This window comes from Oncorhynchus clarkii, chromosome 4, assembly GCF_045791955.1.
Source record: "Oncorhynchus clarkii lewisi isolate Uvic-CL-2024 chromosome 4, UVic_Ocla_1.0, whole genome shotgun sequence".
In the NCBI taxonomy this organism is placed as follows: Eukaryota; Metazoa; Chordata; class Actinopteri; order Salmoniformes; family Salmonidae; genus Oncorhynchus; species Oncorhynchus clarkii.
In genome coordinates this window covers 80,143,125-80,215,213 of record NC_092150.1, presented here as the reverse complement: position 1 = coordinate 80,215,213, position 72,089 = coordinate 80,143,125, and the positions used below count along the sequence as shown (strand labels likewise).

The 72,089-nt window shown below is 41.4% G+C and overlaps 2 protein-coding genes, 1 long non-coding RNA gene and 4 other non-coding genes across 11 annotated transcripts; 6 read left to right on the top strand and 1 right to left on the bottom strand.

Annotated features, from left to right (window-relative positions):
* Nucleotides 1–32,160: 32,160 nt before the first annotated feature.
* On the bottom strand, nt 32,161–38,972 carry LOC139407337 (ribonuclease H1-like). 4 transcript variants are annotated; one of them, XM_071151044.1, is made up of 9 exons: nt 38,883–38,972; nt 38,454–38,555; nt 38,218–38,342; nt 37,839–38,039; nt 37,409–37,508; nt 37,270–37,324; nt 37,059–37,143; nt 36,771–36,895; nt 32,161–32,485 (listed from the first exon to the last, which is right to left on the bottom strand). In XM_071151044.1, exons 2-9 carry the CDS (start codon nt 38,516–38,518, stop codon nt 32,399–32,401), a joined length of 843 nt encoding a protein of 280 aa, XP_071007145.1. In that variant the 5' UTR covers nt 38,519–38,555; nt 38,883–38,972; the 3' UTR covers nt 32,161–32,398. The 4 variants fall into 4 exon arrangements, with proteins under 4 accessions (XP_071007145.1, XP_071007147.1, XP_071007146.1 ...); XM_071151046.1 differs by having other exon boundaries at nt 38,892–38,972; XM_071151045.1 differs by having other exon boundaries at nt 38,864–38,958.
* A 20-nt stretch (nt 38,973–38,992) lies between these two features.
* Nucleotides 38,993–42,788, top strand: LOC139407339 (small ribosomal subunit protein eS7). 2 transcript variants are annotated; one of them, XM_071151047.1, is made up of 7 exons: nt 38,993–39,030; nt 39,810–39,895; nt 39,998–40,069; nt 40,520–40,663; nt 41,134–41,198; nt 42,098–42,248; nt 42,676–42,788. In XM_071151047.1, the coding sequence occupies exons 2-7, from the start codon at nt 39,821–39,823 to the stop codon at nt 42,751–42,753; spliced, it is 585 nt and encodes a 194-aa protein (XP_071007148.1). In that variant the 5' UTR covers nt 38,993–39,030; nt 39,810–39,820; the 3' UTR covers nt 42,754–42,788. The 2 variants fall into 2 exon arrangements, with proteins under 2 accessions (XP_071007148.1, XP_071007149.1); XM_071151048.1 differs by having other exon boundaries at nt 39,024–39,264.
* LOC139408125 (small nucleolar RNA SNORA73 family) lies at nt 40,201–40,423 on the top strand. The gene has a single exon (XR_011634183.1). It is a non-coding gene; the product is annotated as a small nucleolar RNA SNORA73 family (small nucleolar RNA).
* On the top strand, nt 40,835–41,059 carry LOC139408126 (small nucleolar RNA SNORA73 family). Its single transcript, XR_011634184.1, has one exon. It is a non-coding gene; the product is annotated as a small nucleolar RNA SNORA73 family (small nucleolar RNA).
* Nucleotides 41,348–41,572, top strand: LOC139408122 (small nucleolar RNA SNORA73 family). The gene has a single exon (XR_011634180.1). It is a non-coding gene; the product is annotated as a small nucleolar RNA SNORA73 family (small nucleolar RNA).
* On the top strand, nt 42,285–42,509 carry LOC139408123 (small nucleolar RNA SNORA73 family). The gene has a single exon (XR_011634181.1). It is a non-coding gene; the product is annotated as a small nucleolar RNA SNORA73 family (small nucleolar RNA).
* Nucleotides 42,789–43,866: 1,078 nt separating the features above from the next.
* Nucleotides 43,867–44,558, top strand: LOC139407340 (uncharacterized). The gene is made up of 3 exons (XR_011634091.1): nt 43,867–44,098; nt 44,201–44,311; nt 44,346–44,558. It is a non-coding gene; the product is annotated as an uncharacterized lncRNA (long non-coding RNA).
* Nucleotides 44,559–72,089: the final 27,531 nt, after the last annotated feature.

Sequence of the window (72,089 nt, the reverse complement as noted above, 5' to 3'; positions counted from 1 at the left end):
GGTTCTCCTAGGGGGACAGCCGAAGAACCCTTTTAGATTCTAGATAGCGCCTTTCTTTTTGCAGTGTGACCATACATGTTTTGTGTGCCTCCAAAACATTTCAGCAGTCTCAGTCACTGGGTATAGGATGGAGCACGCACACACGCACGCACACGCACGCACACACACACACACACACACACACAATACACACAGAAACGCATACACACAACACACACACAGAAACGCATACACACCACACAGAAATGCATTTACATGCAATTTCACACACACACACACACACATACACACACACACACGCACACAGAGAAATGCATGCGCACACACACACAACCGTACAGGCTAGTGAGACATCTGAACAGATTTTACGCTTTAGCTACTCTCTCTTTCACAAAGAATCTTCTAAACCCACTTTCTCTTCATCACTATCTCACTATTTACATCCTGTCATCAGACTCTATTCATGTATGGGAAACAGTGGCACTGTTCCTTTTTTGTTCTGAATGGAAGATACTACGCTGTGTTTGCAGGGGTTTCAGAGCTGCATTTCCTGTGGAGGCCGTTCGTACTTCAAGGAGAAAGATATTCAGACAACACAGCTCAGTTACTTTGATTCAACATCTGATACTGTCAGTCAGACACACAGCAGATCCTCCCAGATTGAGTCTCTCTGCTGTGGTCTGTGTGTGCCTCCACCATCTGTGAGCCAGTGTGTGTGAGAGAGAGAGAGAGAGAGAGAGAGAGAGAGAGAGAGAGAGAGAGAGAGAGAGAGAAAGCGAGAGAGAGAGAGAGAGATAAATAGCTAGAACACAGATTGATAGATAGAGAGGAGTTAAAGAGAGCGAGAGAGAACTCCAGGATTTAGGATCCAAGACACTTAACAATTCCAGAGACAGTACATTTGACATTTTAGCCACTTACCCACGACTTATTATGCAATTAGGGTTAAGTGCCTTGCTCAAGGGCATGTCGGCTGATTTTTCACCTAATCAGCTTGGGGATTCGAACAAGCAACCTTTTGGTTACTGGCCCAATACTCTTAACCTCTAGGCTACCTGCCGCAGTGGGGGGCTCCACCTTGATATCCGCTCAGCAAACCCAGGCAGAGCCATCAGCAGCTCTGTTCTCTCTCCCCCTGCTTTCAGATCTCTCCCCTGCCTCCATATCCTTCCGCCTGCCTCCAGAGCCAGGCATCAGGGCAAGCAGGGAGGGAGGCGGGAAGGCAGGCAGGAAGGCAGGCAGGCAGGCAGACAGGAAGCAAGGAAGCAAGGCAGACAGGGAGGCAGGCAGGCGGGCGGGCTCGCACTGCGTGACGCACACTGGCTCGGCCTAGTGCTGTCAGATTGGAATCTCTCGGGGACCTAATTAACTTGACAGCAGGCCCCTACTGTTCACTGATGAGCTGCTATAGGAAGTCAAGCCTAGGTTGGCTACAGTCTGTCTGGCTGTGTCTTCAACCAACCAGTCCACATGATCTTCCTGGAGTGGTCTGTATCGTCTCAGCTACAAAGGCGGTAGAGGAAAGGATTGGAATTTACACATAGGTAACTGATGTGGAATAGTAAAGCCACTTCTCCAGTCCAGATCGTTTGTTTGTCCACACACATGTCCCACATGCAGTCACTGTTTAAAGCATCATTTGATTTAATCAGCCTAAATATTTTTTAATCCATGACAAAAAGGTAATCCAAACACATTCCTAAAACATTATAGTTTATTATGAAAAAAAACACTCATTGTCCCTCAGTGGTTGTGCTTCTGTAGTGGTTGTGCATCCGTAATTCAAGCCCCTTGGGTGCTGCCATAGAGTTACATTAGAAGTGCCCATCCAAGAGGGCTCAAGGTCATCGGCCAGAGATACAATTATGTCAAATCACATTATATCTACCATAGCTTTGATTGGACTGATGTCAACATCATACTTTCAAAATCTTAGCTAGCAAGCTAGACAGGCAGTCATTTTCATGAATCACGTCGACAATCTACTGACAAATACTTTTCAATCCTTTTCATATGAAAAGTAATTATAGATAGAAAATCGTAGCTCATTGGCCATTGGACATAAACATTACACAACAAGTTGGAAATCGCTTATTCAACAATGAGTGGTTTGGAAGGAATCAGTGGCTAACTGCAAGCGTTGCAAGGCAATCACTCGCCTGCTATTCAGTGGAGTGGGTGTGTGGTCCAAGTCTGGGTTTAAAGTTCTCTTTTCCAAGCTTAAAAGGATAAACATTCACATGCCAGAAAAGGTTGAATACAGCACGAGTGAATTAGTTGTTTATAAGCCTAAAATATTGAATACATTGGCCATGCTGTCAATACATCATGACTTCTGCAGCGTTCAAAACAACTGGAAACTCGGAACTGGGAAATCTCAGACTTCAGTGAGTTGAAGACAACTGGGATCTCTGAAATAAACGAGCTCCGAATGGGAAAAAAAAGTTTGGAACAGTCATCCAACTCGCAATTCCAAGTTGGGAACTCAGGCCTCTTTCTAGATCTCCGACCTGAATATCACTGACGTCATGATTCAACCTGTTTTTTTTCAGAGTTCACAGTTGTCTTGAAAGCACAATAAATCCAGGGAATATGGGCTTTAATGACAAAGTTTGATGACAAAATTTTCCCACGAAGGACCATCGCACCACTTTCATGTTCAAGTGAGCATAGCACAACAAGGTCCAAAAATGTCTTGAATGCTGCTACATAAATTATGTAATATGCCAGGGAGATATGTAGAGACCCTAGCTAAGAAAGTAATACTAAGTGTATGTTGTGTAGTAAGCTGTTAGTAGCCAATGTGCCTCAACCTAATAATTTGGTCCCTTTCCCCATCAATTTTGCCTACTGTTCTGACTTGGTGGTCCAAATGTAGCCTATAGCCTGTTTTAGAGAAATGACATCATTGAATATTGTAAGAGCTTTCATTGTCTGCCCATATGCCCCCTTTATTTATCCTATGGTTCTGACTTGGTGTCAAGGCTCAAGAGAAGGCCAAGATGCAGACAGTTTCGAAGTAACAAAAGTTTATTACTCAAACAGGGGGGCATGCAAACGACAGGTCAAGGGCTGACAGAGGTCAGAAGTCCAAAGCAGAGTCCGAGAGGTACAGAACAGCAGGCAGGCTCAGGGCAGGCAGAATGGTCAAAACCGGGAAAGCTAGCAAACAGGAACTAGAGACAGACAGGAGCAGGAGAAAAAACGCTGGTAGGCTTGATGAAACAAAACGAACTGGCAACAAACAGAGAACACTGGGATAAGTACTGTATACTGGGGATAATGGGGAAGATGGGCAACACCTGGAGGGGGTGGAGACAAGCACAAAGACAGGTGAAATAAATCAGGGTGTGACAGAACCCCTCCTCTAGGGGAGTCACCTGGCATCCTACCTGGGAGCATACCTGGTTGACCAGGGTGCCGACGTTGGAACTCAGCGATGAGACCTGGGTCCAGGATGTCCCTGGTGGAGACACAGCACCTCTCCTCTGGGCCATAACCATCCCAGTCTACCAGGTATTGGAATCCCCTGCCCAGCGGTCAAACCTTCAGGAGGCGCCTCACCGTGTTTTCCGGTTGGCCATCGATGAGACAGGGAAAAGGAAACAGGAGATAAAGGGCTGTGAGACATAAGTTTAATTCTAGACACATGAAAAATGGGATGTATAAGGAGGATATGGGGCAACAGAAGACGAACAGGCTAATAATCTTTGGGGGAAGGGCCCGTAAAGCGAGGGGAAAGTTTATGGGAGCCCACCCGGAAGGGCAGGTCTCGAGTGGACAGCCATACCCTCTGCCCGAGACAATACCGGGGAGCCGGGATCCGCTTGTCGTCGATACCTGGAGGTGGTCTTGAGAAGAGCGGACCGGCTCTCTTCAATGTATGGCAGACAAACATCTGGGCCGAGGGTATGCCAACCTCTTCCTCTTGCTCCGGGAAGAGCGGGGGCTGGTAACCCAGGGAACACTTGAAAGAAGAGAACCTGTGGCAGAGCAGGGGAGCAGTCTCTTTGGCAGAGGGTAGCTTGGGGAGAGGAATGAAGTGGGCGGCTTAGGAAAACTGGTCCACTTCTGTCAGGATGGTGGTGTTGCCATCAGCCAGGGGAAGACCTGTGATGAAGTCCAGGGATATGTGAGACCAGGGATGGTGAGGGACCTGGGAGAAGGTCGATCCCACAGTCATGAGGTTGGTGCAGAAGAAGTGAAGTGGCCCGGGCCTTACTGAAAACCTCCTGGAGATCCTGGTACTCCGCGAGAATGGCGGAGAGGTCTGAGGCAACTTCCGAGCCCGCCGGAAGACGTCCCAGGGCAGGCAGTGCTGACTTCAGGCAATGGCTGTGGCAGAAGGGGCTCCAGCCATGATGGCACCAGTCGTCCAGTCAGTAAGGGGATTGTGTCGCTGGAGCCAAGAGAATCCGAATACCAGGGGAAACTGAGGAGACTTAAAACTTCTTATGGGCAGGTGGGACTGTAGTGTCCCACCTGGCCAACATCCGGTGAAATTGCAGAGCGCGAATTTCAAATTACAGAAATATAAATATTTAACATTCATGAAAATACAAGTATTATACATCAAAATAAAGCTTAACTGATTGTTAATCCAGCCGCTGTGCCAGATTCCAAAAAGGCTTTACAGCGAAAGCACACTATGCGATTATCTGGGGACAGCACCCCGCATACAAAAACATGAAAAACATTTTTCAACCAGGCAGGTGCGACACGAAAGTCAGAAATAGCCATATAATAAATGCCTTACCTTTGAAGATCTTCTTCTGTTGGCACTCCAAAAGGTCCCAGTTACATCACAAACGGTTCTTTTGTTCGATAAAGTCCTTCTTTATATCCATAAAAACTCAGTTTAGCTGGCACGCTTCATTCAATAATCCACCGGTTTCCCTCCTTCAAAATGCATACAAAATTAATCACAAACGTTACCAATAAACTTATCTAAACAAGTCAAACAACGTTTATAATCAAACCTCAGGTACCCTAATACGTAAATAAACGATTCATTTTAAGACGGCGAATAGTATGTTCATTACCGGAGATAAATAACTAAAAACACGGTTTCACCCAAGCGCATGGAAACACTACAGCCAAAATGAGAGCCACTTAGAAAAACTACAACTTCTAGCAAATTTTTCCAAAAACCAGCCTGAAACTCTTTCTAAAGACTGTTGACATCTAGTGGAAGCCCTAGGAACTACAATCTGGGAGGACTTCGCCTCATAATAAACATGAAAGCCATTGGAAACAGTGGAAGGCTGAAAAGTATTTTTTGGGGGATGGTTTGTCCTCGGTGATTCACCTGCCATATCAGAGCTGTTATACTCACATACATCAGTTGAACAGTTTTGGAAACTTTAGAGTGTTTTTTATCCAAATCTACCAATTATATGCATATCCTAGCTTCTGGGCCTGAGTGACAGGCAGTTTACTTTGGGCATTCTTTTCATCCGGACGTGGAAATACTGCCCCCTACCCAAGAGAGGTTAATCAGCATGAATTGGATAGCCTCGCTGTGGTTCCCTGACACTCGTAGGTTGATGAGAGTGGTATTGTGAGTGACCCGGCCTATAGAGCGCCTATCCAGGGCTCTAATGTTCATGGGAATGGAGAGGGGATGAGTGGGGATGTCCAGTTCGAAAGCCAGGGTAGCGTCCATAAAACTCTCATCGGCCCCAGAGTCGATGAGCACCCAGAGAGATATCAACTGGTTCCCCCACAGCAGTATGGCATGAAAAGTGGTGCGAGTAAGGGGAGAGGAAAAGTTATTTGTTTGGCCCACCAGAGTACACGCCCCTACTGGTGAGCCTGGTCTGTCACTGTACATTTCAAAAGTACTGAACAAATAGTTATATTGACTATGTCCGTCCTAGCTCGCTCATTAATGTCTTAATCGAAATTACGGATTGCCTCTTATATGCTCGTCATCCCCTTATGCCATAGTTTGTATATCTCAATTGTCAATAGAAAGCAAGTCAGCCATATCAGCTACATTTTGAGGCTGAATTAACTGTTTCGCTGCCAGAGAAGGCTCCGGTGATAGCCAGCTGTAGCAGTGGTAAGGATTCACTCCGTGGTGCTGAAAAGAAAGCTCTGCTGTCTGGACAGCTTTATGATTCACTCCATGGTGCTGAAAAGAAAGCTCTGCTGTCTGGATAGCTTTATGTAGGCTTGAGAGTTTGTGGGCAACGTTTGTCACCATTATAGTGCAATTAATGTATTGCTTAGTGTTGTGTTGTGGCTTTGCTGGCATGCATCTAAGAAAATATATTTTTTAAATAATTTGCTCCAAGATTTACATGCTAAAATCACCACTGCCCTGGGGGCTCATTTATCAACAGTGCATACATGTCTAACTAAATTCTGCCGTATGTGGAGATTCTAGGATTTGTGTGTGCCAAATCTATTGCGATGTATCTATCGCACGCAACATTCAAGTGTGTTTTCATTGATTAATCAGAGCCATATTATATTTGTGACTATATATGGAAAATGTCCTCCATTCACCTTTTACAACACCCTAATTTGCTGTATGATTTGGAAATGTTGTAATGGAGTCATGGCCATTTCTAAAAGAAAGCAAAATAGTACATTTTCAACATTTCTGTAGAATTATGGGCAGAATGTTTTCATATTTTGCAGTGACTTTTTAAAACAAAACGCTATCGGGAGAACTTAACACTGGCTGCACATTCTGCAAGATGTATTGTCTATTGAACAATTGTCAAGTAAATGATGCCTACAGCCCATACAATAGATTTAATTGATGTTAAATAATGTTTTATCAATACATGAATGTGTTTCTGTCTCATGCCTTGGTATAGGCTCTGAAATGAAATAATATATTACGTCACGCTACTGTAGCCTGCTAATACTGTCATAGGCTAGCAATCTATTTACTTTCGAGCATGGTTGACTATTGAAGGAGCGATGAATAAATGGTAGCCTAATATTTGTTGTGGAGTGGCAATAATTCATGTCATGTCAGAAAAGGAGAGACATGGAATATGATTGATTTAGACATATATAATATAATAAATATATAAAGTGACATGCTGCTATGTGACCTTCTTACCAACAGCAAATGCATCTGTTTTATCATTAGGACTACGTTTTAACGTTTTTATTAACCTACCATTATTATACATTGAACAAAAATATAAACACAACATGAAACAATTTCAAAGATTTGACCAAGTTACAGTTCATATAAGTAAATCAGTCAATTGAAATAAATTGATTAGGCTCTAATCTGTGGATTTCACATGACTAGGCAGGGGCACAGCCATAGGTGGGCCAGGGAATGCATAGGCCCACCCACTTGTGAGCCAGGCCTACCCACTGGGGAGCCAGACCCAGCCAATCAAAATTAATTTTCCTCACAAAAGGGCTTTATTACAGACAGAAATACCCCTCAGTTTCATCAGCTGTCCAGGTGGCTGGTTTCAGACGAGCCCACAGGTGATGATGCCAGATGTGGAGGCCCTGGGTTGGCGTAGTTACACGTGGTCTGGAGTTGTGAGACCGGTTGGATGTACTGTAAAATTCTCTAAAATTACATTGAAGGCGGCTTATGGTAGAGAAATTATCATTACATTCTCTGGCAACAACTCTGTTGGACATTCCTGCAGTCAGCATGGCAATTGCACACTCCCTCAAAACCTGAGACATCTGTGGCATTGTGTTGTTTGACAAAAATGCACATTTTAGAGTGACCTTTTATTGTATGCAGAACAAGATGCACCTGTGGAATGATCATGCGGTATAACCTCTATTGGTGTTCCTAAACCGGGACAGTTGTTGCTCAATATGCGATAATGTGACTAGAATGACGTTGTAAACAACAGCCAAGACATGTCTTATATGGGAAGAAAGCTTAAGTGCTTGTTATTCTAACTGCAGTGTCCAATTTACAGTAGCTACTACAGCAAAAAAATACCATGTTTGAGGATAAAAACAACTTATCATGGCAACTGTTTTGATACATTCATCTCTGAAGGTAAATAATGTATTTACATTCAGTAATCTTGCTCTGATTTGTCTTCCTGTGGGTCCCAGAGATAAAACCTAGCATAGTTTTGTTTGATAAAATCTATTTTTATATTCAAATGTAATAACTGGGGTCTACAGTTTGACCCCACTGCTGTCTCTGGCTTCACACCCATCCCTACCCGGATATCAGATGTGTGAAGGTTAGCGTATTTTTTGTTGGGAAGCTAATGATCCATCATGTATGACATTCCTGGGAGTGTGTAAACTTACATGTTTTATTACCATAGCATTGTTGTGTGTTCTCTATAGTTATGTACTTGAAAATGTATAAATTGACCAATTCAGCACATGTGGGCAAACTCCTGGCGCACTTACTGGCACATACAAAATATTGTGTAGCGATGTAATTCTGAAACGTTGCACACACACTGCTGCCATCTTGTGGACAACATCTAAATTACAGCTAGAATCCTATCTCAATGTATGGCCTTTCTCTTGCATTTGAAATATGACAGATTTTTTATTTTGAAAACATGTTTTTTTGTTTGTATTATCTTTTACCAGATCTAATATATTATATTCTCCTACATTAATTTTACATTTCCGCAAACGTGTTTCGCTTCAAATGGTATAAAGAATGTATCTGAGCTACAGGCAGTTAGATTTTCCTCTCGGGTTTTCCTAACATCGCTCTGATTTCTTCTCACTTCTTCCCGCTCCTCTCTCTTTCTTTCTCAGTGCCTCACTAATTTCCCTTTCTGTCTCATACAGTGGTGTAAAGTACTTAAAAGTATTTTACTACTTATATTTTTGACAACTTTTACTTTTGACTTCACTACATTCCTAGAGAAAATTATATACTTTTTACTCCATACATTTTTCCTGACACCCAAAAGTACTCGTTACATTCTGGAAAAATGTATGGAGTAAAAAGTATATCATTTTCTCTAGGTGAGTACTCACTCACCTATCAAGAGAACATCCCTGGTCATCCATCCCTATAGCCTCCGATCTGGCAGACTCACTAAACATACATGCTATGTTTGTAAATTATGTCTAAGTGTTTGATTGTGCCCCTGGCTAACTGTAAATTTAAAAACAAGAAAATGGAACGGTCTGTTTTGCTTAATATAAGAAATTTGAAACAATTTATACTTCTTCTTTTGATAATTAAGTATATTTTAGCAATTACTTTTACCTTTGATACATTAATATATTCAAAACCAAATACTTTTAGACTTTGACTTCAGTAGTATTTTACTGGGTGATTTTCACTTCTACTTGAGCAATTTTCTATTAAGATATCTTTACTTTTACTCAAGTATGACAACTGGGTACTTTTTCCACCACTGCTCTCACTTCTTTCTAACATCTCAGTCTGTCTTCTCCATCTCCTCTCTCCCCCACCCGCTCCTTTTTGAACACACATCTCAGTCTGTCTTCTCCATCTCCTCTCTCCCCCACCCGCTCCTTTTTGAACACACATCTCAGTCTGTCTTCTCCATCTCCTCTCTCCCCCACCCGCTCCTTTTTGAACACACTTCTCAGTTGTGTTCCTGCACCCCGCAGTTTCTTCCCTGAATTCACCTCTCATTACGATTAAACACAAGCTCTAGGTGCTGCTCAGGGAAAGCCATGGGCATGAGGGTAACCTAGGTGCTGCTCAGTGAAAGCCATGGGCATGAGGGTAACCTAGGTGCTGCTCAGGGAAAGCCATGGGCATGAGGGTAACCTAGGTGCTGCTCAGGGAAAGCCATGGGCATGAGGGTAACCTAGGTGCTGCTCAGGGAAAGCCATGGGCATGAGGGTAACCTAGGTGCTGCTCAGGGAAACCCATGAGCATGAGGGTAACCTAGGTGCTGCTCAGGGAAAGCCATGGGCATGAGGGTAACCTAGGCGCTGCTCAGGGAAAGCCATGGGCATGAGGGTAACCTAGGTGCTGCTCAGGGAAAGCCATGGGCATGAGGGTAACCTAGGTGCTGCTCAGGGAAAGCCATGGGCATGAGGGTAACCTAGGTGCTGCTCAGGGAAAGCAATGGGCGTGAGGGTAACCTAGGTTCAAAAGCTAATAGCAGCAATTAAATCGCTTCCTCTAGCCCCTGTGGTTGGGAGAGAAGCATAACAACAATTTGTATGACTTATTCAATGCATTGTTTTCACAGTGTTTTCTTTCTGGTGCTGAGAAGAACACACGCTGCCATGAAATACAGAGAGGGAAAACACTAGGATTTTGAACCTGGGGTTGTGCTATAATAATTGTGATGCTCTGTTGGTCTGGCTTAGCTGGTGGAGTAGTCCAGTTCAGAAAGATTGAATCAGTCTGTTCAGAGAGCTGTACCTTCTTGTTTTGCTATTTCGAGCTACATTGCCTCAACTAATGACAATTCAGAGGCAATGGATCCACCGAGAGCTGGGTGACAGCCCTGTCCACCTCCAGCCCTGTTACACACACACCTGACACTCGCTCCTCTCAAACACCCCCCACACACACGTCCCAGTGTCGGCCAGAGAACGAGAGAGAAGAGCTTCCATCTGCGTAATGACAACTCACGCTTGGTTAGGGATCTGCAGCATTAATAGAGGCCTGGCGGTTGATGGATGGCACTGCAGCGGCACGCAACGCAACCCGCCTGACCTTCGCATCATTACGGGACGGCAGGGCCGACTGGACCGGCTCGAGCGCTGGCGAGCAAGCAGCTGCTGGCTTTAATGGGACCATTTGTCCCCCCCTCCACCTCATCCTCTCTCCTACTCCGTCTTCTTCTCAGCCTTTTTTACTCCCCTGAACGGCTGATACTCCCCCTGCAGGTTTCTCTGGATGGCCTGAGTGCTGAAATCTGCAGGAGCATGAAGGGTACACTATAGGAGGTTAATGTTGTATACAAAGTGTAGTTTATGGCATATTCAGAGAAAAAGACAACATTGGTACAGTATAAACACAGTTTCATTGATGGCTGCAGTTGCAAGCTGGCAGTACAACAAAGGCAAAATAATAAGCTGAACTGAACCATGACCATTCAATATTGTAATTATTTTAGAAATGAAATATTGTGACCCTGAAGTCCCTGTACAAATTCTGCACAAAGCACCGATCCCAATGTTAACATTCAGGAACCTTGCCAGTCCAACTGCCTCAGACCCGAACAAACTCCCGCTCACAATGTGACCTCCATCTGTGATTTGGCCTGTGGGTGTCTGTGTAGATGTTTTATACAAGCCAGCAAAGGAATATAAAACTTCAAGGCTGTTCTATATCTTTCCACAGGCACACACTGCAGCTTTTCATCCTAAGCATCCTCTGTAGAGAAGAGAGACTTAAAAATGCCTCTATGCTGGCACAAGCAGATGCCATCCTCTCAGACTCCTCATCAAGCCGTGGGATGAAAAGCAGACACACTGACAGTTTACCAATGTGATGTTTTCCTAGCTGGAGTGGAGAACACCCTACCTCTTAGCTAAACAATAGAGCTAACATGCTAACATTATTCACAATCCATGATCACAGTGTTCAGACTGCAAATATGGTCTAAATGAGGACCCATAATCATCGCTTTAGGGAGGGGTTTTATCAACCGAATCCTGTTGCTTTTTATGGATCTTGTGTAATTAGATGGTAGAAAGTGAAGGCTTGCTGAAATTGATCAATATGTCTCATCTACTGTGAGCAAGAAACTGAGCTAAAACACCTTTCTGCAATATATTTCTCAAATCGCTCCATATGATACCTGCATTTTTTTAACGAGCTACAGGATGAGTTAGGAGAGTGTTCGTCTTCCTGAGCAGGTGTATTATTGTGGGGTAGGGGGGGGGGCTGGAGGCAGCCTTTAAGAGAGGAGGAGCTGCAGAATACCGCAGTGCCAGCCGCTCACCTTGTCATGCCCCTCTGCGGGCACGGTTCACATGCAGACAGCAGGCTGGCCCTGCCCTTCCCCCTCTGCCAGTGGTGAATGTCTCTGGGAGTGAGCTGTCAGGCTCTGAGGTGCCCATGCTGGGCCTGACTACTGCCTACAGCCTAACAGGCTCTCCTCCAGGGGCAGCATGCCAAGACTGGGCCTGGATGCCTGCTCTACCCAACCCTCACCAGACAGAGGGGAGGAAGAGGAGGAGGAGGAATGGGAGGAGAGAGGAATGGAGGAGAGGAGTTGGTTGCTGAGGAACGGGGATAGAGACAGCATGAGAGGAATGGACACAGAAACAGAGAGTGTGGGAGGGAGACTGAATGCCAGTAAAGAGAGAAAGAGAGAGAGAAAAGGTGGGAGAGGGACAGAGATCCTAATGAGGCTGATTAAGTAACCTCCTGTGGCACACTTGGTAGAGATTCAGCTGCTCACACTTTTCAATGATTTTAGCTTCACGCTTCTTTGCATGTCCATTTACTTTTTTCCCCTCTATTTTCCTTTCTTCTCCTGCTTATGAAGCATCCGTATCTCAAAAATATTTACCTCGTATTCCCTTTATCCTGCCCCCTTATTTCCCCACCTTCAATTAAAGTCCAACAATGACTGCAGGTTAAAATACATTAGCTGGCCCTGCTGAGATGAGAAAAACTACCTTGTTGTTCGACTTCCTTTCGATTCAGGGAAACAAAACAATACTGAGTGAGTATTTCTGACAGAATGTGTCTTTCTTTTAGCGGTGGTATCAAACGGTTGCATTAGTTCTAAGGTGGGAGTTAGTTAGGATGAGCCAGACAGCTGTCATGGAAACAGATGTCAGTTCTGTTCCGAGGTGCCGCTTTGCTCCACAGAGACGGCTGCCAACATTGTTTGATTGTGACTCCCTCTGCCTTTCACCAAGTGTGGCTTCCCTTGATGTTTCCCAGCACAAAGAGGGCCTGCCACCGCCACCAGTTACACACGCTGGATGGGTTGCACATGACAAGAGTCAGCTGCCGACAGTCTGTGAACGGAGTCAGCACAAGATGTGATAATGACTAGGACTCAGGATTCAGTCTACTCCTCCCCTGTATCTCAGACTGATAAATAGCATTCAATATTTCTCCATTGGCCACACACCCTGAGTACTCGATCTTATTTAGAAAAGAATAACAGATTAAAACGGATTATCTAGATAACCATAGGGCTATGCTATTTGGCAATATATTTCACTGTATCAATCAACCCTCTGATAAAATACTTTCTTCAAATCTAGATTTTATTGGGAGGTGGGAGTTACTCATGCAATTAATTTACACAACACCCAGTACTCTTAATAAGAGTCACCAATGAGGAAGTCTCTTCCCACCTCCGCTGTGACTCTGACGTCCATGCATCTGGCAACCAATTAGGAGACAAGAGCTTGTTAGCCACAAGAGCCAAATAGAAGAGTGGGTGTCAAACAGATGAATGCCTGAACAGCATATTTGCTGATGGGGCAAATGTATTGAGACGAAGCCCTAATGAGCTTCAGTCTGTTGGGGTGAAGCATTGTGACCCCTACCCACGCCGTCTTGCATTGATCTCTGACTGCAGCCGCAGTCTCTCCAACACCCAGCCCCAGGTAGGGGTTCACATCTCCAGATGAGCAGAGAGGGAGTCGTGGAGGGCCTGCCAGCGAAGGTCAGTGATGGGGTGCTCTGGTTTCCTACAATCACCAGCCTCAGAGGGGAAAGGGCATGTGGGGATTTTACTTTTCTCAACTGCAACTAGAGCTGTCATTATTTTTCTCACACACACGTATAGGTCCAGTGTCTAGACACCAGATTACAGAATGGATGAGACACCTACAGAAGACAAAGTACATCTGGCAAGAGCTGACTGAGCGAAGTTGAGATGGAATTGCGCACCAACTAGTCATAGAGAGTATCACCAAGATCAGTTAATGTCAGAGCAAACATGGATAGATAGGCTAATTGTTTCCATTTGTTTTAGAAGAGGGAAACAATGTCACCACTGGTTCTAGTGATAGGTAAGGGATGGAGATGGTCATGTCATTTGTAATTTATGAAATGTCAAACATTTCTCAGTGTTTTAGAATTAGTTGCTTATTATGCCCGATTCCGCACCACATCTCTGATTCTCTGCTGGGCGTGCAATATCAAGTGCGTCTATAGGCTATTTAGATGTTTCAATCAAATGATTAATACCATATAGGCACAGAGTAAAGTTATACAACAACTTTTATTTGTGCTGCCTAACCAATGGCGGTGCTGTGTAGGCAAATGGTGGTAGTTCAGGAGGAGAGTCAAAGACTTCTTCTGAAAAGAGTGTTTTATTATGCCCAGTCCAAAAGATCCTTGCACAGGATAGTCTATATTATATCCTATGTTCTGTTCAGTTTGAGAAGGAGAGGGTGACTATGAGAAGGACCGGGGGTCAACTTTGATAGCTTGCAACTACTATAATTGATTTTATTAAAAACAATATGTTTCTTGCCCATCATGCATTTATCAGAGTTACTGACCTCACAATAAGCCAGATTCGAGGAACTTACATTGATTGTGGTGCTGAAACTTGAAGCAGTATCCGCTGCACAATCAATCTGAAATGGACAGCTCGTGGTGCTGAAAATTTTGAGTAAGCATAATTAATTTCAACATCTTCATTTTAATGAGACTTCACTAACAACATGAGGGTTTTGTGTTGGAGCCTATCTCTTCCTATTTCCCATTTTCATTTCAGAGAGCCAATTTTCTCCATGTCACCCTTATTATATATAATGTTCACTCCCTTTTTTCGCATTTGAGGAAGACCCATAATCATCGAGGTCACCCCAAAATGTCAGTCTTATATATAATCTTACAGCATGCAGCATTTATCACACATGGATGATGGATTTATATGGTTTATATGGGAGAAATCCTCTTTCCACAGAGTGAGGAATGTGATGAAGAGAGCCAGTTCTATTCTGAGGTATTGGATTTGTGTTCTGATAAATGATCTAGAGCTCTATCTACTGGCTGAAATGTATATTACACACCCTTGTTAAATAGGCAGAAAAAAAGACATCTGTAGCTAGGTTTCCATCCAATTGGCGACAGATTTTCATTTGAATATTCTAAAATCCACAGAAAGAAAAAAATACTAATTTCCCACCAGTGGTGTTTCCACCAAACAGACTTGTTGTGGATAAAAATTACTGCGTGATGAAATGGAAGCACAGGAAGTTTTCATGTAGGGCCTACCTACCGAATAAAAATGTTCAATACAGTGGCGATTTTAGCACGTAAATCTTGATGGTGCAAACTCCCCCCAACAAATGTAGACGCCAGCAAATCCACTACACAACACTAAACAATGCATTCATCGCACTATAACGGTGACAAACAGTGCCCACAAACTGTTAGGGCCTACATAAACTGTCCCAATAGCAGAGCCCTCTTTTCAGCACCATGGAGTGAATCTTTGCCACTACGGCAGCGAAACAGTTCATTCGGCCTCATTTACTGCCTTTTAAAAAAACATAGCTGACTTGCTTAAACAAATATGGTTTCTACTGACAGTTGAGATGTACAAACTATTGCATAAGGCGACGATGAGTGGATAAAAGGCAAACCTTAATTTCGATTAAGACTTTAATGAGCGAGCTTGAAATGTACAGCGACAGAATTCAGAACATGGGCCATTTTTACAGTAATCTCCCTGTACACCAAGTCAGAACTGTAGGATGAATAAAGTGGGTATATAAGCAGACAATGAAAGCTCTTACAATATTCAATGATTACATTTCTCTCAAACAGGCTATAGGCTACATGTGCACCACCAAGTCAGAACAGTAGGCTAAATTGATAGGGAAAGGGACCAAATTATTAGGGTGAGGCACATGGGCTACTAACAGCTTACTACACAACATACACTTAGTATTACTTTCTTAGCTACAGTATACATATCTCCCTGGCATATTAAAGCAGAATACAATACATTTTTGCACTCACCTTGTTGTGCTGTGCTCTCTTGAACAGGAAGGTGGAGCGGCGGTCCTTCTTGTTGGCAAATTTTGTCATCAAACTTTGTCATCAAAGTCTGGCATTCTCTGGATTTATGGTGCTTTCAAGACAATGGGAACTCTGGGGAAAAAAACAAGGTAGAATCATGATGACGTCAGTGATCTTCAGGTAGGGGCTCTAGAAAGAGGCCCGAGTTCCCGACTTGGAATTCCGAGTTGGATAACCGCTCAAAGCGTATTTTCACAGTCGGAGCTACTTTTTTTCCCCAAGATCCCAGTTGTCTTGAACTCACTAAAGTCTGAGATTTCCCAGTTCAGAGTTTCCAGTTGTTTTGAATGCGGCAGAAGTCATGCCCATGGTGTTGAATGTTGATCCTTTTAAGCTTGGAAAAGAGACCCTTAAACCTTGGACCACACACCCACTCCACTGAATAGCAGGCTAGTGATTGCTTTGCAACACTTGCAGTTACCAACTGATTCCTTCTAAACCACTCTGTTGAATTTATGATTTCCAACTTGTGTAATGTTTTATGTCCAATGGCCAATGAGCACTGATACGTTTTATCTATAATTACTCTTCAAATGACAAGGCTTGATAAGGATTTGAAAGTAGATTATCAACTTGATTCATGATGACTGCTTGTCTGGCTTGCTAGCTAAGATTTTGCAAGTATGATGTTGACATGACCAGTCCAATTAAAGCTAAGGTAGATATAACGTGATTTGACGTCATTTAATCTGTGGCCAATGACCTTGAGCCTTCTTGGATCGGCACTAATGTATAATGAATGTAACTCTATGGCAGCACCCAAGGGGCCTGAAATAGAGCTCTCCCTGTAGATTTTGTGGTGAAATAGTGTCCCCATGAATGACAGAGAACACTGAACCAATCACGGCCCATATTTTCCGCTGGCTGCCACACCACCACAGAAAACACTGAGCTTGGCTGAAACACCTGCATTTTGGAGCTACCATACTCAAGAAAGCAAAAAATAGACTGTATGCTGCTTTAACTGAAATATGTAAAAAATTACATTGTTTGCAAATTGATATGTGACACATACTAATGCCAAAACAACATGCAAAACAGGCAACCATTTTTTTTCTTCTGCTAAACAGGTGGGGCTCAAAACAGGTGGGGCTCAAAACAGGTGGGGCTCAAAACAGGTGGGGCTCAAAACAGGTGGGGCTCAAAACAGGCAACCATTTTTTTTCTTCTGCTAAACAGGTGGGGCTCAAAACAGGTGGGGCTCAACCCCACTTGCCCTTTAAGACGGGTCGCCACTGCTTCCTATAGAATAAAAACCTCAAGTTCAATTTGTTTCCAACGCATTTTCTACTCTACCGATAGTTGTCAAACTGTTGCGTTAACAATTACATGTAAAAAATAAACGTGTTTCCTGATCTCTCAGATGTAGGACAGACACTTCAGAACAAACTTCCTTTAGATTTTTGGGTGGGACTATCTGTTGTTCCATGTAGTGAATCTGTTATTCCATGTGTGTGTATGGGCTAATAGCAGTAAGGACTATCTGTTATTCCATGTGTCTGTATGGGCTAATAGCAGTAAGGACTATCTGTTATTCCATGAGTTTGTATGGGCTAATAGCAGTAAGGACTATCTGTAATTCCATGAGTTTGTATGGGTTAATAGCAGTAAGGACTATCTGTTATTCCATTGTTTGTATGGGTTAATAGCAGTAAGGACTATCTGTTATTCCATGTGTTTGTATGGGCTAATACACTAAAAAATTATTTGTTGTTTCAACTTTTTATTTCCAGTGATCTAGTTGCCCTTTTCAAGCACAGTGTACTTCACATTTCACGTTATCCTAGCTTTTATTACATTTATTTTGACTAACAATAGACGGTTAAATTTGACATTTGCTAATTCTTAATTTAATATTATTTGAATCAACTTAAACCTTTGTTATGTTAACAATTAATGTGGAGATCTAATAACTAAAGCTACATTATTGTTGACAAATAAAAGACAGCTATGTCCACTGCTTCATTTTTCAGTGTAACTTACTGTTCTCATTTGAATCAACTTAAACATTTATTACATCAACAATAAATGTTGAGGTATCATAACTAAAGCAACATTTATGTTGACAAATAAAAATCAATTAAGTCCACATCATGTCAGTATAACCAACCATTTTTAGTTGAATTAATTTCACATTTTGTTAAGTCAACTTTTAATTAAGTTATTGTAACTAGTAATACAGCTTTCATAACTACATTTCAAGTTCACATAACAAAATGGTCTAAGCAAGGATAACGTGACATGTTAAGTGCTCTGAGCTTGAAAAAGGCAACTAGATGACTGGAAATAAGCGGAAACAACCTTAAAGCTAGAGTTATCTGAACTAAAGCCAGTTACTTCAATTTATAAAAGAGTTAACCATTTGCCATTATATCTTACTATTCTGAGTTGAATCTTTTCCCAATTTTGTTACGTCAACTTTTAATAAAGTTATCATAACAAGTAACAGTTATGATAAGAAGCATACTCGGACCAAGGCGCAGAAGATGTTGAGTTCCACATAATTTATTAGAAAGTGAAACTTAACAAAACAATAAACGAACCGTGACTACAGTGGTGCTACGTGCACTAACTCAAAACAATATCCCACAACCCACAGGTGGAAAAAGGCTTCCTAAATATGATCCCCAATTAGAGACAACGATTACCAGCTGCCTCTAATTGGGAATCATACAAAATCCCCAACATAGAAAAACAAAACTAGAACCCCACATAGAAATAATAAACTAGACTAAACCCCCAGTTACGCCCTGACCTACTCCACCATAGAAAATAAGGACTCTCTATGGTCAGGACGTGACAGATAACTACATTTAAAATCTAACAAAATTGTCTGAGCTAGGATGAGGTGACATGTAATGTACTCTGAGCTTGAACAAGGTCATGTAACTAGATAACTGAAAATAATAAGTTGAACAACATTAAAGTGTGAGTTATCTGATCTAAAGCCACATTTAAAAGAGTTCATCATTTACAATCCTTGTTCAAACAACATGCACTTAAGTCAAGCCTACTTCATATTGAGTTATTGTAACACAGGGTTCTCAACCTGTTTGGCTGGTGGTGCTACACTGTGGCTACGAGCAAGTCAAGCTGGTCACACAAATAAATAACTATACTATTAATGACATAACATACAAGCTTGCCACAGGCTGCAAGTTGAGAACCACTGTTCAAACGCAACACTTTGACTTAAAAAACATGTCGACTTAATTTAACCCAGTTGAACAATGTTCGGATTTAGTAAAGCTTATCTCCATTTTAAAATGACTTTATATTTACAATAACTGATTTACTATCAAGAGTACATTGATCGATTTAACAACTTACATTGAAATCAATTAATTCCATTTAGCTTGTAATAACATATATTTTTTAGATGCATGTCTTCAGGTACATTTAAACGAGCAGCCAAATTCTGCAGTCACTAAATGGTCTTTTAACCAATATTAGCTAAGAATATTTTTTTTTAAAGATAAATGTTTTGTCAAAAATAAATAAATCCACTGTCCAATAAACCCATACACATTTGTAAATGGTACCATTGAAACACAGTTTTACGGCATGGTATTAAAAAAAAAATCCAACACTGAGCAAACACAACCTTCTGAATGGTTTCTAAGAGAAGTTGGTGTTGAGTGAGAAAATGTTTTCAGAATGCACTTTAGTTAATGGGAAGAGATGGCAGCAAATCAATGGTCTCTAACAAAAGACGGTTGTAGTTTGCAGACTGAAGATCACACGTAAAAATAAGATAACTTAAGTCTTCCCAAAACAGAGATTTGTAAGATTTAGGCAATAACAGCATCGTTGTCTGAGGAATTAACTCAACTAATGCCAGTAAAACAAAAACACACCAAATAGTTTTCTGCACCTGTCTTCAAGAATATTTTCTGAACAACCTCAAAAGTGTACCTCAAACATGTTTGGTGATCCTTGTTCAGACAATAAAGAAGCCCAATCAAAGTGGAAAAGGCATTTGGGACATTGTGAAGCTCATGTATGATCGATCACCTGCTCTTCTATGACAAGGGCAACGTCCACATTGTCAGCTGGCATTGGATCATCTGCTGCAGCTCCATCCACAACGACAAAGGAAGGGCAACGTCCACACTCAACTGGCATTGGGTCATCTGGTGCAGCTCCATCCACAACGACAAAGGAAGGGCAACGTCCACACTCAACTGGCATTGGGTCATCTGCTGCAGCTCCATCCACAACGACAAAGGAAGGGCAACGTCCACACCCAACTGGCATTGGGTCATCTGCTGCAGCTCCATCCACAACGACAAAGGAAGGGCAACGTCCACACTCAACTGGCATTGGGTCATCTGCTGCAGCTCCTTCCACAACGACAAGTATATCGATTTTCACTCAGCGGGTGACTTCCCCAGAATCAGTTGTCTTCTGGAAAACAGAACAAAAATAGGCAAAAATGGCCTCCCGGGTGGCGCAGTGGTTAAGGGCGCTGTACTGCGGCGCCAGCTGTGCCACCAGAGACCCTGGGTTCGCGCCCAGGCTCTGTCGTAACCGGTCGCGACCGGGAGGTCCGTGGGGCGACGCATGATTGGCCTAGCATCGTCCAGGTTAGGGAGGGCTTAGCCAGTAGGGATATCATTATCTCATCGCGCACCAGCGACTCCTGTGGCGGGCCGGGCGCAGTACACGCTAACCAAGGTTGCCAGGTCCACGGTGTTTCCTCCAACACATTGGTGCGGCTGGTTTCCGAGTTGGATGCGCGCTGTATTAGGAAGCAGTGCGGCTTGGTTGGGTTGTGTATCGGAGGACGCATGACTTTCAACCTTCGTCTCTCCCGAGCCCGTACGGGAGTTGTAGCGATGAGACAAGATAGTAGCTACTAAAACAATTGGATACCATGAAAAAGGGGTAATTTAAAAAAAAAAATTAAATAGGCAAAGATGGGCCATGGGCCTTTGCAACGCTATAGCAGACAATTAATAGTTTTTTTGCAAATAGGAAAAGAACAGACATTTTACCTCAACTAAGAACACATTCAGTCTAGACCTGGGAGCAATCATGGTTGACTGACGTGTTAAGGACCCTGCTTGTTTACTGGCGTCATGCTCTTGACCACTAGGCTACCTGCCACCCCACTTGCCTCAATATGCAACAGTATATTTGCAGACAGTTTCACAGAAATTGTATTGTATTATTTTTTTGTAGGGCATTACCATGATTGCTCCCAGGTCTAGACTGAATGTGTTCTTAGTTGAGGTAAAATGTCTGTTCTTTTCCTATTTGCAAAAAAACTATTAATTGTCTGCTATAGCGTTGCAAAGGCCCATGGTTACCCAACACTGAAAATGAGGGGGGAAACCATGTAAAGCCTCATTTATCATTCAGCGCCGTTATGACAATCAGCTCTTTCTACAACATTCATTATATTAAAAGGTGCACTGTGTACAATTCCATCTCTACTACTTTCCTTTTAAATGACCAGCTTACAAAAGCTATAAAAACTACATTTCTAGATATTTAAAAAAAAAAGAAAAAGTTATTTAGATAGGACAATGATTCCCTACAATAAGGAATTATTTGTTACACAGAAGCACAGCCTAAAATGCAAAGTTTATATTAAAGACGGATCGGCGCGAGCCCATTGATGAACAATGTTGAAGCAAAAGTGTTTGGAATTCCTGTTCAAATGGCAAAATCAGCACTGCGTGGTGTAGGGATTAATTATCCTATCAAAATCGTTTTTTATATTTTTTAAATAACAAGAAATACTGTTTTTAAAGGATTTGTTTAGAATTCCTCACAGTGCCACTTTAATTCTGTTAATTGTCTAACAATAGGGAATTTGACATGTCACCAAGGACACTGCAATATTGTGTGCTGCCATACACCAGGGATGTGTGATACGTTCAAATACGCTAAGACTTGAGCATACTTACATTTCACAACCGCCAAATACAACTATCAATAGTTGTTTACATGGTAGTTAGGTATTATCGCCCAAACCTAGTATTGTGTTTAATGTTTGGTCCTGATTTTTGCTTTGCAGTCCAAGATAAAGATGGTTTCTTCTGGACAAAAAGCAGGCTAAATCACTATTCTCAACTGAATGAATAGCAGGGAGAAGGTTAGAGTAAAAGTAAAACAACTAAAACATGGCTAAAAGAGACGTCCTTATATACTGTAGTTGGTTCACATTTGATTGAGCCTGTGTGTTGTAATCACTTCAGATGGCGACATTCAACGACATTCAACTTGACTCCATTGAACGTTACAACGCATCATGATTCATAGGAGATTTCACTCCTGGGAGAAAGCATAAAGTTATGTTGTAGGGTTGTATACCTCACGTCTTCAAACAATAGGTAGGGTCTTCTCGCAGAAAGTCTGGCAAGCCTCGGAGCACAGCACACTCTTCCTATGATTGGAACTTTAACAACAAAAGCACAATGACTGTTTAACGACATTGTTAATGTGGTTGTCAACGATAAGATCTCATCCCCAATATTGATGTGTATTTAAAAAAGTAGCAATTATCAATACTCCATAATGTAGGTAATAACTGTACAGATTACTTTAATGTCAATATAATGGAACATACGTCTTTGTCAAGACTGTCCATCAGGTGTTTTAGCTCCATCCCTCCACCACTCTTGGCCCGGTAGAATTCAAGGAGCTTAGAAAGATGACTGTCCAGGCCTTCATAAGATGTCTTCTTGAGGTCCACAGACACCAGTCTCATGAACTCCAGAGCAACCTGTTTGAAAAGCATAACATACCAGGGAAGGAATTTTAGGGACAAGGGGGTGCCTAATCTGCCAGCGCACCAAAACCATCAGCCAAGGCACTAAGGCCATCAAGCAAAATAGACAATTACTTTGCTACAAAACAACAACAAAACTTTAACATTTAATGTAGGAAAGTGATTAAAATGATCCGCTGCCACTTTCAGACCAAAGGGTTACAATGGAAATGGAGCTACAGTACTTATTAGAGGTCGACCGATTATGATTTTTCAAAGCCGAGGACCAAAAAAAAGCCGATACCGATTAATCAGCGGATTTTTTTATTTTATTTTTTTTATAATGACAATTACAACAATACTGAATGAACTTATTTTAACTTAATATAATACATCAATAAAAATCAATTTAGCCTCAAATAAATAATGAAACATGTTCAATTTGGTTTAAATAATGCAAAAACAAAGTGTTGGAGAAGTAAAAGTGCAATATGTAAAAAAGCTCATGTTTGAGTTCCTTGCTCAGAACATATGAAAGTTGGTGGTTCCTTTTAACATGAGACTTCAATATTCCAAGGTAAGAGGTTTTAGGTTGTAGTTAATATAGTATTTATAGGACTATTTCTCTCTATACCATTTGTATTTCATATACCTTTGACTATTGGATGTTCTTATAGGCACTATAGTATTGCCAGTATAACAGTATAGCTTCCGTCCCTCTCCTCGCCTCTACCTGTGCTCGAACCAGGAACACATCGACAACAGCCACACTTGAAGCAGCCTTACCCATCGCTCCACAAAAGCCGCGGCCCTTGCAGAGCAAGGGGAATAACTACTCCAAGTCTCAGAGCGAGTGACGTTTGAAACACAATTAGCGCACACCCAGCTAACTAGCTGGCCATTTCACATCAGTTACACCAGCCATTAGGCTGATAGGCTTGAAGTCATAAACAGCGCTGTGCTTGCAAGAGCTGCTGGAAAAACGCACAAAAGTGCTGTTTGAATGAATGCTTACGAGCCTGCTGCTGCCTACCATCGCTCAGTCAGACTGCTCTATCAAATCATAGACTTAATTATAACATAATAACACACAGAAATACGAGCCTTTGGTCATTAATATGGTCGAATTCGGAAACTATCATTTTGAAAACAAAACGTTTATTATTTCAGTGAAATACAGAACCGTTCGGCATTTTATCTAACGGGTAGCATCCCTAAGTCTAAATATTCTTGTTACATTGCACAAACTTCAATATTATGTCATAATTATGTAAGATTCTTGCAAATTAGTTTGCAATGAGCCAGGCTGCCCAAACTGTTGCATATACCCTGACTCTGCATGCAATGAACGCAAGAGAAATGACACAATTTCACCTAGTTAATATTGCCTGCTAACCTGGATTTCTTTTAGCTAAATATGCAGGTTTAAAAATATATACTTCTATGTATTGATTTTAAGAAAGGCATTGGTGTTTATGGTTAGGTACAGTTGTCCAACGATTCTGCTTTTTTCGCAAATGCGCTTTTGTTAAATTATCCCCCAGCGTTGCATCGATTACATGCAACGCAGGACACGCTAGATAAACTAGTAATATCATCAACCATGTGTAACTAGTGACTATATGTAACTAGTGATTATGATTGATTGATTGTTTTTTATAAGATAAGTTTAATGCTAGCTAGCAACTTACCTTGGCTTCTACTGAAGGACCCCGGAGTTACTCTGGACCCTGATCTTTCTTTTGACGAACATATCAAGACCATTTCAAGGACAGCTTTTTTCCATCTACGTAACATTGCAAAAATCAGAAACTTTCTGTCCAAAAATGATGCAGAAAAATTAATCCATGCTTTTGTCACTTCTAGGTTAGATTACTGCAATGCTCTACTTTCCGGCTACCCGGATAAAGCACTAAATAAAGTTCAGTTAGTGCTAAATACGGCTGCTAGAATCCTGACTAGAACCAATTTTTTTTTATCATATTACTCCAGTGCTAGCCTCCCGACACTGGCTTCCTGTTAAGGCAAGGGCTGATTTCAAGGTTGTACTGCTAACCTACAAAGCATTACATGGGCTATCTCTCTGATTTGGTCCTGCCATACATACCTACACATACGCTACGGTCACAAGACGCAGGCCTCTTAATTGTCCCTAGAATTTCTAAGCAAACAGCTGGAGGCAGGGCTTTCTCCTATAGAGCTCCATTTTTATGGAATGGTCTGCCTACCCATGTGAGAGAGTGTGAAGGTGAACGGAAAAGCTCTGGAGCAACGAACCACCCTTGCTGTCTCTGCCTGGCCGGTTCCCCTCTTTCCACTGGGATTCTCTGCCTCTAATCCTATTACAGGGGCTGAGTCACTGGCTTACAGGTGCTCTTTCATGCCGTCCCTAGGAGGGGTGCGTCGCTTGAGTGGGTTGAGTCACTGATGTGATCTTCCTGTCTGGGTTGCCCCCCCCCCTCCCCTTGGGTTCTGCCGTGGCGGAGAACTTTGGGGGCTATACTCGGCCTTTTCTCAGGATGGTAAGTTGGTGGTTGAAGATATCCCTCTAGTGGTGTGGGGGCTGTGCTTTGGCAAAGTGGGTGGGGTTTTATCCTTCCTGTTTGGCCCTGTCCGGGGTTATCATCGGATGGGGCCACAGGGTCTCCTGACCCCTCCTGTCTCAGCCTCCAGTATTTATGCTGCAGTAGTTTATGTGTCGGGGGGCTAGGGTCAGTTTGTTATATCTGGAGTACTTCTCCTGTCTTATCCGGTGTGTGAATTTAAGTATGTTCTCTCTAATTCTCTCTTTCTTTCTCTCTCTCGGAGGACCTGAGCCCTAGGACCATGTCTCAGGACTACCTGGCATCATGACTCCTTGCTGTCCCCAGTCCACCTGGCTGTGCTGCTGCTCCAGTTTCAACTGTTCTGCCTGTGATTATTATTATTTGACCATGCTGGTCATTTATGAACATTTGAACATCTTGGCCATGTTCTGTTATAATCTCCGCCCGGCACAGCCAGAAGAGGACTGGCCACCCCTCATAGCCTGGTTCCTCTCTAGGTTTCTTCCTAGTTTTTGGCCTTTCTAGGGAGTTTTTCCTAGCCACCGTGCTTCAACACCTGCATTGCTTGCTGTTTGGGGTTTTAGGCTGGGTTTCTGTACAGCACTTTGAGATATCAGCTGATGTACGAAGGGCTATATAAATACATTTGATTTGATTTACTGCATTCGCGTAACAGGCAGGCTCCTCGTGGAGTGCAATGAGAGGCAGGTGGTTAGAGCATTGGACTAGTTAACTGTAAGGTTGCAAGATTGGATCCCCCGAGCTGACACGGTGAAAATCTGCCGTTCTGCCCCTGAACAAGGCAGTTAATCCACCGTTCCTAGGCCATCATTGAAAATAAGAACGTGTCCTTAACTGACTTGCCTAGTTAAATAAAGGTATATTAAAAAATATTAAAAAATTGGCGCCCAAAAATACTGATTTCCGATTGTTGAAAACTTGAAATCAGCCCCAATTAATCGGCCATTCCGATCAATCGGTCGACCTCTAGTATTTGTACTTATTTGGAGGAAATATATCTTGATTTTGCAGTTTAAACAGAAACTAACACTGAAAAACACGGAAGCATGTGATTAAAATATACATAGCTAGGAATCATGAAAACTAGCTAAGTCTCAGTAGGGATAATTTAAAATGTATCTATGACAGCCTGTGACTGCCTCTGCGCTCAATGTTGAATAAAGTTAAGGGATTCAGAGTCAAGCTATGAAACTAAGTGACAGAAATACTTTGAAAACAACAAAGGTTTATAGTCATAATTGATTTCAGAAAATGTGAGTGAAAGGCTTACACTCTATAGAGCCCTGCATTTGTGTGACCTATAAACAGTCAAGAGTTATGTTTTTTCCACCCAGCCTAAGAGCACTGGAGATAAAAGGAATACATTTTTGGAAAGCGCATTACATTAATAACTTATGTAGTTCTTTGTGTCCTCTAATCACCAACTCAAAATGCACAAAGATCTGAAGGGAGACGAGCTCTTGAGGTATGAGAAACTGTATATTATATTATTAATTTCAACAATCACAGAAAATCTTATTGGACCTTTTGCAGATTTTAAATAAGCACTTATCTGTCTGAATAAGCTGGCCATCTAAATTTTATGTCAATCACAAGGGGCTCATTTTCCACAATCTCCTTTCTTCTTAATGAGAAAGTAGTCAACATTGCTGCATCAACAGTTACCCAGCCAGGACTTATTTTCTGAATCTCTCCTTGCATATAATCCTTATTGATGAAATGACTTCTCAAATGAGAAAAGTACTGCTTAACATTACAGGGCTCAGAAAAATGACAGAGGTCACATTTTTATACAAGCAGTAACTGTTTCATGAGCATTTCTTTGGTGTTGAGTCAAATGCTTCTTGAGTGCTATTTCTGATGGACAGTCTTGATGGATACATGGTAATGGACAGGTTCTTGCATAATGTGCATGCTTCAATTTGTAATGTCTAATAAGGATGCGTTGATTAGATAAGTGCAATAAGTGCTGTCTAGGTAAACCTGTTTACTAACTTCAAAATTCATTTTTATAACATGGTGTGTTTAATTAACATAACATCTCATTACACCCAAACTAACAATTGTAAAATATTCAAATATATGCTGACATTACTACTTACAAGATGAGGCTAATTAATCATAGGAATATTGTTAACCAAGTTTTAAATCATATACTTTGGAAAAAAAAGATAGGTTTAAAACCAAATACTAATTAGAAGCATGGCTAGCAAACGTCGTTCTTTTGTACTATTATGCAGGTTGTCAAACTATTTCCAAGCTAGCCAACAATCAGCTTTTATCAGCACGTGTGCATTTGAGCTATCTAGCACCATGCTAACTAAACCCACTTGAACTTAAACAGCACATGTGCAAATTCGGGCACGTGTCCTAACGGTCCTAACTAACACTATGCTAGATAGCAGTATGCTAGCCAACAGCATCCTAGATAACAGCATCCTAGCTAAATGCCACAACATACACTGGAGAATTTACTTAGCTACACATGCCTATATCTGATGTTTGGCTAGCAAGTCACTGAATACAACCACAATAGTACAACTGATATTGCAACCACAATTGCAACTGATAACAGCTCATTACCACCCAATCTAATAGTAATTATAACTACAAGCATAGCTACAGTTGGCGTTTGTAGCTAGCTACTGTTATTCAGGTTATCAAACAAATGACAAGTTAGTCAGCATGTCTGCAATTTGGTGCCATGTGTGCTGCTGGCTAGAGTGGTCCTATTTAACAGCTCATAACAGCAAGCCTAACTACCATTTTACTACAGTACACGTAGCAGAATTGCACAGGTAATCCGATTTAAACTGATATAGTAAAATAATATTTGCCAAACGTAGCCAAATATCTGTTTTTCTTTCTTAATTTAACCAAATTAACATCGAGCATGTGCGGTGCTACGCAGCTAACGTTCTCTGGCATGTAACATAGTGGCTAATGTCCTTGCAATTCTTGTGCTGAAAAGTTATCATTATTTTTTATTAAGGGCACTTGTTAACTTACCCAATAAATATTTATACCGTGTAGGTTACCAAGTAGATACATACCATGCTAGTGGTTGTATTGTTTTAAAGGAGATACTCACCTTTTGCTAAGCTGCTGAATGCAGTAGAATAGTTGCCGAAGCACGGTTTTGATCAAGCCAATTCCTGAAAGGAAGCAGCCGCCTATAAATTAACACTGAGTTCTAAAATAAATTGTGATAGTATGACCAGACCAAGTAAATAAAACATATGTTCGATTCTAAACATTATACACTTTTGTTAAAGAATTCATTGATTACTAGAATTACAAGGAGCAAGTGCTAAACCAAATTAAGTTTGATCTATATACCCTATCAATTGCAAACAAGGAGCAAACTCTACACAAATATCGCACAATGAGACAGGTGATCTGATGCATTCCGAATGTTTTTTTTTTGTAGTTAATCTATTGTATAACCAATTGCAACATTACACATATTACTTTCACTACATTGGCCTCACAAAACACGAATTGCTAGATGGCCTGCCATGAAAGCTTAGGCCCAATATTAGGATCACTAAAACATGTGAATGCATAGTGAAATAGTATATGTAAATCATTCTCCTACAGTTTAGTCAGTTAGCAGACACTATTTTCCAGAGCGATTTACAGTTAGTCTTACAGGAATAAGCAATAGGCCGACTTGCTAAGCAAGCAGCTTGGCAGAGTTACACATGACCTTCATGCAGTGAAAACCTGTTACCCTCAGCTAACACAATACTAACCCATAGCCCATACAATTGACACATTTCATGCTATGTGGCTCCATATTCTTTAACATTTGCTGCATTGGTGTCAGAAATGAGAAAATTAGATATTGCATGTGACCTTTTCCCTCACAGACAAAACAATAATTTATTGGCTGCATGGAAAACGGGGGAAGTCACTCCAGCAAAGTTGCACCAATCAAATTCCATTTAAAACAAACTGATCAACAAAATGACAATTGTGACAATTGTTAGCACCCCGTAGGGATTCTTATGTATGAAAAAGGGAGCTGTATTGTGGCCTTCCATGGCTCCTTTAACTGGGGTATAAAAATAAGTTGACACTCATGGAATATGCCTTTTTCATCAATCACAATGTGGAAAAGCAAAAACACTCACAAATAAAAAATAAATACAAAAATGGTTTCCACTATTAAACAATAGGTACACTATTAGGGCAATAATTAATAAGTTCAAACCCAGACTCAACCCCACACAACAGCACATGTGCACTGGAGGCAGTTGCACACACCACTGATTTGACTTAAAAGTTGAATTAACACATAGGTCTCAGCCAATTTAACTTAATTTTGTAAGTTAAGTTAATGTACAGATTTGTAGTTATCCTGACTTGACATGTAAAGTCAAGACAACTGTTGTATTCATTTAGTTAATTTGTCTTATTGGATCTAATTTGAAAGTTGAGGGAACACATAGTTCATAGCTGATTCAACTTGATTAAGTTAAGTTAAGACAATGTAATGACTTGTAGTTAATATAACATGCCATTTTTTTTGTCAACACAGCTAGGATCTTGTTTTAGTTTAGTTGACTTATTAGTTCTGATTTGAAAGCTGACTGAACAAATTGTTCTTAGATGATTCAAATTGATTTTGATTTTGTAAGTTAAGACAGTGTAATTAATTGTAGTTATTAAAACTTGAATTGTTTGGTAAACACAACTGTTATCTTGGTGTTGTTGACTTCTTGGTTCTGAATTGAACGTTAAATTAACACATAGGTCTTAGCAGATTTAACTTAATTTTGTAAGTAAAGTTCATTACAAGATTTGTAGTTATCCTAACTGGACATTTAAAGTCCAAACAAATGTTGTCTTTATTTATTTCATTTGACCTATTGGATCTAATTTCAAAGTTGAGGGAAGAGATGCTTCATAGCTGATTCAACTTGGTTTTGTAAGTTAAGACAATTTCATGACTTGTAGTTAATATAAAATGTCATTTTTTTGTCAACAACAGGGATCTTGTTTTAGTTTATTTGACTTATTAGTTCTGATTTGAAAGTTGACTGAGCAAATTGTTCTTTGCTAACTGAATTTATGTTTTATGTTTACAGCATTTATTGAGTTGTTGTCAACTCAACTTAACATGATTTGTCAAATCAACACATTTTACACATTTAGTTGACTTGAATAGATTAAATACATTATTTTGACTTAATCCCCAAAACGTTTTTTACAGTGTAGTAGTGAGGCAAAAAAAATTTACTCAAATAATTTTTAAAGATATATTATGATACTTCAAGGGGTCCGTTCAAAATCAAATAGCTAAATGATCCTTGGTATTACCTTCTTAAAACACTTTTCTTATTGCTTAGTAGAACCCCCGCCCACCCAATCTAAATAAAAATGATACAAACCTAAAAAGTAACTTCTATTGCCATTGCCAACTATGTAAAAATAGCCTACATAAAGCCAAAAAATTAAAACATTGCAGCCTGCAGGTAGAAAATATCCTGATTAAAAATAAATATCATATTCATCACACTGACTACACATGGCCTGTCTGCAACGCACTTGCAACATTGTATAAAGTATTCTGGGCCCTCAGAGTTTCCCCAAGTGAGCTTGGGACAGACTGCTGTAGGCTATTTGATTCAGCTGTAAGTGGCGGTTCTAGCTTGTATGGCGCCCTGGGCGAACCCTCCCTTCAGCGCCCTCCCCAGCGCCCGGTGCTGCCCTCGGCAAGATGCTGCTGTGAGCGGCTGCCCATGTCGCCTGTACCTAAATCCGCTACTGATTATAATTAGTCTATAAATACATCTCTTTGCCAAAAGTCGTCATCCCTCCCATGTATTATTCGACTAGTATTTTTGAAAGTGTAAGGATAATAATTCAGCCATAGTTGTTCTGAAATGTTTATTGCTTGGGGGGGTTCTGGCAGGGGGGAGATTTTCTGCACAACACCGCAACCTATTTCAGTCCAAGTCAAGCACTGATAAGAAGTAATCAGCTAGATAAGAAGTAATTCCACTGGATCAGAACACGACATTTTCGGTCGTGCTCTCCCTTTCGGAGCTGGAAACATTTGCCAGGTATCCTATAGAGGCATACTTCTATGCGTGCGCGTCCTTACTCAACATCGACAGGAGCGCCCTTCAAACAAAAGACAACTAAATTGACAAAACTGGTAAATGGGATGAAATAAACCAAAACTTGTTTCTCACAATGTAGCATAGGTTGTGCACTATGCAAACAATGTGTTCACTTAGACAATGAGAACGTGAAGACAGGAATACGAATATTGAATGTATTAAAATAATTACTGTAACTAAAGCAACAAACATTGTTGATTAGAAATTGTAATAATTAACGGTGATATGATGAAATGTAATGGGGAATTGATATACAGTAACAATCAAACGCAAACAATTCACAAATTGGCGGGAGAGCGCATTGTGCATCTGGGTGCATGGTCAATCGGACGTCTGCATTGGCCGTGCAGCATTTACGGTGATATGGCCTGAGCAGAACTCAGGCAAATTCATACTTCTTGCGCTTTGCGGATCAGTGCAGAGCTGTTGTCAATGAAGTGAGTTTGTGTTTATACAAGATGTACCGCCCCGCCTACCGTCAATCAATTGCGTCACAGCCTCCGACCACATTTTCAGATCAAGCATACATTTGATTTTAGTCTAGGCCTCCGCAATAGATAGGTTCACTGAGGTGGGGGCAAATATATATTTGTTACTGCTCGACTAAAACAATCTCAGTCGACCAAAGAATCGACCAGTTGACTAATTTGCGTCAGCCCTACTTTACTGGCATACAAACTGTGGATGGAAACGTGGTTAGTGAATAGGCCGACTTTACTACCACAATGGAATTACTTTACAGTATTAATGCATGCTCATATGATGCTACAGGTAAAAGCTGAAGGAATTCCTTAAATTAAACAACCAACAATATTTCAGACAGGATGCTTTATTTAATAAAAACAAACAAACTTAGAAACAGAACATTGTTCTCTGGAAAAGAACTTGGCAGCCCAACAGAAAAGACAAAAAATTATCCTGGAAAATTAAAATGCCCCCCCACACACACAAAACGATCTTGAATTATTAATTCTTGAACTCCCAATTTGATAGAATTTAACCGAGAAACAAGATAAGTAAATATGACATATTGGGCTGTTAACTTGTAGGGCTAATGTGAGCGTTTTGCTGCCCCCTCTCTGGACAGCCTGTCAGCCTCCTCGTTTCCTAGGTATCCAGCGTGGCCTGGGATGTGCAACTGGAGAAAGAAGAGAGAGAGAAGAGAGAGTCAAAGGCAGAAGGAGACTGTTAATAGTTTCAGTTGTGCATCATCCATCCATGAAAGTTCCAATACTTTTTTGGTCCACGACCCCATTTTGATATCAGAAAATTATTGTGACCCCAACTATGTGAAAAAGTGATGTAATCAACAGCCAATGACAGTCATTGCAAAGCAGTCAAAGTATGGGTGTACTTGCATGTCCCGGTGGATCAAAAGTAACAGTCAGTATCTGGTGTGGCCACCAGATACTGGTGTGCAGTGCATCTCCTCCTCATGGACTGCACCAGATTTGGCAGTTCCTGCTGTGAGATGTTACCCCACTCTTCCACCAAGGCACCTGCAATTCCCGGTCATTTTGAAGGAATGGCCCTAGCCCTCACCCTCCAATTCAACAGGTCCCAGACGTTCTCAATGGGATTGAGATCCTGGCTCTTCACTGGCCATGGCAGATCACTGACATTCCTGTCTTGCAGGAAATCAGACTGCTTGTTCTGCGCGTGGTGGAATTGTCATGCTGGAGGGTCATGTCAGGATGAGCCTGCAGGAAGGGTACCGCATGAGGGAGGAGGATGTCTTCCCTGTAATGCACAGCGTTGAGATTGCCTGCAATGACAACAAGCTCAGTCCAATGATGCTGTGACACACGGCCCCAGACCATGACGGACCCTCCACATCGATCCCGCTCCAGAGTACAGGCCTTGGTGTAACGCTCATTCCTTCGACGATAAATGCGAATCCGAACATCACCCCTGGTGAGACAAAACCTTGACTCGTCAGTGAACAGCACTTTTTGCCAGTCCTGTCTGGTCCAGCAACGGTGGGTTTGTGCCCATAGACAACGTTGTTGCCGGTGATGTCTGGTGAGGACCTGCCTTACAACAGGCCTACAAGCCCTCAGTCCAGCCTCTCTCAGCCTATTACAGAAAGTCTGAGCACTGATGGGGGGATTGTGCGTTTCTGGTGTAACTCGGCAGTTGTTGTTGCCATTCCCGCAAGTGTGATGTTCGGATGTACCGATCCTGTGCAGGTGTTGTTACACAATGTCTGCCACTGCGAGGACAATCAGCTGTCCGTCCTGTCTCCCTGTAGCGTTGTCTTAGGCGTCTCACAGTACGGATATTGCAATTTATTGCCCTGGCCACATCTGCAGTCCTCATGCCTCCTTGCAGCATGCCTAAGGCACGCTCAAGCAGATGAGCAGGGTCCCAGGGCATCTTTCTTGTAGCGTTTTTCAGTCAGTAGAAAGGCCTCTTTAGTGTCCTAAGTTTTCATAACTTTGACCTTAATTGCCTACCGTCTGTAAGCTGTTAGTGTCTTAACGACCTTTCCACAGGTGCATGTTCATTAATTGTTTATGGTTAATTGAACAAGCATGGGAAACAGAGTTTAAACCCTTTACAATGAAGATCTGTGAAGTTATTTGGATTTTTACAAATTATCTTTGAAAGACAGGGTCCTGAAAAAGGGACATTTCTTTTTTTGCTGTGTATATATATATATATACACACACAGACACACACACACAGCCTTCAGAAAGTGTTCAGACCCCTTGACGTTTTCTACATTTTGTTACATTACAGCCTTATTCTAAAATGTATTACATTTATGTTTTCCCTCAGCAATCTACACACAATGTACCAATAATGAGAAAGCAAAAACAGTATTTTAGAAATGTTTGCAAATGTATAAAAACATGTATTTAAGTATTCAGACCCTTTGCTATGACACATGAAATTGATCTCAGGTGCATCTTGTTTCCATTGATCATCATTGAGATGTTTCTGCAACTTTGAGTCTACCTGTGGTAAATTCAATTGATTGGACATGATTTTTAAAAAGGCACACACCTGTCTACATTAGGTCCCACAGATGACAGTGCAATACAGAACAAAAACCAAGCCATGAGGTTGAAGGAATTGTCTGTAGAGATCCGAGACAGGATTGTGTCGAGGCACAGATCTGGGGAAGGGTAGCAAAACATTTCTGCAGCATTGACAGTCCCCAACAACACAGTGGCCTCCATCATTCTAAAATGGAAGAAGTTTGGAACCACCAAGACTCTTCCAAGAGCCGGCCGCCCGGTCAAACTGAGCAATCGGGGGAAAAGGGCCTTGAAACCAAGATTGAACTCTTTGGCCTGAATGCCAAACGTCTGGAGGAAAACTGGCACCATCCCTACGGTGAAGCATAGTGGTGGCAGCATCATGCTATGGGGATTATTTTCAGCGGCAGGGACTGGGAGACTACTCAGGATCGAGGCAAAGATTAATGGAGCAAAGTAGAGATCCCTGACGAAAACCTGCTCCAGAGCGCTCAGGGGCAAAGGTTCACCTTCCAACAGGACAAGCACACAGCCAAGACAATGAAAGAGCTGCTTCGGGTTAAGTCTCTGAATGTCCTTGAGTGGCCCAGCCAGAGCCCGGACTTGAACTGAATCCAACATCTCTGGAGAGACCTGAAAATAGCTGTGCAGCAACACTCCCCATCCAATCTGACAGAGCTTGAGACAATCTGCAGAAAAGAATGGGAGAAACTTCCCAAATACAGGTGTGCCAAGCTTGTCGCGTCATACCAAAGAAGAGTCGAGGCTGTAATCGCTGCCAAAGGTGCTTCAGCAAAGTACTGAGTAAAGGGTCTGCATAGTTATGTAAATTATAAATTAGCAATCATTTATAAAACCTGTTTTTGCTTTGTCATGATGGGGTATTGTGTGTAGATTGAGGGTAAACAACTATTTAATCATTTTGAGTAAGTCTGTAACCTAACAATGTGGAAAAAATCAAAGGGTCTGAATACTTTCCTAAAGGCACTGTTTGTGTGTATGTTTAATATATATTTCACACACAGTACCAGTCAAAAGTTTGGACACACCTACTCATTCAAGGGTTTTTCTTTATTTTTTACATTGTAGAATAATAGCGAAGACATCAAAACTATGAAATAACACATGGAATCATGTAGTAACCAAAAAATGTTAAACAAATCAAAATATATTTTATATTCTTCAAAGTAGCCACATCAAGTTGCCTTGATGACAGCTTTGCACACTCCTGGTATTCTCTCAAGCAGCTTCATGAGGCAGTCACCTGGAATGCTTGAAGGAGTTCCCACATATGCTGAGCACTTGTTGGCTGCTTTCCTTCACTCTGTGGTCCAACTTGAAAAACAAATTACATTACCACTAAGCGTAAACCAGATGGGATGGCATATTGCTGCAGAATGCTGTGTTAGCCATGCTGGTTAAGTGTGCCTTGAATTATAAATAAATCAGTCTGTGTCACCAGCAAAGCTCCCCCACACCTCCTCCTCCATACTTCACAGTGGGAACCACAGATGCAGATCATCCGTTCACCTTCTCTGTGTCTCACAAAGACACGGCGGTTGGAACCAAAAATCTCAAATTTGTACTCATCAGACTAGAGGACAAATTTCCACCGGTCTAATGTACATTGATCGTGTTTCTTGGCCCAAGCAAGTCTCTTCTTCTTATTGGTGTCCTTTAGTAGTGGTTTCTTTGCAGGAATTCGACCACCAATGCCTAATTCACGCAGTCTCCTCTGAACAGTTGATGTTGAGATGTGTCAAGTTACTTGAACTCTGTGAAGCATTTATTTGGACTGCAAATTCTGAGGCTGGTAACTCTAATGAACTTATCCTCTGCAGCAGAGATAAGTCTGGGTCCTCCTTTCCATTGGTGGTCCTCAAGAGAGCCAGTTTCATCATAACGCTTGATGGTTTTTGCGACTGCACTTGAAGAAACTTTAAAAGTTCTTGACATTTTCCGTATTGACTGGCCTTCATGTCTTAAAGTAACAATGGACTGTCATTTCTCTTTGCTTATTTGAGCGGTTCTTGCCATAATATGGACTTGTTCTTTTACCAAATAGGGCTATCTTCTGTATACCACCCCTACCATGTCACAACAGAACTGACTAGCATAAATGAATTAAGGAAAGACATTCAAAAAATGTACTTGTAAAAAAAACCTTGTATGAATAGGTGTTCTAAAACCATTTTCATATCAGGAGACCTCACATATTTCTTTATTTTAGTCATACCGAGAGCAGCTTACATTAATAAGCCCATACATTTTCACACTGGTCCCCCCTGGGAATTGAACCCATAACCTCTATCAACTGAGCCACACAGGACACACAACCCAATCATCATCCATAGTTTGGGAAACTATGTTCTATTCTTCGAAACCCACTACACTTGAAGTGAAAATATTAACAGAGCAACAGGCGTCATTGATATTTACCCATACAACCTTCAGCTCTTCATTTAACTTGTCAAGTTTTTCAAAGTCCTCTCTGTTGATGATAGGGCCACCAGATTTGAGCCTCCAGTTGTTCAGCTTCCAGTTCTTCACCCAGCTGGTGACGCCTGGAGGAAACAACAACAGTCATTAAGATAGTCGCATTAGCAGGCCTAGCTACTAACATTAGATGCTGCATCATGCCTGCAGCATCACACAAAGCCATGTCACAATCAGTCAGTCCCTTGCTGATTGAGTGTTAGTAAAGTGCTATAAGCAGCACACACATACCATTAATGGTGAACTTGCTGTCTGTATAGAGCACCAACTTCTTGATGTCCATCTCTTTGGCCTGCTCCAAGGCTTTACAGGCTGCCTGTGCCATTCAGAAGCAAAATGTGGGATTACAATCCAAAGGTTGCTGTTATTTGAATGGAATTGCCACAACAATCTGGTTAAGAGAGTTCAGAATGAAAACAAATAAGACAAACACAGTTCTTGCCTGTAATTCTGCCCTCTGGTTGGTCTGTCTTCCATCCAGCGGTTCTGCTACATTCCTACAGTCAAGAGTCCACATGAAAACCAACCACTGTAGTGTCAAACAGTCTATGAGTTATAACCACAGACCCAGGCCTACTCACAGAGGATGGTCACGTCCCCAGTACACCCCGATCCCAGCTCGGGCTCCGGGCTTCCCATTGCCTGAACAGCAGCCATCTGTGTACACCACCACTGCATCACCTGGAAAAACAGACTGTTTTCTTAATCATGTTTAATTAGTTTTCAATCATCATGATAGGATATTTTCTGCTACTATAAGCTATATTTGTACGTTTGGGGTTTATTTGTTTATGTTTATGTGTATAGGTATGTGTATATATGACAGTCAAACGTGTTTTCCTTCTTGATTCTTTGCTTAATTTATTATAACTTTTTGATGTGTACTGCTGTATTTACTGATTTTATGTTGCCTTATATGGAATATACTAAAAATAATTGTTCACAAAAATTGTTTTACATTTCTAAACAAAAACAAGAAATACAATTTAAAGGAGTAACAGGTATATTTACCCATGTAGGTGAATCCATCAGAGCTCTTTGAAGATGCGCAGCTGTCTTGAGATGCCTCCTGGGAAGGTTTAGCTCGTTTGGCAGGGGACACCACCTCCTTCTCCTCCTCCTCCACGTGATTATAGTGTCTCTTCTGACCAATGGGAATATACTCAAGGGCCTCCGGGGCCCTTCGTGGGAGTGTTGCCTCATAGCTGGTTCCTGAAAGATAATACCTTGGTCTGAGTAGAAGTCTGATTCTGCTGTGCCTGAATGGTGCACTACTTGTCTAATGACAAGATAGGCTGCCCATTCCTAATGCCAGTAACAACAGTACCCATTGTATTGTCATTTCACAAGTACAGTGACCCATAGAGAAAGAACATAGCCATCGATCTACCCTCTGACACTTCTGGTGTTATTGACGTTGCTTTGCCTCTGACAAAAGCCCAGGCATCCTTTTCAGCAGCAAACTTCTTGTAGCTGGCATGTGGGAACTTGTCAATTTGTTTCTTACATTCATCCCTGAAAAAGTAAACACATGATATTCAATGTGAATAGAAATGACAAAATGTGTCTAAAGACAGACTACAGTGGTAACTAGCTCCCTAGCTAGGTAACTACTACACAGCTCACCAAGTTTGGTAAACTCCAGGGTTTAATCCTTTCCTCACAGCGTAGAAGAATTTGCCTTTCACCATCTCCTCTGTGCCAATGCAGACTGCCCTGTGTATTATACTATAAAGAACGGGTAACCTGAACATCACTTACACCAGCAATTACTTAAAAGTGGAAGCACCGGTCATTGTCTTGATTTCAGAAATGTGAACAAGTTGAACAAACTAAATAGCTATGTGTTAAAATGCAAGGACAACTATTAGCTAGCCATCATTGGAAACAAATATAGGTATGTGAACAGTGGCTAGCTTGCTAGACCACTAACCCAAAACAAACACATTTTGCTAGCTACTACCTAACGACTGTAATTTCAACACACTCTACAAGTTAGCTATACATTTGAACATGATCTACGCTGACATGCTTATTTTTGGACTCGGTATTTACATTAATTACTTCAAAGTTCACGATATCTGCTGCACTGATCTGTTGGTGTTAAAAATCATACTTCCGTGTTCCCATGATTCCTTCCACGACGTACTTGTATACTCCTCTCGCGAGATTCCGGCCTCTTCCCCGGCCGTCGTTGATTGAGGTAGGTCAAGATAATGCTCCCACTGGTCGGAATTTCTTGTCAAACTGTTGTAAATGTGCACAGAATTTCCTCGTTCTTGTATCAGAGTTCATGTAAGACTGTTGATGCGTTAGATTATTCTATTTAAGGTTTTGGATGGCCGTTGTGTAATTAATTGTATGAAGTGTTTCAGGATAGACCTAACATGAAAACGGAAAGGAGGCATAGCTGGCGCGTTGAGGCCCATGTGTTCTTGTAAGAATTGCCTGTAGTTCGTCGACTAGTGGCTTTTTTAACCGTTTTAATATTTTCATTTTGTCAAGTGTCCTGACAGTTGTTTAGCCTGAGGTATGGTTGAGTACTGTCAGGCCGTTGCTAGCTAACGTTAGCCATTTGATAATGAACCTGGTTTAAAGACGGCCAACTGGCTAACGTTAGCTAGCTAATGTTAAGTAGTTAACTTGGAACATGCGACCCTATCTCCTGTACATTGTTTGATGCAATAGTTACTTGTTAGGTTGTTTATGATGGCATGGCTGCTAGCTAGCTAACGTCATTTGTATTTTGAATGTGTACATGAAATCAGCCGTTGTCGACTGTTCGTTTGATCAACCTTAGCCGATATCGCTAGCTAGTAACTGCATGTCCGTATGGTGTGATGAAGTCGGCATGGACCACTCGGCTAACGTTGGTTAGTTTCAGTGTGTATACTACATTACCTGAAACCGTGCATGATGTCCAAAGACATACAGGACTCCGGAGTATGCTCAAATGATAGTCTTGTCTTTCATTAATTCCAGAGACATAGGCCATGTTCAGTACCAGCGCCAAAATCGTGAAGCCCAATGGCGAAAAGCCAGATGAGTTCGAGTCTGGAATATCCCAGGTAAGCTATGTCAAATCTGTCAATATATGGCACTGTATAAAACTTCCTTAGTCGCTTGGCTAATGCTGTAAGCCATATTTAACACGTCAGCCTTCTTTCTAGGCTCTCCTGGAGCTGGAGATGAACTCAGACATGAAGGCTCAGCTGAGGGAGCTGAACATCACTGCAGCAAAGGCAAGGATCCTGTACTGCATGTCTTGTACTTGCCTTCATTCTGACTGTTTGCTCAGACCATTTTTGGATAACCGAAGATGAAAGTGGTAGGAGTTTGTCTGACTCTTAGTAAACTGTGTTTGAGTTTAACCCCAACGTGGACATCCTGTGAGGTTGCTCTCGCATTGCTCTGTCCTTGTGGCGTATGGGAGCGTAGTACTTCAGTGCTGTGACGTACAGTCCCGTTCCACAACGTTGGAGAGCAAGCTTTGTCCCCGGCCTTCGGGCTGGTGAGGACAGCGTTCTGTATATTCCTACATCTTCCCAGAGCCCTTTGGGCCATGACTGGGGGGCTAAACCATGCAGTGCATACAATTTCATTCAGACAGCTGAAGCACTCAAAGCATCTATTGGAAGTGTTTGTATTTGCCTCAATTTGTGCTCTAACTGAAATGCTATTCTCTCCCCCAGGAAATTGAAGTTGGTGGTAGCAGGAAAGCCATCATCATCTTTGTCCCCGTGCCCCAGCTGAAATCTTTCCAGAAGATTCAGGTGCGACTCGTGAGGGAGCTGGAAAAGAAGTTCAGCGGAAAACACGTGGTCTTCGTTGCACAGGTTAGGGTGATGTTGTCTCGCTGTCCTTGTTTCCACGAGTTGCAGGGGTAGTTTGCAGAGCTGTTGTGGTGACCCCACTGTCGGTTAGCTTGGTTATTTTGGAGAAGTCTATTAACAGACTTCTTTAGTGCTCAAATATACATGTTTCTATGCTGTGAGTGTAGCATAATATCAACGTGGACATCCGGTGAGGTTGCTCTCACATGGCTCTGTCCTTGTGGCGTATGGGAGCGTAGTACTTCACAGTGCTGTGACGTACAGTCCCGTTCCACGACGTTGGAGAGCAAGCTTTGTCCCCGGCCTTCGGGCTGGTGAGGACGGTGTTCTGTATATTCCTACATCTTCCCAGAGCCCTTTGGGCCATGACTGGGGGGCTAAACCATGCGGTGTACATTATTTAGAATGCTTGTTGGGCTTTAAAAGTCTCCATGTGTAAATTGGTCATCCTTAATGTTTTTTTTAACTTGCAGAGGAGAATCCTGCCCAAACCAACCAGGAAAAGCCGTATCAAGAATAAGCAGAAGCGTCCCAGGAGGTGAGTTCTGTTGTCACACCTGCATGTCCACGACTACATGCTGTATGGAAGAACATGTATTTAAAGTTAGAGCAAATGGGTGCTAGGTTTAGAAGTTGAAATTGTTGTGCCATATTTGATGCTGCCATACTTGCACACCATATTTGGACCCAACGTGGACATCCGGTGAGGTTGCTCTCACATGGCTCTGTCCTTGTGGCGTATGGGAGCGTAGTACTTCACAGTGCTGTGACGTACAGTCCCGTTCCACGACGTTGGAGAGCAAGCTTTGTCCCCGGCCTTCGGGCTGATGAGGACGGCGTTCTGTATATTCCTACATCTTCCCAGAGCCCTTTGGGCCATGACTGGGGGGCTAAACCATGCAGTGTACAATTTTACTAATACCATGTCGTATGCTTTTAATGGGATTTTATAATAGGTTATTATATAGCTACAAGATTAAACGGGGACAAACCATATAATGCAACATCAACTTTCCTTCCTATTACCTTGCATTACCCTATGAGTAGGTGTTTTAAACCCAGTGTCCTGGCTAAATTCCCAATCTGGCCCTCGTACCATCATGGTCACCTAATCGTCCCCAGCTTCCAATTGTCTCATTCATCCTCCTCTCCCCTGTAACTACTCCCCAGGTCGTTGCCGTAAATAAGAATGTGTTCTCAGTAAACTTGCCTGGTAAAATATAAACAATTATAATCTAAACCAGACTCTGCTTGTCTCCAGTAATGATTTCAAAATACCTGAATAGCTATTTGATTGTTGCCCTTTCAATACATGCATAAAGAATCTTCCTCTGATTTTGAATGAGACTGATTGTAGGAAAAATAGTTTTCGCAAGGTTTAGAACATTTCTGTAATTACCTCAAATGTCTAATGCACGTTGTGATTTGTTTCTCCAGCCGTACTCTGACTGCCGTGCACGATGCCATCCTTGAAGACCTGGTCTTCCCCAGTGAGATTGTTGGCAAGAGGATCCGCGTGAAGCTGGACAGCAGTCGGCTCATCAAGGTCCACCTTGATAAGGCTCAGCAGAACAATGTGGAACACAAAGTGAGTCGTGTCGCAGTTTGTTCACCCACCTTAACCCCAACGTGGACATCCGGTGAGGTTGCTCTCGCATGGCTCTGTCCTTGTGGCGTATGGGAGCGTAGTACTTCACAGTGCTGTGACGTACAGTCCCGTTCCACGACGTTGGAGAGCAAGCTTTGTCCCCGGCCTTCGGGCTGGTGAGGACAGCGTTCTGTATATTCCTACATCTTCCCAGAGCCCTTTGGGCCATGACTGGGGGGCTAAACCATGCGGTGTACAACTTCTCTTGACTGATGTCTCAAATGGTTTATGTGCTGCAAATGTCTTTGGCAAATGTGCCAAATGCATGCCTTTAGTGTTGTCATATGCAATTGATATATTGACCATCATAACCTGTAAATGTTGCAGTCTATGCAGTGGTTAACCGGTGGTTGCCTTTTATTTTCAGGTTGAGACCTTCTCCGGTGTCTACAAGAAGCTCACAGGCAAAGACGTTGTTTTTGAATTCCCCGAATTCCAACTGTAGAGTGCAGATGACAAAATAAATGAGTTTACTCTCAATGTCATTGCTCTGTGTTCTCTGGGGATAGGGTGGTCAGTCATGCCAATCCCATACATGATGGTCTAGCCCAGGGATCCAACCCTGTTCCCGAAGAGCTAGCCTCTTTTAGGTGTTCTCCTATCCCTGTTGTAACTAACCCGGTTCAGTTTCTCAGCTAATAATTCGAATCGGGTGCGCTAGATGAGGGTTGGAGTGAGCCTACAGGACGGTAGCTCTCCAGGAACAGTTGGAGAGCCCTGGTCTAGAGACTAATATCCTTTCAGAAAAGTATGGCAGTCAGAAGGACCATTAACTTGAGTAACTGAAGATTGGAGCAGCCTTGATGACTGATCAGTTGTATTGCCACATCCTACAATTTGTGGTGCTAGGGGGGCTTTTTAGGTTGCTTTTGGGCCTCTGTAATGGTAGTATTCAATGGGGTTTTTTAGGTTGCTTTTGGGCCTCTGTAATGGTAGTATTCAATGGGGTTTTTTAGGTTGCTTTTGGGCCTCTGTAATGGTAGTATTCAATGGGGCTTTTTAGGTTGCTTTTGGGCCTCTGTAATGGTAGTATTCAATGGGGCTTTTTATGTTGCTTTTGGGCCTCTGTAATGGTAGTATTCAATGGGGTTTTTTGCACACTGGAAAATGTCCTGATCCAATTATTAGATGTTGAGTGGAATTGACAGGTAATGTATTTGCCTATGTATAAATCCACCATTTGGTACAATCTTCACTGGGATATGTGCCCAATATAGGCTATTGCCCACAACAGTCAAGTTTACGCATATGTTGTGCAGTGTGAGGCCACTGAGGGAGCTATGGGGCTGCATGGACCAGCAGTCCATAAATTAACATGGCAGGTATTGAGGCTATACGTTGTTTACTTGAGGAATTCTAAAAATATAATCAATGGAGTAACCTTAGGTTTTGAGATATGATGGGGGTAAGACTGTTGTAATAAACATTTTGTAAAAAATTCTAATCAATGGGTAAATCACTGACTGCAGAAGACAGCCTGGATGTGGACACGTCCTTTACCGGAATTACTCGCCCTCTGCCACTTGGCACTGGAGAAGCTCAATGAGCAACCGTTTGACAGTTGTGCTCTGAGTGATGAGCTTGTTCCTATGACAGCTGAAACAAGTTGGTTGGGTGGTGCCCCACTCATTCATATCGCGTGATTCCTGATGATAGTTCTTGATTTTATTGATTGATTAATATTGTATGGGATAGTTGAGCTGAAGCCTCGATATGCGGGACTCCTGTCATAACTACTTTCCCATCACCTATCCAGGCAATCACCCACCTATGACTCAACATGTACTCAGGTAACACCATGTCAGATACTCAACATGTACTCAGGTAACACCATGTCAGACACTCAACATGTACTCAGGTAACACCATGTCAGACACTCAACATGTACTCAGGTAACACCTCCATGTCAGATACTCAACATGTACTCAGGTAACACCTCCATGTCAGATACTCAACATGTACTCCGGTAACACCTCCATGTCAGATACTCAACATGTACTCAGGTAACACCATGTCAGACACTCAACATGTACTCAGGTAACACCATGTCAGACACTCAACATGTAGTTACACTATTGCTTTTGTCAGTTAAAGCCCACTGAATGCTACACCTGCTGTTTGGTTAATGTTTTGCAGATGGGGGATTGCTAGACTGAAGGACTAAGGTCGAAAATTAGCCTGTTGCCTAAAACCGGCACTTTTCTGAAAATGTTGACTAATGTACACTGTCCCTGCAAAAATAAACACAATAAAGGTCTATGGCCTTGGGCAGGAAGACTGGTATGTGGTTTCAAATTTAGTTGTATGCATGGGATACGCATGGTATACATCGTACAACGTAACGCTACATGTTCCTTCTGGACAATGCAACAACAATAAAAGATTAGTATATGAACATAACTAGAATAGAATAAACATTTTAGCATCAATATAGTACAGAAAGGCACAATTCTCTCTTCCCCCCACAATATTTACATGTAAGTGGGGTGGGCAGTGTATTCTGAGCAGTATAATGTGAGTCTGACAGCAGCAGTTGTGATTGTGTGTGTGTAGTATGAATGTGCACTGAGTATACCAAACATTAGGAACATCTTCCTAATATTGAGTAGCCTCAATTCATCAGGGCATGGACTCTACAATGTATCAAAAACGTTCCACAGGGATGCTGGCCCATGTTGACTCCAATGCTTCCCACGGTCGTGTCAAGTTGGCTGGATGTCCTTTGGGTGGTGGACTGTTTGGGTGGTACACACGGGAAACTTGAGTGTGAAAAACCCAGTAGCATTGCAGTTCTTGAAAGACATTTTTTTGTCTAAGCCCATTCACCCTCTGAATGACACACGAGTCATGTCTCAATTGTTTCAAGGCTTAAAAATCCTTCTTTAACCTGTCTTTCCCACTTCATCTACACTGATTGAAGTAGATTTAACAAGTGACATCAATAACGGATCACAGCTTTCACCTAGTTAGTCTATGTCATGGAAATAGGTGTTCTTAATGTTTTGTATACTTAGTATGTGTGCTATGGTGTGGAGAATAAGGACAGGTGGTCAGTCCAGTTTAAGTGTTCAGCAGGCTTGGAGACAGAAACTCTCTGAGCCTGTTGGACCTAATGCTCCGATAAGGGAGAAAACAGCTCATGGCTGCAGTGTGTCGGGTCCTTGATGAAGCGTCGTGCCTTCCTCAGGCACCCTTTAGAGTAGATAGCCAGTCAGATCCAGTTGGATCTGGTGGCGCTGGTCAATGGTGGGGTTTGTCTGGGATACAGCGACGCCCACTTTGGTAACCCATGGAAGAGGATTTGATGTTATTATTGAACTGTCTGCCAACAGTTCAATGGGGCTTCTGTCATACTGAAAAGCAATAATCATTAACTTCAGTATAGATAACACTGGAATATAACATTAAAACAAATAGGGCAACATACTTTACCACTGTTGCTTTTGAAAAATTTAAAAGTCTGTCTCTCATTTGGTGATCTGTCTTTAACACTTGAAGTGCACACATATAGGCAGATGTGCCTATGTGTTTCAATCCAGAATCTCATTCTTAATGCATACCATTGGTAATGAATATATCAAAAAGAGCAGTCTATAGAATGGGTTGACCGTAGTATGTCGTACCTTCACAGGTTTGGGAAGATCTGCTAACATGGGTGATGGATGGGAGACAGCACGTCGACTGGACATGCCCAAAAACCTGGAGGTAACATCAGAGCTCACAATTTAGCACATGCCATAGAATTGGGTGGTGTTCAGTAGGTGGAAGTGGTTTGAGACAGGGAGCAGGAGGCTGAGTGGCTGTGGCTCATAATAATGGCCCGAACGGAGCAAATGCAATGGCCTCAAACTCAAGCAAACCATGTGTTTATGTATTTGATACCGTTCCACCTATTCTGCTTCAGCCATTAGCACGAGCCCATCCTCCCCAATTAAGGTGCCGCCAACCTCCTGTGAGAAACACTCATCTTGGTTTACATTTCAAAACGTTTTGCTATGTTGTGCCATTTTGTATCATCTGGTGACGTCATACGTTGCTCCACTGGTGGATGGGAAGGGCATCCTACAGGTACCATGTTATGAGGGGGCCGTCCTCAGACATCCTGGAGTCATCAGCCAAATCCAGATAGACACCAACCACTTGGTAGCCTGGCGGTTACCAGCATTGGGCCAGTAACCGAAAGGTCACTGGTTCTCATCGTCAAGTAGGTGAAAATCTGTCGATGTGCCATTGAGTAAGGCACTTAACCCTAATTGGTTTTCGATAAGTGTCTGCTAAAGTATGCAAATGCAACCACTTCAAAGGTAGAGTAACACACGTGCATGGACACACACGCTGGTACTCTCATTCACCCCACTGTACAAACAGATTTTGAGGCCCTGCAAAGTTCCAATGTTAAGGGCTTTGTTGCATGTTATGACAGTAACAGGTTGGGTTACAAGGTATCACATTGTAACAGGTTGGGTTACAAGGTATCACATTGTAACAGGTTGGGTTACAAGGTTTCACATTGTAACAGGTTGGGTTACAAGGTATCACAATGTAACAGGTTGGGTTACAAGGTATCACATTGTAACAGGTTGGGTTACAAGGTATCACATTGTAACAGATTGGGTTACAAGGTATCACAATGTAACAGGTTGGGTTACAAGGTATCACAATGTAACAGGCTGGGTTACAAGGTATCACAATGTAACAGGTTGGGTTACAAGGTATCACAATGTAACAGGTTGGGTTACAAGGTATCACAATGTAACAGGTTGGGTTACAAGGTATCACAATGTAACAGGTTGGGTTACAAGGTATCACATTGTAACAGGTTGGGTTACAAGGTATCACAATTTAACAGGTTGGGTTCCAAGGTATCACAATGTAACAGGTTGGGTTACAAGGTATCACAATGGAGACATCAACATAACGCCTCTGTGGTAAACACATTGGCCTACTGTACCCGTACTGAGATGCAAAACATCCCACCAGACAGAGCTTGTGCTACTCTTACTGCATCATGTGACGTCAACACACAGGAAACTTCCCAGACTCCTGTAAGATAGAAGCGTGCTATCTGACCCCTGTGGAGGAGGGGCAGTATGTAAATGGCAGGTGGAGCGGCGATCTGGGAAAGATGTGGCAGGTCCTTCTGCCCCTCCAGAAAGTATGTCCAGCATTTTCCTAGAATTCACTCCATTTGTTGCAATGCCTGGGCCTGTCAGAGTGCTGATCGAGGATCAGTTTTGCCTTTTAGATCAGAATAAATAAGATGACATGGGAGGAAGTGATCCTAGATCAGCACTCCTACTGAGACTTTATCAATATGGGCCCTGTTCATTTTCATCCAGAAAGTGTTTTTCAAAATCTTAATCAATTCAGTTTTTAAATGTCCATATTCCAGACAGATGGGTAGATGGCAAATATGTGTGTTTCAAAGACTATTAGTTAGGTAAACAATGTTGAATGTGTATGTATAATAACTAAATCAAATCAGGTCTTGGCAAACGTGAGGGCGATGTCTGCCATATCTTTGAGCGGTGTTGCGCTTTACACTTCACTCTATTGTATTTGAATCATCCAAGTTTCTGTGAAAGCAAAACGTCATCGAAGTCGACAGTCGATCCAACCAACGTATTTTTTTCCCTCTGCAATTGCACCTGAATTCTGCTTCAGTACCAAAACAACAACCAGTGATGACAATAACAGTAAAACACATATGTTTGCCTAGTCAAATGTGTGCACTGTAAAAAGGAAAATAATACTGTACTTTTCCATTTGTATAAATGTCTTCCCACATTCGTAGCGCTGTGTAGCCTATGCCTATCACCGCAAAATTGTTTTTCTAATTTGTTAGGTCACGGCATCTGGTGATGAAGTAGGCAGCAGGACTTGAAATCCGTAACAGTGGACATTTGCATTCATGGCTCATTTCGTCATGCAATTATGTATGGATGAAAACAATATTTATGCTTATTTATTTTATCTTGTGTCCTTTAACCATTTCTACATTGTTAAAACACTGTATATATAATAAGACATTTGTAATGTCTTTATTGTTTTGAAACTTCTGTATGTGTAATGTTTACTGTTAATTTTTATTGTTTATTTCACTTTATATATTATCTACCTCACTTGCTTTGGCAATGTTAACACATGTTTCCCATGCCAATAAAGCCCTTGAATTTAATTGAATTGAAAACAAGGTAGGCCTTACTAAATATGTGAGATTTTCAGAACTGGCTCATTAGATCATGTTTAGGCTACAATGTAGGCCTAGGTACTAAACATCCCTGAAAGTTAAATCAGACAAGCTACCCTACTTAAATGTAGCCTAACATTTATTTGACCATGTATGCGACAATCAGATGGAAGTAGACCGAATTAAAACAGCCTAGTTAGGTACAGTATCTTTGCAACATTGAGTTGCCTTTTGTTGCAGACAGGTAGGTAAATACTGCCATCTAGTGGATAGGCTATAGTAAGATTTACGTGTCTATAAACTGCAATATTTGTATTAATTTTTAAACAATTTGAAAATACTGTTGTTGAAGAGAAAAAAATATGATAAACGATTTATATCCAACTTTAAAAAAAAGGTTTGCAGGCATGTATAGCCTGATCATTGTTATCAATATCAAACTATATGTCCAGGCAGGTTTGTCTATAACATAACAAAACAAAACAACTAAAACAGATTGAGACTTCAATCTCCTATTTTATGTGGACGAACCTGGTGTTTCTGTGATGCTGAAGACACTGACATAGAAAACTGTATAGGAAATGGGCCTAACTGCAATTTAGTATAGGCCTATTTATGCATTCATTCATCTGGATAGCCCTTTCTTCCTCATTAATTTGAGTCAACATTTTCAGTATTGCCTACCCACTAAATTGACCAAACTTCCAAAAGATATACTGAACAATATCGTAGTCTACAGGCAAGTGTTCTGGAGGGCTGCTGATAATAATGGCGTTTGATTGTAAAGCATGTTTGGAAAAAGCCTTCCAAAGCGTTTGGGTTTGTCTGCGGTTTAGGGTTTGATGATGTCTTATTAATAAAAGCGTAACATGCTGACTAGCCCGGGCGCGCGCCTGCGTCATCTCGCGCATGTTGATTTTGTCCACTCACACCAGACACGATGAGGACAAGCAGGTTGAAATATCAAAACAAACCCTGAACCAACTATTTTAATTTGGGGACAGGTCGAAAAAAATAAGAAATGTATGGCAATTTAGCTAGCTAGATAGCTTGCTGTTGCGAGCTAATTTGTCCTGGGATATTAACATTGCTTTCTTATTTTACCTGAAATGCACAATGTCCTCTACACCGACAATTAATCCACAGATAAAAGGGTTCGAGTTCGTTTCTAGAAATAGCTCCTCCTTCAGGCTTCATCTTCTTTGGACTTTATATGGCGGTTGGCAACCAACTTTAAAGTGCATGAAATATTGGGCAGTGTAAAAAAGAAAATAGTAATCTAAGCATGCATTTGCTTGAACATAATGCCTCAAAAATATCTAGGCCTACCATTTTCTCAAACATTCACAATCATTAAGTTAGCTCTGATTAATGTGATGTCCTTTGCAGGTATCTAATCAGACATTGACCTTTTCGAATTCATGAATTCTTGTAGGCAGTAAAGAGGGATGATGATCCTCAGAGTAAGGGGGAAGGAGGTTGATGAGGAAGAACCGGTGGCCCAGCACAAAATGGAGGCCAAGAAAAGGAAATGGAAGATTAGTGCCAAGAAATCAGGGGAACAGGGCACTGACAATGATGCAGCTCAGAGATTTAGGCCTATACCATGGGTTCTCTATATCTGTCTGTGATGTGCAGGTTGTCATCTGTTTTCAATGAAACTGTAGTCTAATTGTAGTCAAATGGTGTGGACAGTATGAAAGGTTACATGGATGGTTTTATTCAAATATACCTATAAAACAATTATACTGTGTCAGTATCAGAGCATAGTATTGAGAGAGAAACATATAGATTTCTCTTACATTTTCTTGTACTTTCTCAACGGCACTCACATCTTTAGGATTCAGGAATAAACACCTGGACAGAGGATCTGTAATCGATCTGGAGAGAAAGAAGCTCTTAAGGCCACATTCGGGCCGAGGCAACGAGGATGAGATGGTTGAGTACTGCTACCCAATCCTCATCTCATTCCTTTGCAATCTCACTGATGAGTATGTTAGATGTCCTGTTTGTCTGTCGTCTGTGATATGTGCAACATTTTTCAACATTTATGCAGAAAGAACTAAACACCAACTAAAAACTGAAACATGTTTATTTTTTTATTCTCTAGGCAGTGGCAGGCGCTCTATAAAGGATTCAGAAATCCTGTACATTTCCCCATCGGCCTTTGACATTGGATGTGGGAGTGATGGTATTATTTTATTGAATTCAGAGAAATTGATTAGCCGTGGGATTATGGTCTAATATTATATTCATGAATCTGTCATATCAGACTTGATCCAAGTTTTGTCGGCAGACAAGAAAAACTATGTTGATCAAATGCCTTCCGTTCAGTATCTAAAATATCACAGCTGCATTGACAAACTTTGTTCTGTTTGTTCCATACAGATGACCAAGGAACAACTTGTCAGATTGTACAAGATCATATTGACTTGTATTAATCAGACCACTCTGCACATCCTGCTGCCGGCCCTGGACTGCATACTGGGGGTGACGGGCTTTGATGAGGACGACACTGACTTACCCAGAAGGGGCGAGATCCTTCGCTGCCTTTGACCAGGAAAGACTGGAGCTCATCGAGGAAGTGAAGTGTATGGCGAAGGAGTGGCACCAGGGCTGGTGGTTTCAGGTCCAGCACGCTCTCTTCCAAGGGGTATGTTCCCCACAAGCTGTTAATGTGTGTGTGGATATCCCTGATAATTTCTCCATTGAAATGTACATATTTCTCAGATTTCTAGCAGGTGCATTCCACGCCATCTAATGCTGTACAAAATGTTGTATCAATTCACACTATTTGAGCAGATTTGAATTAATATTGAGGGGGGGGGGGATCAGGCACAAATGTGAATTATATTTACAATACTAGACTACATATTTCGTATCTTAATCTTATGTCACAGAGAATTTTCCTGCTGCATCAGGAGCCTCGTGAGTCCCTGAAAAAAAAGCAGTTTTCTTTCTCTCCATGCGGGGGCAGTCACTGGGATCAGGGCTTGCTATCAGAATCATTCTCTCTCGCTCAAACGCTAGTCCTAGGTCCTATTCCTGCAACATTCAAATGTACCAAAATGTGTCTGAAATGCAGCCATACACATCAACAACCGTCATTTTAAATAGCCTAATAACAAAAGATAGATATTGGTCTCCACTAGGCTACGACATACAAGTGTATCCTAAGGTCTAAATTGTAGCCTGAGCTGGTCTAGTGGTTAGGGTGGCTGCCTTCTGAATGCACACGTCAGCATTGGGTTTGATCAAATATGGACAGTCCAAGGATATTTTACCCTTGATCTTGATAAGAAATGACCATACCAGAAATAGGAAACAAATCAAATAATACCAGTAGGCTACAACAACATTAGTTTCCATTCATACAAAGTGTCGGGTAAATTGCCACAGTAGATTTGCTGTGGTAAAGAATAAAATACTTGATTTCTATTGTATGGAATGTTTGCCAATAGACACATCACCATTAGTCTGTTCAAAAAGGACTACGTTGTTCTGATTACAACCAACCAGAGAGCGAACATATCTTGAAACTTTGGTTGTAAGCAGGACTATAGTACTGGCATCATTTTTTCCCAATTTTTTTTTAATGACGTGACCAATAATGGTTGCAATTTAGATCAGCTGTGCGGGGCAATTTAGCGCGAATTGATGGTTTAACGAGACATCAGCTGGCGATAATCTAATCTAGTGCCATTGATGGTTGTAATATGCCCCTTGTTATTTGATTATATTCCAATAGGCTACATTCTGTAGGCTATCCATTAGCCTATCCATTGTCACATAATGAACGGTGTGAAACCCCATAATAGGCTAGAGTGTATCCCTGGCTGAGTTGATGAGTTGATTTGGGCCATCAGTTGATGGACAGATCAGTAGGCCTACTGTAGAAGGGTAAACTTTCCTCCAGTGTGGATGCTCATCCATATTTTATAGTTAGGCTATGTAGAATTTGCCAATATTGTTCTGGTCTTTGGTGTGGATTGAAAGCCTGTATTCTGTGGCTTTGATATTCAATTTTGTAAAGCTGTGACAAAATGATTTGAGCCTATCCAAAGAGGATTTTGTTAAGCCGAGACACGTTTCTTTGATGTGTAAATGATCAGACTATTCATTTGACTTGTTTCATTTTTTTAAATAAATAAACTTATGGTCCTAATGTAGGATCAGGCTGGTCACTATTGTCCAGCACTGGGCGCAAACTCATAAGGTTCATTAGCATTCCTCAAACTATAGCCCTAACCTTAACCACTCTGAATGCCTAAACTGGTAACCTTTGAGTTGTTTCTGTTTTGACCCTGTAGCCACACGGTATTAACCCTGTAACCATGTTGGGAAAAAAATAGACATTCATCCATGAGTCAAAGGTCAGATTCAAACCCATGCTGACTCTGGCATATGTGTACTGGAGTCAGTGGCTGTATCTGCTGGACCACACAGGCACTGAGGAAATCGATAATTTATTCTGCCTATTATTTGCCTACAACATATAATAAAACAATTTATATATAAAAACTGATTTTCCCAAACAAATAATACTTATAATCTACCTGTACAAATATGTCCATAAGAATTCACATGAGATGTGCTCTAGCCTGCACGTAACCTGCGATTCTAAGTATTTCTTCAGATATTAAAATCCTCCTGCCACAGGATTATTTTGCTATTGTGACGAAAGAGGTCAAATTAAGATCCGACATCTGTAACAATGTTTGTTGGATTTGTTTTCAAATAACGTATCAGTAAGAGATTGATTTGATCACGACTCCGGGATGCTGGCCTTCTAGGCAGAGTTCCTCTGTCCAGTGTCTGTGTTCTTTTGCCCATCTTAATCTTTTCTTTTTATTGGCCAGTCTGAGATATGGTTCATTCTTTGCAACTCTGCCGCAACTCTACCATTGGAACACAGGAGTGATGGTTGCTGATAATGGGCCTCTGTATGCCTATTGCAAGGCATTGGTGAAAAACCTTGACACTCTGTCAAGTGCCAAGTTCAAGACTAAACCCTCAAAGGCTGTGAGCGAGATTATACTGAGAAGGTTCAGTAGCATTACCTCTGGTTTGGTTCAAACTTCCCCTACATTTAGTGCCACTCCCAGCTGAATACGTCTGGCCCATCTGACAGGATCCTTGATTCTGTGGCCCCTGGGCTCATACAGACCAATGTGGATTCTGAGGCGTCTAAAATAATTAACATCTTTAAAGATGATGTCAAAGACATTGTGAAGCAAGCTGAATCAGGTCAACCAGCAAGCACCCAGAGATATCCCCAAGTGGGACATTGTATGTCAAAGACATTGTGAAGCAAGCTGAATCAGGTCAACCAGCAAGCACCCAGAGATATCCCCAAGTGGGACATTGTATGTCAAAGACATTGTGAAGCAAGCTGAATCAGGTCAACCAGCAAGCACCCAGAGATATCCCCAAGTGGGACATTGTATGTCAAAGTGGAAAACATTCCATGCAGCTCGTAGACTCTGCGTCAGTCTTCAGGCAAAACTCAAATAATTATTCCTCAGAATGAATGGAGCTACAGTCCAAGAGGAAGAATTTCTGGAGACAACGGACTCCAGTGCTGTGCTCCCAGAACACACTATCTCTAGTGCTGTGCTCCCAGAACACACTATCTCCAGTGCTGTGCTTCTGGAGCATGCAGGCTCCAGTGTTCTGCCTGGTTCAACTCTGGACACTTCTTCACTAAGTAGGAGTGAATCTCCCGTAGCAGAACTCAACTCATCTTCTCTGTCTGGTAGAAGGGATTCAGCTACCTGTGTAGCAGAGGAAACACCAGAGCAACCTGAATACAGGTTAGATCATACTCAGAGCCGTATCTCTCCTCTTCTCAGTAAGAGTGAACTGCAAGAGGTCAGCTGGTCTTGGTGTTCTACACAAATGCCAGAGTGAGAAGTTGTAACTTTTACTGGCTCTCTATGATCCAAACCTAGGGTCCTGCACCAAAGAGGTATTATCTCAGACTGTGGCCATGTACAGTTCAGAGGTGGCAGATTTAGAATGCATATCCTCTGCTGCAGAGTTCTCCCTTGAAGTCGGTGACTTTTTGGGCAGTTTCATGTCTTACCTAGAAGACATGTCTTTGTCCAGTTCTTCATCCTCTGTCATCAAGAAGCTCTCAAGTGAAGAGTTCCAGATGAAGGCGACTAACAAGGTCAGTTAAATACTGACCAAATCAGTCAGTAGCTTACCCAGATCGAGCCAGTCAACATCTCTCCACCAGACAGATTATCAAAGGTCGCCAGCAACATCAATCATGTCCTTGAAGCATACAGCTGCAGCTGCTTTTGAAATGGCTGGATCAATTGCGAATGACATGAAGAGCCTTTTCATCCTGCAGTCTTCTACTGCTACTCTATGGCACGCAGACTCTAAGCTTCAAGAGCGCCATGAGAAAATCTCCAAAGTTGCCGAGGCCGCACAAGAAGATCTGGACAACTGCAAAGACTGTTTTACACAATCTGAAGATGAAGACGATAAACTATTTCACACTGAAAAAATAAGGCAAAGCAATTATGGCTCAAGCCAAAGAATCCCTCAGCCATATTTTGGTTTCCATTAAGAAAGAGCTGTCGAGATCGTATCAAATGGTGACAGCAGGAGAGCCTTCACAAATAGAGAATGTGGTTGAAATGATGCTGGAGGACATTGAGAATATAAGCAGTGATTGTGGTGAGGAACTGGTCTTGCGAGAGCCACAGGGGCCTTTTCCTCTTTGTCAACGTTATCAGTCAAATTAACATCATTAGCCAAATCAACATCTTCAACCAAATCAAGGAAGTCGGAGTGGGAATTTGCACTCCCTGGCACTCCAATCTCTTCTGAATTACCCGAGAGTACTCCTCTGCCCATTGTGAGATGCTTAGTCATCGACTGAAAAATGTGGTATGTGATGCCAGGAAGTCCATGTCTGCTACAGCAAGTTACATCTCACCATGATCTGACAGCCAGGATAGCTAGAATGGAGGAGCTCACATCTCAGGGGAGTATTGGTGCTCTCTTCCGTGATCTTACTCACCAAGTCAATTTCATAATCGACTTGACCCCTCTGGTTTTGACAGTGGCGGCTGGAAAGAGTGCATTGAATACAGTCCTTACTTAGCTGAGGAAGGAGGATACAGGGAAGGCCACAGTTTACGAGCTGGTTCGGCTGTTTGTAGAGGAGTCTGTGAAGCGCCTCTTTCTTCCTAGCCTTGTGCCTTCATTATCTTCAATGACTCTGGCTCAGGGAGTCAGTGTGTCGGCTAGCAAGTCCGAAGATTGTATGTCATGCACTTCTTCCACATCAATATTTTGTGGCACAGTTAGTCTGTATATTAACCTATTTAATCCCATGACCGTAAAACAACATTTTCAGTTATAAGGCTCTAAAAATGCTACTGAATGATTTATCAATGCATTTCCAGCAAATATTGAAATAATAAAGGGTCTCAATGAAAGATGTGCAGTGTCACATGTTTAGTGTAAATTGTCACATGACCAGAGCTGTTTACTTCCTGGTTGCACCATGAGAAGACAATGGCTGCATCAAAGCTCCCAAACAAAAGGTTAGTAAAGTATGTTGACATAAAGATAGGACAAATATTTTTGGTACACATCATCTTTAAGGTGTCTAGTATTGATATATGCATTTGCAATTACTGAACTTTGTTCAGTGAGGTCATAGAATGTGTAAACATGTTGACGGCAACAATAGTGACCGGTGGGATAACAGTGCATCTAGGTATACACATAGTTATACACATACATAGTTCTTGTTTACCTAACGTTCTACTCTGTTCTTTCTTTTAGATTCACTTTGAGTCCAGTTCTGGATATGTTGGATCTAGGTGACTGCCCAGACAAGGCATGCAACATTGCAGTTATCACTCAAAATTAGAAAGATGCTGTCCTGAGTGATTGTGATAGCGATGGGTCAGATATGGACTATGAACAGACCATTTGCCAGCCAGGCTGTTGAATGCATATGCTGAACCTATGCTAACAGATCATGACAGGAACAACGTTATCAATGATGATGACCCCCCCCCATCCACAACCTTCCCCACCCCCCTCCATTGTTGGTAATGAAGAGCCAAGGGCGTCTACCCGCCATAGGGTCCAGTCAGAAGAGCCAAGGGCCTCTACCCACCAGAGGGTCCAGTCAGAAGAGCTAAGGGCCTCTACAAGCCATAGGGGTCAGCCAGAAGAGCCAAGGGAAAAGCTGCAGGTGGTCAAAAATAAAGATTGAGCATTCAAACGATTGAAGAGGCCTGCCACCGATGTGATTCCAAAACACATAGTATACAGCCCAAATATGCAAAAGTTTGGCACGAAACCACTGAGCCATGGAAGGAGATCTTTACTGGCTGCTACTGTTGAAGATCAGGCAAGAAATGACAAAGCTTCTCACTGGCCAATCAACACGATGCACCGGTTCCAGAGAAGTCGTCATGGTGACAAACGTACTACCTATGCATGTGAGAAATGCAAAACGCCACTGCACAGTGCTTCAAGATATACCATGGACAGTAGAAAAGGAGATAAGACAGAATGAAAAAGGGCTGAAAAAGAAAAATAGAAAAGTCGATAAAGGGTGAGGAGAAGCAGTACAACAGACTCGGAAGAAAAGAAAAGTAGACGAAAAAGACAATCAAAATGACTGAAATCTTTTTGGAAAAGAAGGTCAATTGATTCAAGACACACTGTATGACAGTAGGTCTGACTGATCACAGTTCAAAATAGTGATGCACAAACTAATCTTGCGCTTGGTTCTGAAGCCTACCTCTATGATATATATATATATATATATATATATATATATATATATATATATATATATATATAAGCACTCATTGTGCAGTGGTGCTTTTTAAATATATACATATAATTGTTCAGTGTAGGCCTCTACTTGAATGCATATTCTACAGGCTACCTCTATCCTAAATGTGACCTTTATGTTCTCTGGGAATGAATCACACGACTGCTATACAGTTGTTAGTGAATGTTGCACTAAAATGTCACAATGACAATGTTACAATGAATATTGCACTAAAGTACAGGTCCAAATGTTACAATAAAGTTACAATATTAATGTTTCAATACATGTTGCACTAAAGTAACAGTTACAATGTATGTTACAATAAAGTAACAATGTTGAAATACGTTGATGGTTGTTGTTTTTTTGTCTTTGCTCTCTGTATTCATATTGGTGTTGTATAAGGGTTTTTGATGTGTAAAATAGTCACACTAGAACGTGACGGGGCATTCTAGTGGCAATGGTGGGGACTGCTAGTGACAAGAGTTTTAAATGTGTTAATAACTGGGTTGGGGACTGCTAGTGACAAGAGTTTTAAATGTGTTAATAACTGGGTTGGGGACTGCTAGTGACAAGAGTTTTAAATGTGTTAATAACTGGGCTGGGGACTGCTAGTGACAAGAGTTTTAAATGTGTTAATAACTGGGCTGGGGACTGCTAGTGACAGAGTTTTAAATGTGTTAATAACTGGGCTGGGGACTGCTAGTGACAAGAGTTTTAAATGTGTTAATAACTGGGCTGGGGACTGCTAGTGACAGAGTTTTAAATGTGTTAATAACTGGGCTGGGGACTGCTAGTGACAGAGTTTTAAATGTGTTAATAACTGGGCTGGGGACTGCTAGTGACAGAGTTTTAAATGTGTTAATAACTGGGCTGGGGACTGCTAGTGACAAGAGTTTTAAATGTGTTAATGACTGGGGTGGGGACTGCTAGTGACAGAGTTTTAAATGTGTTAATAACTGGGCTGGGGACTGCTAGTGACAGAGTTTTAAATGTGTTAATGACTGGGGTGGGGACTGCTAGTGACAGAGTTTTAAATGTGTTAATAACTGGGTTGGGGACTGCTAGTGACAAGAGTTTTAAATGTGTTAATAACTGGGTTGGGATATATAAGAACTTTGATAACTGCATAGGAGAAATATGTTAATTCAGTATACGTAACATTATCCCACCGGTCACAACTGTGACCGACCATAAAACACACTTTTTCACCTACTTTTCCATTAAAATTTCAAAAAAAGAATGATTGATTACCTCAAAGGGTTACTAATGTCACTTGATTTGGATATTTTCATGTCTGGGAAAAATTTGGGATTAAATGGGTTAACAAAGTTATGGTAAGCCAGATCATGGACTCAGTTGCTTTGAGCATCAGAAACCACAAAGAGATCAGAATCTCTCCAAGAATCTCTGACAGATTGTTGAGTGGCAATTGTTCCCCTCAGCTGTCTCTCTCCCGTGTCAGTGAGACCTCCACTGTAGCACGACGCTTTAGAGCCAACATGGATGAAGAGAAAGAGGATACCACCAGTCGTTCTTGTGTAGCTCAGAACATTGTTGGTGATCAGACTACAACCAGCCCGGATGTTGTCAAAGATGCCCCACCTCCAACCCCATCCTCCGAAAACTCAGACAGTGATGATGACTTCACCAGCCTCATTAGCATGCCTGTGTTGAGACTTCTGTAGAAGATCACAACTCAAACTGATCTGCACCCAGTTGACGTTGCACTCACGTCACAAGACCTAATCCCAAAGGTCATATCTGTCTTCTGTGCAATGTCAGGCTCCTCTGAGACCCAAGCATATACAGAGAACCTAAAGGTTCATAAAGTGTACAGGGCCGTGTACAAACATATGTTGGAGGAGTTTGGCTTGGAGAAAATCCTTCAATTGGCCATGTCGACTCAGGACTCATTTGATAGGATTCTTGTCAAGTCCTTGAGTAAGGAACTCCTCGACAGATATAGTGAGGCATCAATGGCCGCCAAAAGAACATTGTTCGAAGCTACCAGACCTGAGGCTCTTCCTCTGGCTGAGGATGAGAAGACTACCAAAGTGAAGTTCTCCGTTCTACAAAGGCTTGCCAGAATTATCAATTTGAGTAAACAACTCTATTGTGACGGTACAAAATATGAAACCATCCATTAATTTATAAATCGGTCTGGTGTGTTAGTTTTGGTTATTATTATTAATATTGTTTTTATTATTATGTTGTTGTTGTTGATTTGTTTTTTTTTCTCTTTCAAAACTTCCCCCTCAAAGAAGTGCATGTTTTTTTTGTTGCCCTAGCACTACACAGCTGATTCAAATAGCCAACTAATCATCAAGCTTTGATGATTTGAATCAGCTGTGTAGTGCTAGGGCAACAAACTAAACGTGCACCCTGGGGGGGCCCAGGACCGAGTTTGGGAAACACTGTACTAGGGCACCCTGGATGATGGTATGGTTAAGGTTATCAATATGTTATGATTAAGTTGAGTGTGCCCCACCACCCTCAACCTGCATTAATCAATTTTAAAGGGGTTATCACTGATTACTAGACTTAGAAAAGACAAGTTATTTTCTAATATGATTTGTTACACAGGATCCCCACAAGAAGTCAGAAAGGCCATCAATTCATACAATGATATTTAATCAATTAGCCAATAGGTGGGCTTGTTACTTGCTCTCTGAGGCCCTAATACATGTCATATCTGAATATACCCAATAGGGGGCAACATATTTACATTGCTGGTTTTGTCATTTGGTAGATGCTCTTATCCAGAGCAACTTGGGCAAGGTGCTTTGCTCAAGGGCAAATTGACAGATTTTTTCACCTGGTCGGCTCAGGGATTCGAACCAGCAACCTTACGCTAATGTACCAAAACAACTGTATGATAATGTACTAAAAAAGCTCTGTGATAAGATACTAAACAACTCTATGATATTGTACAATTACACCTCTATGATAATGTACTAAAACAATTCTATGATATTGTACCAAAAAAGCTCTATGATAAGATACTAAACAATTCTATGATAATGTACTAAACAACTCTATGATAATGTACTTAAACAGCTCCATAATAAGGTACTTAACAACTCAATGATAATATACTAAACAACTTTATGATATTGTAACAAAACAGCTCTATGATAAGATACTAAACAACTACATGATGATGTACTAAACAACTCTATGATATTGTACTAAAAAAGCTCTGTGATGTTCTAAAACAGCTCTATGATAAGATACTAAACAACTATGGTATTGCACTAAAACAGCTCTATGATATGTACTAAAACAGCTCTATGATAAGATACTAAACAACTATGGTATTGTACTATAACAGCTCTATGATATGTACTAAAACAGCTCTATGATATGTACTATAACAGCTCTATGATATGTACTATAACAGCTCTATGATATGTACTTAAACAGCTCTATGATATGTACTAAAACAGCTCTATGATAAGATACTAAACAACTATGGTATTGTACTATAACAGCTCTATGATATGTACTAAAACAGCTCTATGATATGTACTATAACAGCTCTATGATATGTACTAAAACAGCTCTATGATATGTACTAAAACAGCTCTATGATATGTACTAAAACAGCTCTATGATATGTACTATAACAGCTCTATGATATGTACTATAACAGCTCTATGATATGTACTTAAACAGCTCTATGATATGTACTAAAACAGCTCTATGATAAGATACTAAACAACTATGGTATTGCACTAAAACAGCTCTATGATATGTACTAAAACAGCTCTATGATAAGATACTAAACAACTATGGTATTGTACTATAACAGCTCTATGATATGTACTAAAACAGCTCTATGATATGTACTATAACAGCTCTATGATATGTACTATAACAGCTCTATGATATGTACTTAAACAGCTCTATGATATGTACTAAAACAGCTCTATGATAAGATACTAAACAACTATGGTATTGTACTATAACAGCTCTATGATATGTACTAAAACAGCTCTATGATATGTACTATAACAGCTCTATGATATGTACTAAAACAGCTCTATGATATGTACTATAACAGCTCTATGATATGTACTATAACAGCTCTATGATATGTACTTAAACAGCTCTATGATATGTACTTAAACAGCTCTATGATATGTACTAAAACAACTCTATGATGTTGTACCAAAAAAGCTCTATGATAAGACACTAAACAACTCTATGATAATGTACTTAAATAGCTCTATGGAAATGCACTAAACAGCTCTAATATATTGTACTAAACAACTCTACTATATTGTACTTGACAACTCTGTGATATGTACTAAAACAGCTCTATGATAAAATACTAATTAACTCTATGATAATGTACTAAAACAGCCCCATAATAAGATACTAAACAACTACATGATGATATACTAAACAACTCTATGATATTGTACTAAAACAGCTCTGTGATATGTTCTAAAACAGCTCTATGTTATGATACTAAAGAGCTCTGATATTGTACTAAAACAGCTCTATGATATTGTACTAAAACAGCTCTATGATAATGTACTTAACAACTCTATGATATTGTACTAAAACAGCTCTATGATAATGTACTTAACAGCTCTATGATATTGTACTAAAACAGCTCTATGATAATGTACTTAACAACTCTATGATATTGCACTAAAACAGCTCTATGATATTGTACTAAAACAACTCTATGATATTGTACTACACAGCTCTATGATATTGTATTATAACAACTCTGATATTATACTAAACTCTATGATAATGTACTACAACAGCTCTATGACAGTGTACTAAAACAACTCTACAGTACTGTACTAAAACAGCTCTATGATATTATACTAAACAACTCTTTGATAATGCACTAACAACTCTATGATATGTACTAAAACAGCTCTATGATATTGTTCTAAAACAGCTGTATGATAATGTACTAAAACAGCTCTAAAGGGCTTTGGTATGTCAAATGGGAAAAATGTGTCGATGTGCCCTTGAGCAAGGCACTTAACCCTAATTGCTCCAGGTTTGCCGTTGATAATGGCTGACCCTTGCCATGACCCCACTCTCCAAGGGTGTCTCAGGGAGAGTAGGCATATAAAAAAAACAGATTTACATTTCAGAGATGCGTATGATACACACTTGTACGCTGGGAAATTGACGCCACGTATAGGCACATGACTGGGTAATTTTTTGCTCCAATTTCAATGAAGATCTATGATCTCGCTTTAAATATGCAACAGGGTCATTAAGAGAGATTTCACCACTGAATATTGTGTAATGTCTGGTACCAGCATATACTGTTTAGGTACAGTTGAAGTCGGAAGTTTATATACACTCAGTTGGAGTCATTAAAACTTTTTCACTCCACACATTTCTTGATAACAAACTATAGTTTTGGCAAGTCAGTTAGGACATCTACTTTGTGCATGACACAAGTAATTTTTCCAAAAATGGTTTACTTGACTTATAATTCACTGTCTTACAATTCCAGTGGGTCAGAAATTTACGTACACTAAGTTGACTGTGCCTTTAAACAGCTTGGAAAATTCCAGAAAATGATGTCATGGTTTTAGCGTCTCATAGGCTAATTGACATAATTTGAGTCAATTGGAGGTGTACAAGGCCTACCTTCAAACTCAGTGCCTTAATGCTTGACATCATGGGAAAATCAAAATAAATCAGCCAAGACCTCAAAAAAAAATTGTAGACCTCCACAAGTCTGGTTCATCCTTGGGAGCAATTTCCAAACACCTGAAGGTACCACGTTCATCTGTACAAACAATTGTATGCAAGCATAAACACCATGGGACCACGCAGCCGTCATACCACTCAGGAAGGAGACGTGTTCTGTCTCCTAGAGATGAACATACTTTGGTGCGAAATGTGCAAATCAATCCCAGAACAACAGCAAAGGACCTTGTGAAGATCCCGGAGGAAACAGTTACAAAAGTATCTATACCCACAGTAAAACTAGTCATATTTCAACATAACTTGAAAGGCCACTCAGCAAGGAAGAAGCCACTGCTTCAAAACCACCATAAAAAATACAGAATTACCTTTTGCAATTGCACAAGGGGACAAAGATCATACTTTTTGGAGAAATGTCCTCTGGTCTGATGAAACAAAAACAGAACTTTTTGGCCATAATGGCCATCGTTATGTTTGGAGGAAAAATGGGGATGCTTGCAAGCCGAGGAATACCATCCCAACCGTGATGCACGGGGGTAGCAGCATCATGTTGTGGGGGTGCTTTGCTGCAGGTGGGACTGGTGAAATTCACAAAATAGATGGCATCATGAGGCAGAGAAATTATGTGGATATTTGAAGCAACATCTCAAGACATCAATCAGGAAGTTAAAGCTTGGTCGCAAATGGGTCTTCCAAATTGACAATGGCCCCAAGCATACTTCCAAAGTTGTGGCAAAATGGCTTAAGGACAACAAAGTCAAGGTATTGGAGTGGCCATCACAAAGCCCTGACCTCAATCCTATAGAAAATGCGTGGGCAGAACTGATAAAGCATGTGCGAGCAAGGAGGCCTTCAAACCTGACTCAGTTACACCAGCCCTGTCAGGAGGAATGGGCCAAAATTCACCCAACTTATTGTGGGAATCTTGTGGAAGGCTACCTGAAACGTTTGACCCATGTTAAACAATTTCAAGGCAATGCTACCAAAGACTTATTGAGTGTAAGTAAACTTCTGACACACTGGGAGTGTGATGAAAAAAATAAAAGCTTAACTAAATCTTTCTCTCAACTATTATTCTGACATTTCACATTCTTAAAATAAAGTGGTAATCCTAACTGACATAAAACAGGAACTTTTTACTAGGATTAAATGTCAGGAATTGTGAAAAACTGAGTTTAAATGTATTTGGCTAAGGTGTATGTAAACTTCCGACTTCAACTGTATATGTCCGCTGACTGAAACATAACATCATTGATTTAAGCATGGTGAGCAGTGCTTTTTATGTTTGATAACACATCCACCCTACTTTATTTGTCACCCTAACAATGTTTAATCTAGCATTGATAACAGCCTGTAACAAGCAATTTATTTTCAATATATTTTTTCCAAATTGCTGGTTTACTATCAGAACAGGAGCAGAAAGAGTCATGTGTCTTCTCCTCTATGACAATGCCTTTCATGTACAGTAGGAGTCACTACAGCAGCAGGAAATGTTGACATCCAGCAAATCCCTCAGTAGTGACGTTATCATGACTCTATGCCTCATGTTAAATTGTTCAGAGTCAGTGTAAGTTCTCTGAAATTGAGTCGTGTGAGTCCTGAAGTCCAATATTGTGAAACAGTGTAGTCCTAGACTCCTAGTCCATACTATAGCATATCATGCAGGGCTCTAATCCTACTTTAATCAAGGATATGTCATGCATTGGCTCATTCTCTATAATCCCTCAGCACTAGATGGAGCAATTACATCAATGTTAGTGCACAGCTCATTGAGATGTGCGAGCTGTCGATGGTGGGAGGAGAGCTGGCCCTTTATTTCACGTTAAGCAGAGCACCAGCTCTCACTACTTATAATGACTGTATCCATTTGTGGTTCACTCCTTTTCTCAGAGATCTTCCTCCCCTCTTTTTTTCTCCTCCTTCTTGTTCCTCCTTTCTCCCCGTCTAAGCTATGTGACGTTTAGCTGTGAGACAGCAACATTCTCCTTACCGGCACGTTGGTTCAAAGCACTGATCTCCTGGCAGGGACAGGCACATCCAAGGCTTTGTGGGTGTTAAAAGTCCAACAAAACTCAATAAAGGAGGAAGTTTTAAAATGTCTATTGGAGGAAAGGAAAAACAGAAAGTATCCTCTGCAGTGTCAATCTCATGAATATGGTACAGTAATGTTTTTTTTATAACCATTCTTTAACGAGGCAAGTCAGTTAAGAAAAAAATCTTATTTTCAATGACGGCCTAGGAACAGTGGGTTAACTGCCTTGTTCAGGGGCAGAACGACAGATTTTTACCTTGTCAGCTTGGGGATTTGATCTTGCAATCTTTCAGTTACTAGTCCAACGCTCTAACCACTAGGCTACCGGCCACCCAGATGATGATGCCGGGTAGGGTAAGTATTGAGGGGCTTGGAGACAAATCTAATCTTGACAAAGCACAGCTCTCTCTCTCTCTCTCTCTCGCTCTCTCTCGCTCTCTCTCTACAGCTCTCTCTCTCTCTTCCTCTCCCATCCCTCTCTACAGCTCTCTCTCTCTTCCTCTCCCATCCCTCTCTACAGCTCTCTCTCTCTACACCCCCCCCTCCCTCTCTATAGCTCTCTCTCTCTCTATACCCCACCCCCCCTCTCCTTCATTTTCCATTGAAACGTTCCTTTTTTTTATATAGCTAATAAAGAGCCCTTGAGTCAGATAGGGGATGAATCACCGCAGGATGCTTTTCTGCTCTTGTAGCATTCACATCCCATCAATGGGCCCGGGCTATGCTGGGCATACTCATTCACTCTCATTGAGTAGGCCTAAAATACACTGCGTTCAAGTAGCTTACCGCCTCTGTCAAGGGTTCTCATGGTGTAGGAAGATGCACTAGGTATGGTGAAGAGCCCATATCCCAACTCAGTATAAAAATATGGCTCTGGTGATTGACACACATGCATATATGTAGTAGAGGACAATAATATAATGCCATACATGTATTCTGTTCCAGAGAGAAGTGAACTCATCAAAGCATGAATCACTGTGGGGTGTTCTTATCTGTGGTTTGGTATTAAAAAAGGCTCAACGTTCTGAATGGTGAATTCACAGAGCTGCTGAGAGAGCCAGAGAGTCCGACTGATTCATGAAATGAGCTTAACTGGGAAAACTGTGATCCGTAGCACATTTCCAGACTTAAGATTGTGATTTAAAGCATGTTATACCCGGCTGCCAAAATGAGGTATTAAATATAAATTAAGACCATTTTTAATTCATTATGGAGTAAAAAGTAAGAGCCAGAAGACCAATCAAAGTACGTCTGGCGATGTCTCTCAGCAGTAGGGATGCAAAATGATGTGAACTTTCAATAAATTCCTTGGTTTTCCCGAAATTCCGGTTGGAGATAAGTAGGGGATCCAGAATCCTCAAACCATGATTTTGTGGAACACCAGGGAATTTATTGAAAGTTTCCATAATTTTGCAACCCTACTCAGCAGTAGTATTATTCTGCCACATGCAACCACACAAAGAAGTGTATTGCCTCTAAAGTGAGAGAGAGTGAATCAAGTTAGAATAGCTAGCTTGTCTAACTACAGGTAACTTCCAAAATAAAGAAAACACAGGGATGTGACGCCATTCTTCCACGAGAAATTCTATCATTTGGTGTTTTGTTGATGGTGGTGGAAAACGCTGTCTCGGATGTCGCTCCAAGAATCTAGCATAAGTGTTCAATTGAGTTGAGATCTGGCGATTCAGACTGCCATAGCATATGCCTTACCTCATTTTCATGCTCATCAAATCATTCAGTGACCACTTGTACCCTGTGGATGGGGGCATAGCCATGGAAGCGAAAATAATGGCCTGCCCATCATTTTTATACATGACCCTAAGCATGATGGGATGTTAATTGCTTAATTAACTCAGGAACCATGTGTGGTGGCACCTGCTTTCAATATAATTGGTATCCCACATTTGCTCAAGTGGTTCCATAATTTTTTCCGTTACATGTATCTTAGCTGGCATGCCTGCTGGCAAGGTTGGTAGACTTTAGAAAATAAATCATTAACTAAATGTACTGCTGAATAAGACTCACATTCCTTTAAATCTTTACCCGGATTTTAGCAGAGATGCGGAGAAGCATATTATGTTTCTTTAAAAAAAGGACCACCAGTCAGGAGGCAGACAGACAGCTCAAGAGGTATGCTTAGATATACAGAACAATAAACATATTTTTGACATACAATTAAGAATATTGATTATGGCTCTAGATTGCAGGAAAAAGCTGTTACTGGTGAAAAATGCTAAATTATGCAATTTACAGACGGGGTGAATAGCCCCTCTCCTGACCAGCCCCCAACCATCCTCACATACATTGTGCCCAATCAGATGCATGATGTTACCTGAAATTACACAAGCCTCATATCAAATATTGTGATAAATTCTGGCATGGCCATTTAAAGTACAATAAGTATCCTTGTCTGAGCCTATCTCCTGTTCAGTGATGGTTTTTAGTGTCAAATTTTAGTCTTTGGTAGAACTGAAGCTGCGATTGAACCCCCAAGACGCTAATCTCAGGGTGGACGCTCTTACCACAAGGCCACTGAGTAGGTTATAAGGCATGATCATTTAGTGCTCCTTATCTGCTTTCATCACGTCGTCTTCCCTGTTGAAAGCTCTTCCTATTTCAGTCTCATGTTGTTTTACTCTTTGTCACAGTGTGTGGGTGCATTGGCATGTCTCATATAGCAGCATCTCATTACAGAAGCATCAGTGCTGCAAAAGGCCAGGGACGTCACAAGCGTGATACGTGAGAATATAATAAAATACCCCCCAAAATATTTGTCACATTCGCCAAATACAACGGGTGTAGACTTTACCATGAAATGCTTACTTACGAGCCCTTCCCAAGGCCTTGTAAGAGTTAAAAAATAGTAACGCAAGAGGAATAAAATATACAAGAATGGAGCTACAGTTGAAGTCGGAAGTTTACATACACCTTAGCCAAATACATTTAAACTCCGTTTTAGATCCTTTATTTTAAGAATGTGAAATGTCAGAATAATAGTTGAGAGAATGATGTTTTTCAGCTTTTATTTCTTTCATCACATTCCCAGTGCCTCAGAAGTTTACCACTTTTTACATGACGAAATGACAAACTAAGGTGCGTTTGACACTAGCGCTGTCACGGCTGTTAAAAGAGAACCATGGTGCAGCGTGGTGAGCATACATTTTCTCTTTATTTGAAAAAGACGCCGAACAAAACACTACAAAAACAAACCGTGAAGCTCAAAGGCTATGTGCCCGAAACAAAGTCAACTTCCCACAAAGACAGGTGGAAAAAAGGGCTACCTAAGTATGGTTCTCAATCAGAGACAACGATAGACAGCTGTCCCTAATTGAGAACCACACCCGGCCAAACACAAAGAAATAGAAAACATAGAAATAAAGAAACTAGAATGCCCACCCTAGTCACACCCTGGCCTAACCAAAATAGAGAATAAAAGCCTCTCTATGGCCAGGCGTGACAGTACCCTCGCCACGGTAAGCACGGGGAGTTGGCTCAGGTCTCCAACCTGACTCAGCCACACTCCCCGTGTGACCCCCCAAAGATTTTTTGGGAGCTATCTCTCAGGCTTCCTTGCTAGCCGAGTCCCTTCGTAACGCTGCCGCTCTGCTCTTGCTGCCTCCAGTTCCTCCCGTGAACGGCGACACTCCCCAGCCTGCCTCCAGGGTCCCTTACTGTCCCAAGTCCATGAATCCTGGACACGATACTCCTCCTTACCACGCTGCTTGCTCCGTTGTTGGTGGTGGGAAGTTCTGTCACGGCTGTTAAAAGAAGAGGACCAAGGTGCAGTGTGGTCTTAACGCCGTCTTAGCGCCAGCTGAAAATAGAGCACACAGATCTCATACTGTATTACTCTGCTGATTCATTTAAACAAAAGTTTTAAAATATTGATGTCAGAAAAGTATCATTTGTACAGTTATTTATAAAAAATGTAGATATTTGTTACATTTGACTGTGAAAACCTAGCAGTACTATTTATTTATCTGAGTGTGATCAAATATGATTATTTGTCTCTGTAAAAGAAGCCATCAACTGTTAGATTTGAAACAAATATATGTCTGTCGTTGAACAAATCACCTGTCAAGATTATATAGTGAAAAAACACACCAATCTCTTTCATAGGTTCTTTAAACAACAAAAGCGAATTTACCAAACATTTCTGAAAATGGATTTATAGCGTTGTGGAAAGAAACTCTTCATTTCCATGTAAGGCCTTCAGGTCTTGGGCATCGATGAAATCCTGAAGATACAATATAGACTGGGCAATGATAACTGACCCTGAATGAAAGCATAGACAAAGTCTTTGCCACCTAAGGGCTACTGTACGCGGGCCAACATTCTTCATCTGTAGTATACAGTGCATTCAGAAAGTATATAGGCCCCTTCACTTCATCCACATTTTGTTACGTTACAGCCTTATTCTAAAATGTATTAAATTGTGTTTCCCCTCATCAATCTACACACAATACCCCAAAATGACAAAGAAAAAACATGTTTTTAGACACTTTTGCAACTGAAATATGACATTTACGTAATTATTCAGACCCTTTACTCAGTACTATGTTGAAGCACCTTTGGCAGCGATTACAGTCTTGAGTCTTCTTGGGTGTGACGCTACAGGCTTGGCACACCTGTATTTGGGGACTTTCTCCCATTCTTCTCTGCAGATCCTTTAAAGCTCTGTCACGTTGGATCGAAAGTGTCGTTGCACAGCTATTTTCAGGTCTCCAAAGATGTCAGATCGGGTTAAAGTCCGGACTCTGGCTGGCCACTCAAGGACATTCAGAAACTTGTCCCGAAGCCACTCCTGCGTTGTCTTTGGCTGTGTGCTTAAGGTTATTGTCCTGTTGGAAGGTGAACCTTTACCCCAATCTGAGGTCCTGAGCGCTCTGGAGGAGGTTTTCATTTGTACTTTGGTCCATTCATCTTTCCCTCAGTCCTGACTAGTCTCCCATTTTCTGCTGCTGAATAACATCCCCAAAGCATGATGCTACCACTACCATGCTTCACTGTAGGGATGGTACTGGCCAGGTGATGAGCGGTGCTGAGTTTCCTCCAGACTGACGCTTGGCATTCAGGCCAAAGAGTTCAATCTTGGTTTCATCAGACCAGAGAATCTTGTTTCTCATGCTCTGAGAGTCCTTTCGGTGCTTTTTGGCAAACTCCAAGCAATCTGTGGAGTTGGACTCCAAACAAGTTGAAGAAACATCTCAAGGAGTGTCAATGCACCTAAGCTCAATTTCGAGTCTCATATCAAAGGGTCTGAATACTTATGTAAATAAGGTATTTATGTTTTTATTTTTAATACATTTGTAAAAATGTCTAAAAATCTGTTTTCGCTTTGTCATTATGGGGTATTGTGTGTAGATTGATCAGGACATTTAAAAAAGCCAAAACGATTTTACGGTAAGGCTGTAGGGTAAGAAAAGGGCTCGGAATACTTTCTGAATGCACTGTACATAAGGTTGAATACTCTTGACTGAAACATTGTTACTGAAAACCACTTTGATTTGTAAAGTATCAAATCATTACTGTCTAAGAAGACGTAACATTACACATCATCGTTCTACACTCAATTGGACTCGGTTAAGTAATGCAGCAAGAAACAAACAATAATCAAGATCAACTTAACAATGTTTCTGGAAAAAGCTTTTGCGGCAGGTGGTTAGTGGTTAGTGTTGGGACAGTAAACAAAAGGTTGCTGGATTGAATCCCCGAGCTGGCAGTTAGCCCAATGTTCCCCTAGCGCCGTGAATGTCGATTAAGGCAGCGCCCCGCACCTCTTTGATTCAGAGGGGTTGGGTTAAATGCTGAAGACACATTTCATTTGAATACATTCAGTTGTAAAACTGACTAGGTATCCCCCTTTTCTTTTTCTTAACCGAAAGGTTGCTTCTTTGAATCCCCGAGCCGGCAATGTGGAAAAATCTGACGTTCTGCTCTTGAACAAGGCAGTTAACCCCCAGAACAACTGCTCCCCGGGCGCCGATGACGTTGATTAAGGCAGCCACCCGCAACTCTCTGATTCAGAGTGGTTAGATGCAGAAGGCACATTTCGGTTGTGCAACGGACTCGGTAGCCCCTTTCCCTTCTATTGCTTCTCCCATCAGAAAGTTTTAGTAAATTTGGCGCAAAAGTGTGATGGAAAGTGTTAGTTAGTTTTAGTCAGTTTTGCAACATTCAGAGAACTTTTAATAAATTCTCTGTTTTCCCAGTAGTCCTGGTTGGAGCACAATGTAGCCTGTGCTTCTCCCTTTGTTCGTATCCACTCACCACCCTGAGTTCATGTGGATCTTCTGCTCTCTGTGGGGTGTGTGTTCACCGCTGTGGGTGACCTCTACTATCAAAGAAATAGCTTATGTACCCTGATAACCTTTTTCCCTCTGTCCTCCTGTCCTGCTCTCTACCTCTCCACCTCCCCCCTCTGTCCTCCTGTCCTGCTCTCTACCTCTCCACCTCCCCCCTCTGTCCTCCTGTCCTGCTCTCTACCTCTCCACCTCCCCCCTTTGTCCTCCTGTCCTGCTCTCTACCTCTCCTGCTCAGGGCATTATTTCAATAGCTCCCTTTCACAGTTGGATCATGGGTAAAAGAGGAAGGGTCTGCTGATGAAACAAACCACTGTCAGAACCTCAAGGATGACAGTAGAACACACACTATTAATTATGAATCACATCAAGCTCTTCCTCTCCATTGGCTCTCTCTCACCTGCTTTGAGTCTCTAGTTTAATCCTTTTTCCAACATGCTACAAAATTCATATTTCAAGTGGAAACGCATAAATCCCTCTGCCATTTTCATGGGTGTGAAATAGGAGTGCGAGGAAAACTATTTCTCAGCTCTCTCACAGAAACCTGGTGTGCACTGGATCTAAATGTTGACGTGTGCTATCTATCCACGTGTCAGGTTGGTTGGTGCATGTGCGTTGGTGTGTGTGTCTGTGTGTGTGTCTGTGTGTGTTCCACTGCCTGAGACAGAGGAGGCTGTTGGGAGGAGCTTTATGAGGACATGCTCATTGTAATGGCTGGAATGGAATTAATAGAATGGTATCAAACATA

What these genes read in the sequence shown, in the direction of transcription:
- LOC139407337 (XM_071151043.1), bottom strand. Translation starts at nt 38,581, where the DNA reads ATGTTCAGGTTACCCGTTCTTTATAGTATAATACACAGGGCAGTCTGC. An exon ending in CCTGGAGTTTACCAAACTTG is followed by an intron (nt 38,343 to 38,453) that starts GTGAGCTGTGTA and finishes TTACTTTTTCAG; the next exon opens with GGATGAATGTAAGAAACAAA. An exon ending in ACCAGAGGGCAGAATTACAG is followed by an intron (nt 37,144 to 37,269) that starts GCAAGAACTGTG and finishes TGAATGGCACAG; the next exon opens with GCAGCCTGTAAAGCCTTGGA.
- LOC139407339 (XM_071151047.1), top strand. Translation starts at nt 39,821, where the DNA reads ATGTTCAGTACCAGCGCCAAAATCGTGAAGCCCAATGGCGAAAAGCCA. An exon ending in ACGTGGTCTTCGTTGCACAG is followed by an intron (nt 40,664 to 41,133) that starts GTTAGGGTGATG and finishes TTTAACTTGCAG; the next exon opens with AGGAGAATCCTGCCCAAACC. An exon ending in AAGCAGAAGCGTCCCAGGAG is followed by an intron (nt 41,199 to 42,097) that starts GTGAGTTCTGTT and finishes TTGTTTCTCCAG; the next exon opens with CCGTACTCTGACTGCCGTGC.